General features: G+C 34.8%; 1 protein-coding gene across 1 annotated transcript; it reads left to right on the forward strand.

Moving 5' to 3' along the window:
- Positions 1-17,268: 17,268 nt before the first annotated feature.
- On the forward strand, positions 17,269-40,012 carry LOC130046370 (uncharacterized). Its single transcript, XM_056147710.1, has 3 exons — positions 17,269-17,358; positions 17,571-19,286; positions 38,259-40,012. Exons 2-3 carry the CDS (start codon positions 17,601-17,603, stop codon positions 39,951-39,953), a joined length of 3,381 nt encoding a protein of 1,126 aa, XP_056003685.1. The 5' UTR covers positions 17,269-17,358; positions 17,571-17,600; the 3' UTR covers positions 39,954-40,012.
- Positions 40,013-54,104: the final 14,092 nt, after the last annotated feature.

Here is a 54,104-nt window from a genome sequence, read left to right on the forward strand (position 1 = left end):
CCAATCCGCGAACCTGTAGTGTTTGGCGGGTGTTTTAATCACTGCGCTATCCAGACCGATAGTCATGGTACACATAGTTAAACATTTACCGGCAATCCTGTACTAGCATGCGTAAATATATTATCATAACAGGATTACATTTCTGATTTTGGAAATTTTACTTCCATATCTTTGACTGATGAATAATCATCAAGAATTATCGACTGAACTTGTTGATGAGACTTGTTCCATAGTAGTCAGTGGGTAGAACACCTGCCTAGAGTTTCTGGAACCCCTGGGTTCTAATCCCAATCTGGTCTGTTACATTTCCTGTTATGTAACAAATATCTATGTCTACAACTAGGCATAGGACATTGAGCTTCTCGCAGACCATATATGACAAATGTCTCCGGCTGTAGGACACACAGGGATGCTATTTAGTCACTAAAGTGAAATATTTGACTCTCACTACGCCCTCCTTCCACATAGTTGATGATAGGAAAGATGGTCATGTCATTCTTCAGTTGTAAGGGAGAAATAAATGTATTGGGGCGACACAACTGTCCCCGCTCAGAACCATAACCATATCAAAACTTATCCGAATTAAACCATACAAGTATTTGACCTATATGTTTTTGTGATATATCTATCTTTAAAATTTCAATTCCGTATATCCATGAATCATACATATAATGAGCAGAATTTGTGGATTGTTAATACCTCTGGTATATCCAGGGGTCCGTGTTTGCCCAACTCTCTATTTTGTATTGTTTATAGGAGTTATGAGATTGATCACTGTTCGTTATCTTCGTCTTTCATTTCCTAATTCCAACAGACATACCTCTGCCAAAATATCATCTCATTGTGACCAAATTCATGCATAGAGTAACTCCATCTGCATTTTCTCATACATGTGTATATTTACATGTATATCCCAAGGCCAATTTCAATTTAAAATGTTCATGTATAACTAAGATAATGAGAGGAAATTGTGAATTGTTTAACGTTTTACAATCCCAAGGGGCATATCTGTCATGTCGATTATCATGATATATATTTTCTAAATTTCAATACATCTTGGGATAATTTAAGTTATGCCCCCTGGACTTAGGAAATTAAAAATTTCCTAAGTCCAGGGGGCATAACTCTATGAAAACCATCTGACCAAAATCATGCATACGGTAACTTTTTTGCCCATAAATGATGTTTTATTGGCATTTATTGGGTTAGGATTTTACAAACCCCTACATTCCAATCTACCCAGTGGATATGGGGTATTTTATAGGTGAAACAATATCGAACATGTACTCACAAATAAAGGAAGAAGATGAGAGGACAGGACAGTAAGACACAAGTGACTACATAATCCTTATAAAAAAGCTAAGCCAAAGATTAAAGGTATAAGATAGTCATACAATGAAAGTCTTTGCATGTAATTTACTAAAGTGTGTACTTGACAACAAACTTTTTATTATATTGTATTTTAAGTTGCTCAAATAACTTGCACAGTGTAACTTGACCTGCAATTTCTCATGTTATATTGATGTCTCAAATTTCGATTCACAATGATACTGTAGGACTGAAATATTGGGCGGAAACCGAATTCTTTGAAATTGTCAAAGTCCAAGGGGCATAACTCGTTAAAGCAGAGCTAAATAAGACCTTATCTTGGATATCCTCGTGATGTATCTATATACCAAATGACAGATGAATATTTGCATCCACAGTAAAAATAATGAACGGGAATTGAATTATGATGGAATGACGCAAGTACAGAATGATGAAAAGGGGTAAATTTTATGGAGGGGCGGCATATTTGCATAATTTAAAACTTATACGGTACCAATTTTGATGCACCATATGCGCATTTCGACAAATAATGTCTCTTCAGTGATGTTCAACCGAAATGTTTGAAATCCGAAATAACAATGGTATTTTATAGAGCTATTATAGGGGAAAACAGTGTGCCAAAATTTCATTAACAAACTTGATATTTTCTACAGCAAAATATTTATTTAAATCCTACACTACGTCAGTGTCCCGAGAAAATCAGTCGGACAGTAGGTGCTATCCTGAAAAAAATTGTTCTCACATTGAGGATTATGTAACCATAAATGACCTATTCCTAACAAAGCATTCTATCATTACGTCGTCATAACATACATGTTTGCACACAAAAATCATACAATGATATTGAATCTATGAAAAAGAGACCGTGAACTTAGCTGAAAATATTCCTAACACGTATCATTTGTATACATACATAATGTTAAATACTTCATCTCAGGACATATTTCTCTAACTTAGAGTTGTAACTATGTTTAATTTAAGTTTAATGAAAGGTGAAGATAACGAGTAGTGGTCAGTCTCATAACTCCTATAAGCAATACAAAATACTATTCGACAAAATTCATAATAGAGATGTGAGATGAAGTTCTGTTGCTAATTGAAACACCGAGGTTCTCTGTATTTAGGATCTTTTAGAATAAGTGATTTTAAGTCCTCATTTTCAACTATATCAACATCACCATTAATGACATGTCCAGTTGGATTATAGTTGAAAGAAGATGAAGATGAAGAACATGTTGGTGGATTACGTATAAGATGGTATATATCTAGGTACTGCAAAATTTGTTTAAAATGTTTGGATGCAATACTAGAAGTATAGTTGTAGGAAACACAGGGTGTAGAATTGAAATAAGTTCGAATACATAAGTTGGATATAAAACAATACCTCTTACAATTTCAAAGACAGGACTGATATTAAAGGTCACCAAGGTTAAAAGGTTTGGCACTAGTGGAAAGGTGTTGCCACAAGGAATTAACATGCAAAATGTGCACGTCTGATGATGTAAAATATCTGGAAAACCTTACAGTTTTTCGAAAATTTTCCAAAAATTAGGTATATGGTCAATGTTAGGGTCAGAGTGCCAACACATCTGGTATCGTTAGAAAAGCCACCTCACAAAAACACACACGTCTAATCTGCCAACAGTACGTACCTAGTTCAGTTTGAAAGATATGGCTTATTTTTTTTAAGTAGGTTAAAGTTGAATTCAAAGGTTATCAAATCAAAGATTTTGGTAGTGATCAAGAGGTGTTGCCGAAAGAAATACCAATCCCATTCTATACCAAGTGTCAAAGCTTTACCCCTTATGGTGTAAAGGATATGACAAAGTTTATAAGTAGGTCACAAGTCAATGTGATGGTCACTATATCAAACTTTGGTGAAAATAAAAAAGCTTTGCTACAAGGAATACACATACCAAATATGAAAGTTCTACCTCTTATGGAGTAAAAGATATGAGCAAGTTTAAAGTATTTTCCCCACAGACAGACGAACAGACCAAAAAACTTGATGCTCCAAATCATTATAGGAATTTAACTTCATGCATGCTCACATTCATGAAGACATGATACAAATTCCCTAATGGATTCATGATAGCTGAGGTTGCAGCCCCACATTGTCGAGTGTCTTTTCTCGATATAAGAACACCTCTGGTGTGTCCAGGGGTCCGTTTGTGCCTAACTAACCATTTTGTATTGCTTATAGGAGTTATGAGATTTATTACTGTTCTTTATTTTCACTTTTCATCTATATATGTCTTTTTCGGGTTTAAAATTAAAAGAATTTGATAGGAAAAACAAAATGCATACAAGTAGTTCAGTTGAAATCATCATTGATCGTGTTTAGTTTTTCGTTAACTACATTTTATGCATCAGTGTAGTGCAGAGAACACTCAAAATTCTAGCATTGGATCCGCCCCTCTCCACACAAGATCCTGCATCCGTCCCTGTTGTGTATAACGCGACACTGTCACCCTGTGACCTGAGCTCTATCAGTTTAAATACCATGGATGTTAAGTGTAGGATATGCTATGAGAACAGTATTGGTGAGATTATTTGCTAAATGTATACAATGTATATACGCGGAGGGGGGTGGGTGGGGGGTGAGGTACCTTGGGTGTGTATTCTCTTTGTTAAGAGCTTTTATTATTTCAGTATTTTTATCTTATCAGTTAAAAAATATCCACCTTGGTTCCTCTGACACCAGCAATATATAACCTTTTATACTTTGCCCGTGACGCCGACATGGTAACCCCCCGTGTCCAATATTTGATTCAAATCAATTTAAATATTTCAAACAGTACAATTCTAGTTTCGTTTTTAACTCACCTGGACCCAAGGTTTTCCGTTTTCCCGATTGTGAAGTTTTACAAGCACTGGTTAAAATATAGTTTGGGAAGTGTCACCGGCGTTTTTTAATTCTAGGGAAACTGGCTTATGTCGTGATACGTTTTGTTGTTGTCAATATATATTTTGAAACATCGCAGCTAATATGACGTCACGATACAGTTTACATCGACTGTGTTATATTTTCGGCGTTAAATGAATCGGAAGATTGAAAAATTGTCTCAGTCACGCTGCAGGGTATTAAGAGTCTTCGCTCGTTTCAACGTTCACCCTGTCAAACTCATCATGGGATCAAAATTCCATGAGGAAGAACAGGGGAAAAACTTTTTGAAATTATTTGAAAACAAGTCCAAGTTGATCTAGGTGAGCATTTAGTCCCATGGAGGAAATCTTGTCATTATTTATCGAACTTTCAAATATGTTTTTAAAAATAACTAAAGCATAAATATACAGATTATGATGGGTGACAGGATGATATGTGTACTGTTTAGTTTTACTTGCAGTATTTACTATACAGTTGCATGATAGATAATGTAAACTAATATTTAGAGGCACCGGCTATTATCTGTCTGAGTAATGAAATATGTTTACAAATTGATATGTATGATACTTTCTACTTGCAACGTGTTTCATAAACCCAGCTGTAATCTCAGCATACAATGCATTTTGTGTTCAATTTCAGGCAACATACATTTATTTGTTTTATCAATTTATTTCTGGCCAATATGTATTTATCCTTCTGATACAGTATCAATTCATTTCTGTTAATGAATTTTGTGTAGAAGTTTAATTAGCTATATATAGCAATCACGAACATTGCATTCGGAATCCCATAACCCCTATAAGCAATACAAAATAGAGAGCTGGGCAAACACGGATCACTGGACAGACCAGAGGTGGGAGCAGGTGCCTAGGAGCTCTATATCTTGATAATGTAAACCGAGTCATCCGTAGTCAAAATCAGTGTGCCAAGAACGGCCTACCAATCGGTGTGAAACAGCATCGCATTCAATGATAAGTTGTCTTGGCAAACTAGATTGTTATAACGACCATAGAATTTGCAAAATGCTGATTTTAAACGTGACTGTACCATCAACTTGTTTATTAGTGACCTGTCTCGATTTAAAATCTGATTATACCCAGAACAAGCTCTTGTGTATCGAAGCAGTTGTGAGAATCAAACATCATGTACAGGTGAATAGAATATTCCAACATGGATACGCATAGTTGACGATGGAGAAGGTGAAATCACGATGGAAAAGCTAGAATCCCCAAAGAATACACGTAAACAGCCCCACAACTATGAAGTCGCAAGACTTCCAGTATATTACCCTCTATAGCAAATCCTGGATCAGCCACTGGGATATATAACATATAGAATTTTGTTACCTATGTATGATATCCATGATTAGTTGTTCAATTGTAGTTTGATGGTAATTATGCTACGTGTAGGATTAATTTTGAGGTCTGGTTAACAATATCAAAAATAATTGGAATGAATTTTATCTGTGATGCTAAAGTAATTTAAATACCCATTACCTATCTAAATGATCTCTTCTTTGTGGTATTGCTTTCGGTAAATTGCAACATGTGTCAAGTAAACTCAAACAATATCATTTCATGTTCTGTATACCTTTTCTATATAAATCGCGGTAATCACACATTTTTACCAGGCATTTGGAAAGAAAGGTAAGTCACTTGAACTATTTGAATCTGGTTATTACATGCATAAATCTCAACTCATTCGACACGCAAGAGCTTGTTCTGCATTCTATCAGTTTTTAAATCGGAACAAGCTACGGACAACATGTTGATGGTACAGCGGTTTCAACAGTCTCGGTTAAAGTCAGCATTTCGCATATTCTCTGGTCGCTATAACGATCTAGTTTGCCAATACAACCTAGCATTGGGTGAAATGCTGTCTGGCGTATTTCATATCTGTTGTTAGGCCGTTCGTGCACACTGATTTTAACTACGGATAATTCCGTTTACCTGATCACGTTATAGGGCTCACAGTGGGTGTCACCAGTCGATAGGGGATGCTTACTCCTCCTAGGCACCTGATACCACCTCTGGTGTGTCCAAGCGTCCGTGTTTGCAGAATTATCTATTTTGTTGCTTGTGGGATTTGTGATATTGATCACTGTTCGTTATATTCACATTGCACAACATGTAATGCTTTTCTATGTTCCTTATTGAGAATAGTTCACTTATATTTAAAAACACCTACTTTTGGTCCTTTTTTACAGAAGCGATAAGTCTCCCCAATTGGAACTATTTGATGGGTATTTAAACACTAGTGGTCTGTATCGAGATTCAAAGGCTCATTACTTATTTGCCATTCAAATATTTGTAGCAACTCTTTTCATATTTCAATCAGAAAAAACATACAAGTTCTTGCTAACAGTATTGATTAAAAATACAATCGCATGTTGTATTCGGCGTGTTTATTGTGAGTCCAATTCACATACTGGAGAGGAAATCACAAATGAAATTTACCCAGCGCATTATAATAAACATGAATTTGAAATGAACCAATTATAAATAATCAAGCAAAATCGAGATGGAAAACATGAAAAGAATTTTGTGTCCGTTGTAAAAACGCACAAACAATATTTACATTCAAAAGTTTACGACCTTACCCCTGAACAATGCAGTAGTCCATAAAAGCTTTTGGAAAATTAAAATAAAGGTGAATTTGAAAATAAATATTAGTGAAATCGCTTCAATTATTTTTGGAAATTACAAAGAAAAATGCTCTTGTAAAACAACATTTTAAACCGACAGATTTTTAGTGCAAAGGTACAAGCTAATTTTTTTTTTGATGGAGGTAGTTTTCTTTATTTCGAAGACACCGCTGAACTTTAACAACAAAAATCATATGAAGCCCTTATTACTTGATTTAAAAAAAATATTTTGGCTATTTGTTTGTTATTGCACGTTTCCGGAAATTAACATGAGACGAGCAACACTTTTATTTCACACCCTCATGGAAGATGAAGATAACGAAAAATAATCAATTTTATAACTCCTTTAAGGAATACAGAATAAAGCAATGGACAAACACGAACCAGTGCAGGGTTCGTCAGAATTTAGACTCGCCATACGGGCAACCTAGATTCTAATCACAGGTTGTCAAAATGGGTTTCATGTTCCCCATACAGAACGGATTTTTGTGTTTCTTTTTCATTTTTGGCAGTTTCAAACCTAATTCTAAGACCTTTCTCATCGCAAACAGCATTTTCAGTTTCACCGATCTCCTTGTAATGAAGGGCGAAGATAACGAACAGTGATCAATCTCATAACCTCTATAAGCAACACAAAAACGATAGTTGGGCAAACATCATTCGCATTCTCTCAAAAACATATCATGCTCTCTGCCACTATATTTTCCTCATTTCGGTGTAACATTTAATTCTTCTCTGTAACTTAATTCACACTCTATATCAAATTGACATGTCTATCATTTTCATTCCCTCAACTCCCGGTATTAATTTTGGCTAATTCAGTGTGTAGATGCAGAAATGTAACCCCTGCATGCACATGTATTTCAGTCTTAGCTTATTTTTAGATTTATCTTTTGGCATACACGTACGGTATATAAAGAAACAGGAGTTTTCTTATCTCTGTTTTTAAGACTAGGCCATTCTCTTATTTTTTTCTTTTTTAAAAAATGCCTTAGAATATATAAATTGCACGTGCATTTCAACGATACTCAAATTGAGCGCGTGGGTATAGTGAAACAGACGCAACCATGCCATTTTCAGTTTGAATGAAATGAAGTGTGAAGATAACGAACAATGAACAATCTCATGAATAAGGAATATAAAATAAAGAGTTGGGCAAATACGGATTCCTGGATATACCAGAAGTGGGATCAGGTACCAATGATGTGTAAGCATCCCTTGTAGACCGGTTACACCCGTCGCGACCTCCATATTCCGACCAGGTAAACGGAGTTATCCGTTGTCAAAATCAGTGTGTCAAGAACAGCTTAACAATCGGTTTGAAATATGTCAGGTACCATGTGACCAAATGTTAGGTGGTATTGACAAACTAGATTGTTATAACGGCCATATAATTTGCGAAATGCTGACTTCAAACGGGTATGCTGAAACTCTTGCACCCTATTGATTTGGACGTCATAAGGTTAAGGGTTAAACTGGGACTAGTCCGTAAGATACTGTCTTCTCAATATAGCAAGAACCCTTTGCTTGACAGACATAAAAATGACGCACTGGTTCTAATTAAGGAGTAGATGATCCTGATTATTTTAAGATTACTAGATCAAATGAAAAACTACTCTGGATTTTTATAACCCCCCCCCCCCATATTTTGAGAAACTCTTTGTTTTACAAACATCACACTAATGCATTCTAATGAGTAGATCACTCCACATCTGTTTCAAGTGAGAAGGTCAGAAATCATGGTTCAAATCACTGGCTATTTGGCAGACAGGGAAGAGTTGTCTCTTGTTCACATACTGAAATCGCACTTGAGTGCACATTTGCTCAGTATTCTAAGAGATCAAACTTATGGGTTATTTTTCATTCTCATTACATACATTTTAATCATGAAGTTCGCCCTTTACAATATTGCTAGAAGGGGACATACCGTATAGCGGTTTTTTTTTTTGGCGGTGTTATAATTTTAGCTTATTTTATCGGTTAGATAGCTTTCCGCCATAATTCACTAGCCAAATATGCACCCAATTGCGACTTCAGTATGTGAAAAAGAGATGACTCTTCTATGTCCGCCAAAATTTATTCCGCTAAAATTATTAGCATACCTTTGAGCCAGCAAATCGCCAAATTTTAGACCCGCGGAATAAACCTACTACACGGTATATGTTTCTTCTTGAGCATATGTACATTCCCAGTCGGATATATTAACCCCATCTAGATATTTGTCCGCATTTGATACATTTTACTGGCGAGTATGTCATGCATAACTACGTTATTTTTCATGCTAAATTAAATAGTGTAAATTATGTGATACTTCTTTTTTACATTGTAACTCTATATATTTCATCAATTATTTTTTCGCCTGGGTTGTATAATCTCGATATGTTTACTGGAAGTACTTCCATGAACTCAGATTTATATATAGATTTTTCTACATTTCATTGTGTAGATTATTCAAAACGTTTAGAATACTGTATTCTAGTGAGATAAACTTTTTAAAATTCTAATTATGATTCATACTTCTTGTTTAACAGGTTGTTTCATGTATTTATTATGTGTAATTGACGCTTGTCATTTACAACGTTTAAATGACAAGAATATCCATTGCATGAGAACAATGTGTATCTGAATCACGTGCTTTAAATTAAAATACTTATATACATGAATGTGTATAGTTTGATCTGTGATAAGGAAAGATGCATTTCTTTTCTTAACGTTCCCTTAGATTATCGTTTCCCAAAACTAATGCGAATGAAACGAATATAAACATTTTCAAAATCATGTTTCGTTTTAATACAAATTTTAATAACAAACGTTTCTTCATTCACAATCAGCGATACTTATGTCTACTGAGACCAATATATTTTATATTTCATAGATTTCTGATCACAAGACAAAACACCTCTAAGTTTTGACTGTATTTCTTATACAGAGTTTGGAATAATTTGATTCGCTGGTTTCGATCATGTTCAGTTGTTGCGTAACATCAAACAGAGATGAAATATTCACTGGCCTTATGTTCCTTTTTCGTGGAAGTCGTAAATGTTGTTTATTGGCATTTATTGAGTTAGGATTTTACAAGCCCCTACATTCCAACGTAACCAGTGGATGTGGGTTATTTTACAGATAAAAATATGAATGCAACAAGCACTCACAAATAAAGAAAGAAGAAAAGAGGACAGACCAATATAAAAAAAATGATGTTACAATACTTTGGCTAGATAATCATTCTAAAAAAAAGTAGACCATTGTTCTAAGGAATAGGACAACCATATAATGACAGTCTTTACATATATTTTACTAAATTATGTACTTGACAATATCATACATATAGCATTATAAATGCATAACTTTTATTATTGTGTTTTAAGTTGCTCGAATAGCTTAAAATCTACATAGTTGTTTCTTTTAGCAAATTTCAATTATATGCTGTATACATTTGACAAAGCCATTAAAGTTATTCAATGCAAGTGTTTTGTTCTGACATCTATAACGATATATAATATTTAAGGCGGAAATTAATTATGTTAATAATTTCATTCTCAGCACATCCAAGAATATAACATCAAAAGGAAACATGTCACTGATCCATTCATATACGTTCCTTATAAATATTTGAACTAGTTCACATTCATACAGTAGATGTTCAATACTTTCTCTTTGTTGGCTACAGAATGTATATATATCTGTATCTGACTTGTGAATGATTTTTTAAGAGTGTGTCAGTAGTTATTAGCCTATGGTTAACACGATATTGAAGCCATTGTATGTTTCGTTCTTGAACTAATGAAAATACATTAGTATTAATGTCTATCCATTCATCTTGTAAAATTTGAAACCTTTCATTCCATTTTAATTGGCTTTTAGGTTTTACTTTAAATCATTAAGAGTATCATAAATTATTTTATTTATCTAGTTTCTGTTGTCGTGTTTCTTATTTTTGTAGGAACATCAATTTGTCACCATCTGAAAAATATATCAAAAGCATTGCGCATTTATTGATCTTTATGGATTTCAAAGGAATACAGAAAACAATATTTGCTTTATACTTTCGTTAACTTATTATGTTATGTTAATTTGTTATATATATGTCTTAAATGCAGAGTGCAGAGACTGTGTAGAAGAAATAACGTCTGAAACATGAAGCACGCCACCTTCGCTTTAGCCGTGTTTTGTGCCTTGATTGCAAAAGATATTACATTCTTCTTCTGAGAAAATGCAAGAAATTGGTAATGTTTTTATGTTGTTTAGAATTAAAGTCAAAAGAAATGAATGTAAAAACAAAACAAAAAACAGAAAGGTTTATGTCTAAATTCCAGAAGGGGTTTATTACATGAAAAGGTGAAGATAATGAACAGTGAATTTATAACCCCTAGAAGGAATATACATTAAAAGTTAGGCAAATATATGTATAGATATCAAACAACCTTCTTATTAACATATTTAAGTTTATTCGTCTTCACAAATTTGATCTGAAATTGTATCTTTCTCATTTAATTCTAACCATCAATCTGTGATTTATTTTCATAGTGGTTTTCATATATGGCATCACACATTGAGTATTCAGTAAGTATTTACCAGGGTTTTGACTTTTCGGTTAGCTTTATATATTCGTATACCAAGTTGAAAGTGAAGGCTTGCGTCCTCAGGTAGCCCAGACGTAGTTCTCAATTTTTATCTATTTCACGAAACATTGATTTTCCTTTGTTATGTTTGAAAGTTGAGATTGCGTAAAATAATGTTAACTTTATATTTTGGAAGATTTCCTATAGTAATGCATTGTGGATACCTACCACGGAAATAAATTTCAAGTCCATGCTGATATTCTAGAAAAATAACATCTTTTTTCACTTCATTTGTTTGAATATCCCAGTGAGCGTTTGTCATGAGTAAAATCAATTGATTATTTTTTTAATACAGTCATTGCCTTCATCCCTGACTGTAACCTTCAACTTAACATTTACATGCATCAATAAAACGCTGTCGATATATCAATAACATTCATTTCCATTGATGTGTCGTTTCTATGTATTTCAGTGTACTCGAAATGAAAAGCACTATCTTGATATCTTACTCGATTACTCCGTTTACTTGATCACGATGTAGGGTACATGACGGGTGTAACCGGTTGACAGGGGATGCTTACTCCTCCGAGTCACGTGTTTACCCTACCCTTTTTGTAGGAGTTATGAAATTGATTACTGTTCGGTATCTTCACCTCTTCAATATAGCTGTTAACGGAAAACTGTTACCTTTACTTTTTAATGAATGCATAATGGCCTACAACTTTCAGTGCCCTATCTATATAGAACAATATCCCAAGCATTACTTGCACCGGATTACCTGTTATTAGAGAACTATATCATTGCAGTATAACGCCTTCCTCATAAATATATGATAGTAGGTCCTAAATAATTTCTTTCTAGGTGAATTGCTCCCTGCCATTGTGTTCAGTGCCCGTCTCTCTGGAGCTGTTTTCCTTGGAGATGGACAAACCGTAAAATACTAATTATGGTAATGGATACAACAAGTGGACTGGTCACTTCAAAGCACCTAGAAAAGGACTGTACTTGTTTTCATGTTCCATTATGGCCAAAGGGAGAAACCACATTCACATTGAAATTGTCAAAAACGGAAGAAGAATATCAACCATCTTTTCCAACGACTCTGGGTTTCATCAAAGTTCACAGACTATTGTACTATATCTAAAGAGGGGAGATTATGTTTGGACAAGACAACGTGACGAAGGACGACATCTGTTTGACAGTATAGGGTATAACATGTTTACTGGAATTCTGATATCAGAAAACGTTTAATATGTTGATGATACATTCACTTATAAAGAAGAATTATGGAAGAATGAGGTATATCAACCGGATTTTTCATCACATTTCAAATATTCTCATACACAGACACACATGCACACGCACATCCACAGAAAAGAACGAATGAGCGCACACAAATTTCAAAAATATTAACTCTGTTTTCAGAGGTAAAGATCTAACGCATTTTGAAGTAAAGACACTTTAATTGGAATTGAAACCAAAGTATGGGAAAGTGACAGATTAAAAAGCATTATCATTTGTTGATGTACAGGTAGTGGAGCATTAGAAGGGATATACCTGGTGTCTACATATTTAGATTTTTTAAAAAAAATATTTTTCGATCATGTTCTCCGTCTCTGCATTTTTTGATAACCTGTGTGTGAACATTACGTACAGGTACTGCAGCATTAGAAGAGACATAGGACATTTAAATATTCACAATTTTTATGATTCAACATGTACTCCAACTCTATATTTTTTTTGTAGAAATCGAAACCTATGGTAAATTGATCAATAAGAATGTAGTTGTTTGTAATCTCAGACAACGAAGTTTCAATACCTATGATTGAGAAATTTTAACATGTAAACCCACTATATCTTTCTACACAGATGATTGGAACCTTTATGAAGGCAAATATAACAAACAGTGATCGATCTCATAACACCCACAAGGAATACAAAATAAAGAGTTGAGCAAACACGAACCCCTGGACATACCAGAGGTGGGATGAGATGAATAGTAGGAGTAAGCATCCCCTGTCGACCGGTCATTTACGTCGGTGAAAATCTGTGGTCACTAAATAAGATACATATATTTCCAATTGATAATAGAAGAAATCCATTTTGATTCCCTTGGCCATTTCATTTTGTTCACGAGGTTCATAACTCTGCGTGAAAAGAAACTATGGTCACCCTAGCAACTGAAATTTAAATTGATAAAGAGAAGATTAATGATTTAGAACACCAGGCATAGTTATTCTATGAAATATAAAAAAAATACGATAATCCATCAATGAACGTACACGGGTACCTGTACATCTAAGCTTCACGTTCGCGTACGCACGTTCCCGTTTTTGGAGTTTTATATTAGACCAGTCAGCAAAAACATGAGGCGTTGTTGACCCCGTGTCGCTACATCATGTGATCGTCACTGCTACATCCAAATTGGTACCGTATAAGTTATACATGTATAACCCTGGTATTTTTAAGGGAAATACTGCCATGATTCTATCAGTCCTTCTTGTATTCCTTGACTTGATATTTGTTATTTCATGTTACCTTACAACATTTCAATTTCCATTCTTAATTCTATTTTTTTTTCCTACATGACATTCTTAATTACTCAGAAACTAAAAGTACATGTATGTCATAAACATCTGCATAATATAGATGTTTTAAGAATTTCAAGCAAATTTATGTGTTGATACCTTACCTTATCTACATTGTATGTGGTACTGTCAATGTGTAGTAGTGTGCCAAATAAGTCCAGGAATAGGACGTTGGTTTGTAAGGTCGTGTATTGAAATCGATATTGAATTGATGACTGACTTGATCTTTAGTCAGATGTATAGTTCAAAAACCATTTTCTTTTACCATCCATTTGGCACAGTAAAAACATGTACAATTCTTGCATGTCTTGTGTTTGAATAAAACGGATATACACAGTGACTTTAGGTACTCAATCTTTATTGACATGATTGAAAAAAGCATTTTAAAGATTAAGGGCGAGATTAAAAGTTCAATATCTGACACCCTCACGAAATACCTAGTAGTTTTCATCAAGACATTACAAACCTTTGAAAATGATAATTCAAATAAACTCATAAGTATAAGTACATTGAACTAATAGCAATGAAACCTACTTAGTACAACTCAAATGACATAGACGTAACATGTTCAATCTTTCTCACAGATCCTGAAAAAACAGAGCCTACCCTTTGAATGAAAGGTGAAGATAATGACCAGTGACCAATCTCATAACTCTTATAAGCAAATCAAAATAGATAGTTGGGTAAACACGGACCCCTGGACATACCTAAAGTGGGTCAGGTACTTAGGAGGAGTAAGCATACCCTGTTAACCGGTCACACCCGCCGTGAGCCCTATATCCTGATCAAGTAAATAGAGTTATCCGTAGTCAAAATCAGTGTGCCAAGAACGGCCTAACAATCGGTATGAAATACGTCATAAAGCTTTTGATTTAATGATAGGTTGTATTGATGAACTAGATCGTTATAACGACCGTACAAATTGCGAAATGTTAAGTTCAATCGAGACTGTTGAAACCCCTGTACCATTAACTTGTTTGTCAGTACCTTGCCTCGATTTAAAAACTGACTATACGCAGAACAAGCTCTTGCGTATCGAATCAGTTGAGAGATATAAATCCATATGCAGGTGAAAATGGAATATTGTTACATAAATAAAGGAAGTTGACGACAGGGAAGCTGAAATCAAACTGTTTGTCATACAGAAAACAACCTTTTATTCGACATGACCTGTTGAATCCCGCCCCTTTCAAGCATGTAATATTTCAAATATTACCACTGAAAAGGAAAAGCACAACTATTGATTTGGATGGTTTCTTATTTTTACCCACGCCTCATAAGCTTTTTTAGTGAAAAGTAATTGAAAAGGCAGACATAACATGAATTGAAGTCAAGTGTGTCATCTAAGAAGTCATTATCTGAACTGCCAGAATAATCTTCAGCCTTATTCCTCTCTGTGTTAAAAAAAGTCCTTCAAAGGAAAGATATTTAGAATCGCCACAACTACTAAGTATGTGACACACATCGCAGCATTTTGTTTATTAAATTCCTCTTTAAGTTCATTTAAATTGAATTCACTCAAAAACTGTTTCATAATGTGTATTCATCAACAAGTAAGTGAACATAGGATATTTTGCATGGATTTGTCAAATGTACACAGATGGTAGGTGTTAAACAAAATCAAGGCAATTGATGATTCCCCATATCTTCCAATGTGCCCTATTTCTTGCACCAAATCTAAAATATTTTCGGATATTGCGAACAGAATTACACCGTTGCAATAGGATTATATCAATAACCATCACTAATGCACTAGTGCAAATCACTTAAATAATTTTGAGGTGTTATTTTTATTCACTTAGGCTGTGTTATTTGTTGATTTTGTTTTGCCAATGGGTGTTTCTGAGTGAAACATTTCAATAAGAGAAAAACTATTGTCATCCACCTCCTTAACGAGATAAGTGTAAAATTTAGAAACATCATTAATGCTAGAACAGTAGATTAATGTTTTGGGGAAAGTCACTCTGCAAATGTTGAATTCCGTCTACACTCCAGGGCAGTGCCATTTGAAGATCACCGGATACTTTAGATATTGAGTATTTCATGTTAGCTTTATTTGGAGACGTAACAATTTCTACTGTGTTTGGTCCAAACGCGTTTTGAAAATCTTTTCTAAATTTTTACTGTAGATGTTGCACTCAGTGCGATAACACTGGCTTTTGGAAATAAAGATATTTATTCTCCCAGTTGCGGAAACCACTTCACCAATGCTTGTTTCTTTGAACCAATTCGGTCTTCGCCCTTGCATAAAAAAGAATAATCTGGACAGTGGTGGTTATCAAATATGAGAAATCATTTGTAGGAATAGTGTTTGTATATGAAATACACTTACTCACAATAAGTAAATGAAAATTCACCATGCTACAATCGTATAAAATTCAGCAATGACTATGTTGTCTTTTTTTCATATATTCCTTCCAAACTGCATTACTTATCAATGATTCTGGAGATGTATAAATGACATATATTTCCACAAATAGTATCTGCCTGTCACTTTCTTCTCCTGAAAGTGTAAAAATGTTGTTTTAAGGAATACCCTGTAAAATGGCTAGTAATAAAAGATGTTTCTCCATTTTATATGTATTTATTTATTTTTGTTGTGAAAAAGTATCTAACGCATTTCGTGTGCTATTTTGAACCTTCAATCTACAGGGTTCGACATAATCTGAGGAAACTTGTGTATCCTATTGTCATAATACTATATACAATGTGAGACTTAGCATCAGTGAACAAAATCGGCATCATGGATTACATAAAGCCCTTTACCCTTGTACGCTGCCGATATACCCGGCACAGCTGATATTTTCTTCACTTGGTCCTACATTAGTGCAGCTAAAGGACAGCATACTAATATCACAGCACTGAATCCGGGGTTCATCTCGCGCCTAAGCGGAATGAAAACTTGAAAAGGCAGCGACTTGCAAATTCGCCATTCAGTCTGTGCCTTCAATCGTGGCATTTAATATCTCCGTTGTTCTTTCTTCAAAGCACAAACAACCAAACGTGTTAAGATTTTCTCCAAAGCTGCATCAATTACTTTAATGTCAACCATTTTCCCTTTCATACCGAATGTATTTTATAAGAATAGCCCTAAATTGGTTTAAGCAGATGTATTTCATTGGTGAAACTCAGGTCACCAAAGTTGACCAGATTGTTTGACTGCCATATCTTCTGACGTAAATGTTGACATAGCTACCCACCAAAAGGTGAATGAAAGAAAACAAGTAAAGTTGTTTACACATTCGATAACACGCAGATAGTGTATACAGGCTGACACACCGCACAGGTATATAATTCTCTGGACTAGGTTTAGGTTGAAGTAACGGGGAGGCTATGTTGGATTTTGAGGTAAGACACAATTTTATACACACAGTCTAATATTTTACTGTCATTAATATGGAACTTTGTGTGATGTACTCATTTTCAAAAATCATTTCATATAAATCGGAGGGGGAACTTTGATATATGGATGCCTCGTTTTTTGATGTAATGTAATTCTAGTTTGTCATTTGTTTTGAGATATCAAAATCTTTAATTTAGATTCTATTTTTAATTGACAGTAAATTGTTCGTGTGGCCCCGAGGTCAGAAATGGATCCCCGGCGCAGTGGTCAGGAAGTCCTAATGTGTGATATCTGCGAAAGTGTCTTCGTACAGAGTCATTGTGAACTTTGTGATCTAAATTTATGCAAAACCTGTGTTGGGGAGCACCTCTCAGATTCGTCTGTAAGACACAACGTCGTACCCTATTTACACAGGAAGTCTACCCCAAACTATCGGAAATGTCCGAAACACCCGAAAAGACAATCCGAACTTTACTGCGAGAATTGTGAGATTCCTGTCTGCATTATCTGTGTCTCCTCGGGGAAACACAAAGGTCACGATATATCAAATGTCTTGGAAAAATTCAGCTCAAAAACGCAAAATTTACAAAAAGATCTGGAAGAATTAGAAACAAGAATTTATCCCCGATATCAAGAAATGGCGTCCGATGTCCAATCAGAAAAAGCCGAGTTAGTAACGATTTACGGAAAACTGATCACAGCTGCCGAAAAACAAGGAGAAGTCTGGCACCAAGAGATCACCGCCATTGTCAACCGACAGACTTCCGATATTCAGGAAATGAAAAAGAAACACCTATTTACCCTGAATAAAAATACAGATGAAATCAAACAGAAAATTATTGAACTCAAACAGATCATTTCCGACTTGAAATCAATCCTAAAATCAAATGACGTCTCCTTAACCTCTACTTACAAATCTAGGAATTCCGAATTTAGAACATTACCGCTTAAAGTCCGAATTACACTACCACGCTTTTCTCCACGGAAAATAAGCAAAGATCAGCTCAATGAAATGTTTGGTTCTCTGTCATCATTATCCATTAACACAGAACATGGTGACACAATGAAGTCACCAGGAGCTGTATCGTCTCATTCAGTCAAACCACTGCTTGATGAACCGCGACTCACCGCCATCATAGACACTGGGTATAAACAAGGATTATTCAGTGTTAGCTGTATCAGTGAAGATCAAGTCTGGACACGCGGGGATACCAACACCATGAAACTCTTCAACCTCCGGAGTAAACTACTGATTTCAATACAAACTGAGTCAGGGAACAGGCCAGAGGACATAACAGTGACACGGAATGGAGATCTTGTTTATACTGACTATAAGAGTAAAACTGTAAATCTAGTGAAGAATAAACATATACAGACCATGATCACACTACAAGGGTGGAGACCCCGCAATATCTGTTGTACCTCGTCTGATGATCTCCTGGTTACCATGGACAGTGATGATAGAACACAATCGAAAGTTGTGCGTTACTCAGGTTCCACAGAGACACAAAGCATTCAGTTTGATGATCAGGGTCGTCCTCTCTATTCACATGGTTATTATAATAACTATCAATACATCAGTGAGAACAAGAACCTGGATATTTGTGTCGCTGACCGTGAAGCTAGTGCAGTAGTGGTGGTCAATCAGTCAGGAAAACTCCGATTTAAATACACTGGTCATTCCTCTATTACCACGGAATCATTTGATCCAGTCGGCATCACTACATACAGCCAAAGTCACATCCTAACAGCAGATTGGGATAATGGCTGTATCCACATCCTAGATCAGGACGGACACCTCCTCCGATATATTCGGAACAGTGACCATTTAAGCACCCCATGGGGTTTAAGTGTGGACACCAGGGACAACCTCTTTGTGGCTGACTATCACATTGCTAAAGTGAAGAAAATCCAATATATTCAAACACAGTGTTAATCACACATATCAAGACAGCGTTAATTACACATACCAATAGTATTAATTATATAGCTTGTTCTGGGTATAGTCAGTTTTTAAATCGAGGTAAGCTACTGCCAAACAAGTTGATGGTACAGGGATTTCAACAGTCTCGATTGAAGTCAGCATTTTGCAAATTCTATGGTCGTTATAACGATCTAGTTCGTCAATACAACCTCGCATTGGGTCAAATGCTGTCTGACATGTTTCATACCGATTGTTAAGCCGTTCTTGGCACACTGATTTTGACTGCGGATAACTCCGTTTACCTGATCAGGATATGGGGCTCACGGCGGGTGTGACCGGTCAACAGGGGATGCTTACTCCTCCTAGGCACCTGATCCCACCTCTGGTGTGTCCAGGGGTCCGTGTTTGCCCAACTATCTATTTTGTATTGCTTGTAGGAGTTATGAGATTGATCACTGTTCGTTATCTTCACCTTATAGTTAAACTGAGTGTTACAATCTTGTGACAATTTTAGATATTTTGGTATAATATATTTATCGAATAGTTTCTTACGTGTTGTCGTTATTTGTTAACTATTAGTGTAAAGCGATCGACTATTTTCACTTCTCTGGTCACTTTGTCTATATTAGTAGTAGAAAAGGTGCAGAGTGTTTCCTTAGTTTGGCCAGGTATACAGATTTTGGGTGTTGATCAGAACGTACGGATGCAGACGTTACAATTCCCTGCTGAATGATCTCGGAAGACACGAGTATTGTCTTTTAGGTTATTTTTCCATATGCTTAATGATCGAGGGATATGCTACCTGTGTGGTTATAGTTTTACTTGTACCGTAGTGGTTTTCTGTTGTTAAGACGCCACAACTCAGTGTTTTCTTATTTTTACGAAGTTTGTTTTATGATTTGCATAGAGTACTTATGCTTTTTAATTGCCTGAACATTCGGCTATCGTGACTAATACCCATGGTTTTACTGGACCGGGAACCAGATCCGAGAATCCTGTGTCACGTAATCTAACGACTGAATTATCCAAACGAATATCGATGGTTTGACTGAACCCGAACTCAAACCCGAGGCTCCTAATATCCACTACAGTATGTGGAGGTCATTTTTAATTACCTAATACGATTGGGTCTCATTTTATACAATCTGAATTAATACATAGATATTTGTAGACCTTGTATGTAAAAGCATAATACAATGGTGTGCACTTTTTCCATTATATTATGTTTTCATAATGAAATTGTCTACAGAAGAGAAAAATCATAACATGAGACTGTATAACTAGAATGAAAATATTCATAACATATCATCTGTATACATTAAATCCTTTCCTGCATCTGAGGAAATAGTTCCCCATCTCCCAACGTAAAGTGTTGTAACCACGTTTAATTTAAGTGTTTTGCTGCTTAACATTTTAAGCAATGAATGAGAACATTCTACCCAATTTACCTGATACTCTGGTTAGAACTTGACATAACTTTTACTTTGATGTATTCGTTAACAACTAAAAATCAGGTTCGTGGGGAGATCACTCACATACGTTATTGCTAGAACATGATATGTCCTCCTGTGACCCTGAACCCGAGCATAATTGTTTGAATTTGAATGTTCAGTACATGATGATGCTTGCTGATCAGTTTGACAAAGTGTATAAAGAAGATGCCTTTTCAAGGAATTTTTCCATTGTTGTATGTAAAACTTATACGGTACCAATTTTCATGCACCAGATAATTATTTCGGAAAAATGATGTCTCTTCAGTGATGCTCAACCGGAATTTTTGAAATCCGAAATAACAATAAACTTGTAAAAGTTAATTTAGGGACAGAGTGCAAAAAAAAAAAAAAAAAAAAAAAAACTGGAGTCAAATACGTCTAAGGATAAGAGCTATGCATGAGGGAGATAATCCTTAATTTTGAAATGAATTTCTAAATTTTACCCCAGCGATTAAATATACATCCGTATTTTCAAGCTAGGAATGAAGTACTTAACTACTGCATGCTACACAGTGTGGTAATATCTAATCAAATGAGTTTTTCCACTATGGTTTTGAAGGATATATGTTCAATTGTTAGGTGTAGGATCAACTTCTTGTCGTGATATGAAAAGGGAAGGAACACAAATATTTTTCCCAAAGAACCCAGTAAAATCTTTTCACCATCTAAAGTTTGTATTACGTTCTATGAGATACGTTCTGCATTCCAAGCACCGAGAAAAAAAAAACCCAGACACACACAAAACGCATAGGGTCCTACAAGGAATTTCGGGAGTAATTTTGGTAGTAATGTAGACTGATAATGTTTGGATATATTATAATACAGAGCGTAATTTTATATTATTTCGTTTATTGTTTTTACTTCAGTGAACTTGGGTACCCTATATCAAAGTTCGATACCTTTACTTCTAACAAAGCGACAAATTTAAGAGTAATATCATAATCGTCCGACTTTTGATCGTATCAGACTTGAGACAAAGAACAAGGTACGATTGTATACATAAAAAGGCCCAACAATTTTCTCTCTATAAAATGTGTCTGGAATTAACCTTAATCAGCGTTTTAAGAAAGTAAAATATATGCCAGGTATACTATGTCAACAAAATCAGAATGATATTCCTAATTCGATAGCATCATGACGTCATGAATAAGACATTTCCCGCCTTTTTTTCCCTTCAAAATAAGCCTCAAAACTGTCAAATGCCATACAGATTATTCCTCAGGGAAAGATGTGCGCATTTGTCGAGCAAAATGAAAAAGATATATATTGTGAATTATTTTAAGATGAAAAACATACTTGAATATGAATTTGCTCGACGCATGCGCTGTATGTTTTTTGAAAGGAAAACCACCTGAATTTATTGACATTTTCGTTGAAAATGGAATTTTTGCTATTTTATGCCAACTTCAAGCTCTCGTCATATGACACAAATCATTTTGCTGATCAAACTGAGCGGATTTGGGGTTTGCTAATCTGTTCCTTATTTGATTGAGCTCCAAGTGAAATCATCAATATTTTGGGCTAAATGACTTTAGAAACTGTACCGACTTCTTTACCCTGCAGGAATGTGATTCAAACAACAGTCAACACCTAATACTTTAGCTATCAATTCTCTCGCCCAAGATAAATAGGACAATACAAAAACGATGAAGTGCATACACCACCTCGAGCCATTTAAATGTTAGTCGCTTGAATTTAATATTTCTAAAAAGAGAGACTCTATGGGGTAGACCTAAGCATTGAGTAATTGCTGTTCTGTTATAATTTGCTTCGGTATCTACATTGTAATCAGAACCGCAATGTACAACATGACGTCAACAGGTGAATATATTTGTTAATTAGATAATTTATCAATCTAAACCTTAAATAAACCAGTGATTGGTGGGTGCTCTATTGATAGTAACTGGGTAAATTTAAATGCTGTAATTGAACATGAACAATGCTGTACTTGTAAAGATTGTAAAGGCATACTTTAGACTCGTGAATGAAATCGTGAAATCTCAAACGAACATTTGAAAACAACTTCTCCGAATCTTGTTTTATTATTTCGACTTTTAAATATATCGATGACGTTTTGTCTATTAACAATGATAACTTTCATTCATATGTCGATTTGATATATCCCTGTGAGCTCGAAATAAAGGACACCACAGAGTCGTCCACTTCTGCTTCATACTTGGATATTTTATTGAAAGTAGACATTAACGGCAAACTAACAACTCAACTGTATGACAAACGGGATGATTTCAGCTTCTCCATCGTCAACTTCCCACATTTATGTAGCAATATTCCATTATCACCTGCATATGGTGTTTATATATCTCAACTGATTCGATATGCAAGAGCTTGTTCTGGGTATAGTCAGTTTTTAAATCGAGGTAAGCTACTGACAAACAAGTTGATGGTACATGGATTTCAACAGTCTCGATTGAAGTCAGCATTTCGCAAATTCTATGGTCGTTATAACGATCTAGTTCGTCAATACAACCTCGCATTGGGTCAAATGCTGTCTGACGTGTTTCATACCGATTGTTAAGCCGTTCTTGACACACTGATTTTGACTGCGGATAACTCCGTTTACCTGATCAGGATATGGGGCTCACGGCGGGTGTGACCGGTCAACAGGGGATGCTTACTCCTCCTAGGCACCTGATCCCACCTCTGGTATGTCCAGGGGTCCGTGTTTGCCCAACTTTCTAATTTGTATTGCTTGTAGGAGTTATGAGATTGATCACTGTTCGTTATCTTCACCTTGCATTAAGGGAATATGATTGTGACGTCTTTGAGGTCACTGCGCAACTCGAACTAACGTACGTAGGTTATGATTGCCGTGACATATATTGATTATGACTTTGACCAAAGTCATATTTTCGAAGTACAAAAGCATAAATCATAACAGTTGGGGCCTTATTTTGATTAAATAATTTTGTATGGATGCCGTTAGGACCTTTTTTAAGGAAATATGAGGTAACAACATAAGCGCGTGATTTTCGACGCCATGTTTACGTCATTTACGTTGAGAGCAGACAGAGTTTGACAGATGTAGTGGTACCGCATGTTATTATATATTTCTAGACCTGTGCTTTCTGTTCAAAATAGATTCAAAATAGAAATGAAAGACGGAGTTGCAACACTTCGAACAGAATCTCTGCACAATTTTAAAAGTACATATAGCCAAATTGAACGACAATAAACTTGGGGCTAAAAAATTCAGCAAAATTTTTATCATGCCAGAGTAATAATAAATATTTTGTATTATATTCCGAGATTTCGTAAATAATAAAAATAATTGAAAAATATATTTACCCGAGGACTAAACATTTTGTCGGCACATAGGTACATGTGGTACCGCTCACGTATATACCTCTACCGGTACATGTATATACTGTCTGCGTTTTGTGAATTATTTAATGCAATCCATTGGTTCCTGTATGATACATGTAACCTTGTGTATGCATGGATGCATTTTTTGCAAAAATAATTGAAATACACGTAAGTTTAATTGCTTATTTGAATCAAAATTATATATTGTTAGAATTAGATCGGCCGATACGTGTCGAAACATCTAGATGTCATAAAACGGAGGAAATGCGGAATAGGCAAATCAAAACTTACTTTATCATCCTGTAGCTACTATCATCAAATAATGATTGTGTGCTTTAAATCTAACATAGTACATGTATTTTACCCCATCTAATTTTCATTTGCAGATCAGGAGGGGGGATGACTTGAACGCGTGTTCTAGACTGCCTCTCCTCTACTTTGAAACATGCATATTTGTTACGCGAATTCCATATTCAAAAAGACCCAATCCCACCCCCTCCCCAGATTGCGTAGAAGGAAAACCAAACCAAACATTTGATGGTAATTCTTGTATAATTTTTTGAAATAATAAAGTAGGGGATCTAGAGGAGATCAAGCTCTAACACCCCCACCCCCCAATCCCCCTAGGCATCTGATCTCACCTCTGGTATATCCAGGGATTCGTGTTTGTCCAATTCTTTATTTTGTATTCCTTATAGGAGTTATGAGATTGATCACTGTTCGTTTTCTTCAACTTTCATTAATAGTTTCATGAAAATGTTTAGTGCGCCCAGCTTGTTAGCCCCCTCAATTTTCGATACATTAATAGGTTTCACCAGAATATCAGTTGAAACTCTAGAATAGTTAGGGACAATAGCAATGAAATAATTTACACATACATCTAAAAAAAATATTTGCAGTTTAGAGTGGTAGATAATGTAGATCTGCGATAGGTAATTTCTTTACATGAGTTGAATCATTAATGATCTAATTATCATGTGGTCATCATCCGTTGATTCATGTCAATTCTATTGTATTTTTCACAGTTTACACTTTTACTATAATGAATTACGCTGATTCAATTACAACTAATGGCACACGACTATCTTAGATTTGTCTAAGGCGCAATTACGGTATCAATATCGGATGTCAGATTGTTACTTGTTTGAATTATTTTTTCAAAGCAAAATAAGGCTGTGTTCAAAACAATTCGAGCCAAACATTACATTATTGTGGTTAAAGATTCACTAAAGTATTAAAGCTTTAATGAGATCAGAACATTTAGGTTGGTCGGTGATATGATTTTAATATGATTTTAACTGGGGGTTTTTTTTGGGGGGGGGGGTGGTTTGCGTAGCAGGGGTAAGGTGTCCCGAGTAAAGTTAAAACAAACATTATAAAATGTACCTCGGTGCACTTCATACTATATGACGTCACAATATAAAAGTACGGCACGACGTACAGGTCTATAGTTGTATCGCGGGGAAAATGTCATAATATTTCCTCGCTATTTATTGCCGTTATCTAGTGTACAAACTGTATGTGTTTAAATTTGTTTGTCAGATGATTTTCTCCATAATATATGTCTCATATTTTTATATACAGTATGTGCACGAAAGACTGTAAAGTAATCTTTACTTCACTTTGTGACCTTGATATCGCCCCCGATGTGTATAGTCACATGGAATAAAGAAGACCAATGCATGTACATATCGACTCGATACAGGTGAAATATGACGATATTTTATTTCGATCAAGGTATATTCAGAAAGGTAACTAGTTGCAGATTTGGAATCTTGATACGGAAGGTACAATATTTTACCTCGTTTAGATACGATTTGGATGATAATGTGGAAAATGCCCAACATTTGAGTTGAGATTATGGAAATTGCTATATTTGAGAGGATATTGTACCGATCCGTATCACTCTTTAAATTTACCATATCAATGTCGACATATCAAGCCCAAACTGCAAATGATTTGAGTGCATCTTTCACCTGTACTAAAGTGATAAACAGCTAAAAGTCTAGCGGATAAAAATAGCTCTACGTCACTTGTATGACGACGTAATAGTTAAGCAAAGGATTTCCCCAAGTGAAACGATGTTTGTTTATGCATTGACAAACGATTTTTACTAAAAAATATGCGGCACTTGAAATAATTTTACTTTTATATGAATATGCTGAACATTATTACTTGTTATTTTACTCGGGACACCTTAACCCCGCTGTGTGGTACCTTTATGCATTCTTTATATGAAATTTCAAAAATTCTATATGCATTCATACAGGATATGATTTTTAGCGTTTATCTGAACAATTTACGCTCAAAATGCAAAAAAAAAAAAAAAAAAAAAAAAAAAAAAAGACAGAGGAAATCCAGACTGTTTTCTTTCCAAATTGAATTCGTTTTCATACCAACTAAAATATTTTCACAAATTAAACACTTTTAAGAACATAAGATTTAAACGTTGTGTTTGATGTTTTAAAAATTGTGTTTTAGAGAAAGAAAAAAATCAGTGCGATTTATTTGCAGCAATTTTTAATTACCTCAGATGACCTTCAGTTCATCATATCTTTTTATCCAATTCATTGACATGTCAATATTTTTGGTTAGTCCTGTAGCTATGGATGCCATCTTTAAATCATAGTAAAATAATTAAAATATAATTACCTGCAGTAAATGTTTTTGATCATTTTCCTAGAAAACTCTATCCTCAAAAAGGTATTTTTTAGAGGCGTTGAGGAAATTCGGACTGAATTTTGGGCAATTTGTTTTTGCGTAACCTGGAAAATGTTTTCACATCATATTGTCTGCACATAGACTGTTTGTATGATGACCATTAAATAGAGCCATATTACAACCTGTTTGTTTGTTGTACATATTTTTGAATCTACAACTGCTAATTTTTGGCCTTTTGTGTTTTTTCAACATTGTTAGGTTCAAGGGCTGTTTCCATGGAAACGAACTCATTTACATGTATAAAAATTGTTATTTTTCAAACAGGAGAGACCTCCTTTCTATGATAAAATGATTTTCAGAAAAATCTAATTACTTTCATCTCAGCATCACATCCCTTTAAGTAAAAAATTCATATCTATCTATCAGACTTACTTTATCAGGATATAAGGCTCACGGCGGGTTTGACCAGTCAACAGGGGATGCTTACTCTTCCTTAGCACCTGATCCCACCTCTGGTGTGTCCAGGGATCCCTGTTTGTCCAACTATCTATTTTGTATTGCTTATAGGAGTTAAGAGATTGATCACTGTTCGTTATCTTCACCTTGCACTTACTTTGTCCCGTGTCATGCACATTCAGTTTGAGCTAAATATTATGAAAATGTGAATAACGTACAGTGGTGAATATCATAATTCTATACAGAATACACAATTTAGAGTAAGAAAATCATTTGTTGTTCAAAACGATATGGATTGTGTAGACTTGTGCAGAAGCAAACTCTTCTCCATACAGTTCAAAACTGTCGTTTTAAGGAACATGTAGAACATTTAGGCTAATTAGCGCTCAATGTGTAAGCTGAACATGTAACATTTTTAAAGATGAAAAGAATTGATCATTTAAATGTCATAAATTAATTTATGACACAAGTAGTTAAGACTTACTTTGGTTAGTATAACATAACACCGATTCTTAAAAAAAAAAAAAACATTTCAATTTAGTTACTCGAAATGATGTATAAAATTCAATATTTTCGCCAATGGTTTAATTTTGTTAAGTCTAACGCCCACTTTTCATAGTTGAGTTAGTTCAATTTTAAAATTTAAGACAAGACCTTATTACTAATATCAAAATTTTCTTTATCTGTATGGTTAGAAGACATGATTATGTATCTATTTTATGAAATGATTGATTTGTGTTACTTATATTGTGTTGAAACCAACAAACAAATCAAGTTGAATTGAATAAATTTCGAATCAATTGCAATTAGGTCATGTTTAGAACACTTTGGTTCAATAAGAAGCATTGTGACCCCATTTATTTTTAATTTCCTAATTCAGAATTTGAATTCGATGGTACCGTTACCACGAAGTATGAAAAATGAAAAGCGAGATTAAGGTAAGGTTTGCAACATTATGACATTTGGCGAAGAAAGTAATGTTGTATATCAATATGTTCGTTAGAAATTTATCTTTTGACAATTGAAATTTTAACAAAAATTGCCCATTAGGTTTTTTCATCAGATGGGTTTAATTTTATGATGTTTTATAATTTCAGAATTTTTGTACAAAAGAGAATACTAGTGGTATAAAAATTACACGATATTTGGGAATGTCATACAAATTCCTAGCTTCGTTAATGTCGAACCTTGTCAAATTTGAGGATACTATTCACAAACTATGATCAATTATAATAGCATCAAAATAAATTATACTTCCCCGAGCAAGAGTTGCAGAAATTACATATGATCATCTCATGGTTTCACATAAAATATCAGCAAACCTTTACCGATCATAATCTTTTAGCAGAGCCATGTCATTGCGTGCAAACTGACTTTCTCCATCTATTCCAAATGTCGATGCCCATTAGTGGTGATTTCAAGGTCACTACATAGAATGGAAATTACCGTAGCGCATGTTATACATAAAAAATGTAGACTTTTATTATATGAATGAAAATAATTTAATGATCATTTGAGAAACATTATTTTTATTTTGCTATGGAGATGCACATACGCCGTTTGACACTTGACAACAGTAGGAAATAAGAAATAAACATTATAAAATTTTCCCACGATATAACTATGTCGTGACGCATTTTTCATTGTGACGTCATAAAGCGCAAAGTGCACTGAGGTATATCAAGATTTATCTCCCTGTTGTTAAAAACCTTACCATAAGGTCAATTCTGATAGAGGGTCTACGAATAGTTTCGTCTCTTTGGGCTTGATCTCCTTTGACTGACATTTGAAGTTTTCATACTTCGTGGTGACGGTATAATCCAATTCAAATTTTTAATCAAAACCAGGATTTCCCTTCTCCATGTTGATGATATCATCTATGATACTCTCCGTATCTATATCAGATCCACTTTCTCTGAAAGTGTTCTCTGTTAAAAATATTTCTTAACAACTTTCCATCACTACTGTTACATTGAACTAACTTTCTTTAAATGACTGAAATAAAATATTACAATCAAAAGAAAAAGAAAATTTTATCATTCTGTCCACGTATTAGACAGTGTCGAGTAGAAATAACCCTTAATGCCCGAGTTCCTATTGTTAATCGCTGGGCGCGCATCCGCCAGCGATATTTAGGAGGGTACTCAAAAGTCTTCCAATTAAGGACATCTATCGGTAAATTTACAAAGTATTCAGAACAAATAGTGTAAGGAACAATAACTCTGGGTAGACATTAAAAATGTTCTTCTCATGCAATTGCGCTTTTGTCAAAATATCGACGCAGTGTCATATGTTTCTTTAAAGTACTTAAAGAATAATATTGTGCTGCAATAGCAAACCAATGTTTTGTGACATGTTTTGAAACGCGTAGCGTAGGATATGAAATCTGGTGGGTTGGAAGAGATCACATGGTTTGGATGTTTGTAAACAATTATTGGGTGTTGATAAAACGTGGAATAGAAAATGGAACGGAACGTAAAATGCTTAGTTGATGTCATGGGGGTGATTGACATTTTGTAAAATCAAAAAGCGTGTTGTATCATAAATGAGGACAGCAGAAATTTCATTGAAAACCGGAAGTCATTCTTATGTTCCACTCTTTCATATACTTCATAATAAGTTGATTTGTATGAAATAGACTACTAAAGACAGCTTAACAATATCAACTGTTGACTGTGCATGAAATGAATCTACCTCTGTTGATCCATCAGAGGAATGTACGGAAGCCGATAGGTGTAAGAGTATAGAATTAATATTTATTCAACTGGCGGCCGCCACTTAATTTATCTGGCGGCCGCCAGTTAATTTATGTGACGGCCGCCACTTAACTTAACTGGCGGCCACCACTTATTATCTGGCGACCGCCACTTATTATCTGGCGGCCGCCATATAAATCAAGTGGCGGCCGCCACTTAATTTATCTGGCGTCCGCCACTTAATTTATGTGACGGCCGCCACTTAACTTAACTGGCGATCACCACTTATTATCTGGCGGCCGCCACTTATTATCTGGCGGCCGCCAGTTAATTATATGGCGGCCGCCAGTTAATTTAACTGGCGGCCACCAGAGAAATTAAGTGGCGGCCGCCACTTAATTTATTTGGTGGCCGAGACTCAAATTAAATCATTTATATGGCTGTCACCAGTTATTCAATCCCTCTCTCTTTCTCTATCTCTCTCTCAAAATGAAAAGGGTGCAATCCCTCCCAATGCTTAGTAATATGTATGTGATATATATATATATAATTAAGAGCATTAAATAATTGTGTTTCGATTGTACTGTTAAATACGTAGAACAACGGGGTTGACCCTCCATTTTTTTGACAACGTCAATTTCTATTATTTTCAAATGTAAACTATAATTATTTTCACATGTGAAATAAGATTAATTGGCGGATTGGCCCCCACCCCACTCTTTTGGTGGTAGTAATGAATGGTAGCAATGTAATAATGAATGAACTGATGAATTGAAGAATGAACGGAGCCCCCTCCCTCCAATTTAGGAGTACGAAGTTTGGACAAAAGAGACATGTTAGGTTCCTTTTTTGCTTGTCAACAATTGTAGAAGACAATTTCTTATCCGACTGTCCCTATACACTTTGAAAAACGATGCTACGTGTTTGCGTACTATTCTAAATTACATTGTTTTTGCAATTGGCAGCCTCCATATATGAATTAAGTGGCGGTCGCCAGATAATAAGTGGCGGCCGCCAGTTAAATTAAGTGGCGGCCGCCAGTTAAATAAATATTAATTATATACCCTTGCACCTATCGGCTTCCGTAGGAATGAAAATTAGGTCGGGTTAATGGTTTGCTGAATGGTATTGTGTGGCAACATTGTGTTGAGGAAAACCCAAATACTCTTCTTCATACATGTATTCATTGTATTGATCAGAAAATGAAAACAGTGATAAAACCTGTGGACGTTGTTGTGTATTGCGCTTTTGTAGAAAGTGTGTTCTGCAGCTATATCAATTTTACCGGTATTATATTACTAAACAAGCATATCTAGATCCTAAATTTTAATTTAAAGATAACGTTATGTTATTTGCAAATTTGATACGATTATCCTACAAAACCAATATTACATTCAGATATTACTTCTTTGTTCTAGTAAATTGAGAAGAATGAAGCTTTATATGAACATTAATGGAAATCACATTTTTAAAAAATCATTTGAAAAGCATTCAAAATTATATAAATCTAAGCATGCTCTCCTGTCTTTTATAATCAAGTACCCCATTTTAGTCCTTGCCCAGAATGCCAGGGAACCTTGGATTGGACACAACTATATCACAGTAATTACAAAATCATATACAGGTGTCAATTATTACATGTATTAAAGAAAATAATATTATATAGCACATAATTGTGTAAAATTAGAAGCAGGGAAAAGTATTGGCCGCGATGATATTGTTAAGTTTAGAAATTTGATTTCCATGCTACTAGAGGCAGGCCACCTTATATAATGGGTTTAAGGTCATATAAGGCAGTTATTTCTACATAATATTATATAACACATATGGATATTCATAATGTACAGTGGATGCAAAAAGGGGTTTAATCCTCACATAGGTTCCCATGGATTCGATACATCTATATAATACAAGTTCTAAGCAGAAATTGTTTGAGAAAAGGATATTTATTTTCACGTGTTTTAAGAAGTGTGATACTAACACATTAAAAATTATAAAGTTTTAAAAAATACAAGATACATTATGTAAAAATCTAAGTTAATTCGATGTAACATTTCTTTAGAATGTGAGATATATTGAGATTATACATTAAGATTTTACTTAGATAATGAGGTATACGTTTGAGATTTCATCAGGAGAATGAAAATACCTTCGGAATCATTTAAGATTACTGTAATGCTATGATTTAGAATTGTTTTCGAATTTTTTTGAGAACATTCTTGAGATTGTCGAGAAATACGATTACATTTGATCGAAATAAAATGATGAGACATATTTCTAACATTTTATTAGAGGAATGAAAAGTATGTAAAACTGTGTTAAGGAAAAACCAAACACTCTTCTTCTTAGATGACATCTTATAAAAATGTGCACTATTCACAAATCAACACGAGTTTGTAATTTATTCCAGCAAACGTTTTATGCACAATATGTACAGGACACGACACGAATTTTATGCGTTTTCACGCAACACGGTTGGGAAAATTTGCCCAAAACACGACTGACCTTTAAAGTTGTCGGCACCTTTGAAGTCCTATTTTTCCGAGCTAGACATTGAAGTCCACGGAGGATCTCCGTGGATGTCACCGGTACCTTCGTCGATAGCACCTTGTATCTCCGTGTGATAAAACAAAGATACAAAAGAAAAACCAAATACTCTTCTTCTTAGATACCATTTAATAACAAAGATATATTCTTCACATATCAAAACGAGTTTGTAATTTATCCCAGGAAACGTTTTATGCATAATATGTACATGTATATCACCGCAAAATGCGTTCATTTATATAATTGAACAGTCCCATTACATTATAAATCAGTTTTACAATAAGGATCGAACTAATTCGAACAACAATATGTATTACGATAAAACATTTTTATTTTTCTATTTCATGAAAAATATTTCATAAGGAAATTCATATTTTAAATACTAGTATAGCATGCATTCATAATTGTTGATAAAAGTGTCCCAAACTTCCAATATTTTATTCTTTCCTTTACTTAGCAATTAACACAAAATATAAAACAATTTGTTTTGATATATTAACTTAAGGAATTAATTCATTATTTCTTCGTTGTAATGAGGTATTCTACGGGAAAAAAAGACGGAAAACTGCACCATTGTGCGTAGCGCATGATGCAAAAGTGTTCCGTCTTTGTTTTTTTTCTTGGAATATCTCATTACAACGAACAAATAATAAATTCATTCCTTGTCATTTACTATTTTAAAACATTGAGTTTATATGATAAAACATTATATGATTTGAGTTGAATCAACGAGTTATTCTTGGACTACATTCTATGTCATTTCGAGATGGGCGTAGTAATCTGTGAATACTAAACTATAAAACAACCTAAATCCGATAAGCCTAATGGCGACTTCTACGAACTGTTGTTTACTGTTGAGCAAACGGGTTTCTTATGGACTGAATATTGCAGTTTTGAAAGTATGAGTTAAAGATAAGTCCTGTAGAGAGAAAATTGCTGGAATTTTGTTTAGTGGAACTGGAATCAAGTGCAAAGTTCGATGTCGGTACTAACAGAAAGCATGGAACATATGCATAATCATGACGTGGGATGTCAGGTATAGGGTTCTCTTGAGGGTTGTCACGGACTCCAGGTGGACAAGTGAGTATTACAGAAGGTTTTTCGTGTTTTATCATTGAATTTCTAAGGCGTTACATCGGTTGTAACGTTGTACGGAAGCCTCGTTTCAGTACACACTCATAAATATATTATGCCGGAGTTCGAAACCATAGTCGTTAAGGGCTACGATGTTGCAGTATCTCTGAGGCAGTCTGCGGTGTATCTGATATTTGGGTTTGTGACATGAAGGAAGTTGTCGCAAGGTGCAAACTGGAATATTGTCATCCCCGGTTGAATACATTAAACTCTCAGCCCGGAATTGCAGAAGCAGAGGTGTGTTGTTATATTGGGGGGGGGGGGGTACTCAAATAGCCATGTTTATTTCATTTTCATAATTAATTATCATTTATATTTTATATTTGATATTTGCTAGTTTTTGTTTAATAAATTTATGTAGATCTATAGAATTGATAAGTTTCTCTTTTCAGGATTCCCTAATCTATATATAAATACGAAGCATCGAGAGGAATCCCCAACATTCCAATAGATAGTAGTTCGGAATTTTTTTTTTGATGAAAACGATACTCTAACACTTTTTCAACCTATGAAAAGGCGTGCAACATGAAAAATTGAATGATAGAACTATCAAAACTTGTAATCCACACAACATCATTACAAGTCAAGCCTAGCGATTCTCATTACTTGAACAACACTTTGATGTTATTATTGGGCTCTTCCAGGTAAGTTTTGGACATTTGAATGGCAATAGTTTAATTCTATATGTAAAATTATCAGACTGTTTTCGGCATTAACGAGTCTCAGTCTGATACTTTTAAAAATAGAAAAGTATTCGGCATACTCGTATATCCAATACAAAAGCTATTTAAACCTCCAAAATCTTGATAACATCTAGACTGGCACAGGTCGCCATGTTTGATAACCAGTGCTCTCTTTAATACTTTTTGATAATGCCAAACATGGTGACATCTAAGTATAGTAGAGAGCGGATATTTAGATTTCTGAAACACAGTAAAATTTGGACGAAATGATAAAGTAATCAAAACAGCATATAGACTTGAGCAAGTCTAAACAGTATCGTGCGGATAGAGTTTGTTCTTTTAAGATCGGGTCGATTATCTAAACAAATGGTGATATAACAGTATAACTGTGATATTTTGTCAGTATATTCAATTGAACGAGTTGCAGAAAAGCTAACATTTTTGACACTATGAAAAGGCTTTATAATTAAAAAGATGATCATTTCCATGATATCCGATACACTGTATTTAAATACATGTACACACTTCCATTTTGCGTCACTACACGCGCTTTGTGTTCTATCGTGTGCAGTGCATTTTACCCCTTAATGCAGTGTTAGGTAAAGATCGGCCTGTTCTCTGATATAAAAGTATGTAAAAATCATAATTACACACACATAAACACACTCACGTGCGCACAAACACAACATAGGATTGAATTGTGATAGTATATTTATATATAATATTGGGGACTAGTTGTCTCAAGAGAGGGAGCGAGTTGTCCTGAGTGGGGGCGAGTTGTCCAACATTCCGTCCTATCAACATTTGTTCTTTAAAGGGCTCTACAAATGTGAGAGAAAGGATTATATAAAATCGATAGGCACATACATGTGAATGGCGTCCTTGGTGACAGTAGTTTCGAGAGTGGCTTATTAGACATGTTCTTTTTTAATCCAGGTACTCAGATTCTTTATTCCCTTAGTTATACACCTCATCGATCATAAATACAAAATATTTACAAGTATATACAAGTAAGACAGTAGAGGGTGAGTAGACATACAAATAAAATTTTGAGGATATGAAATCAATGCATTTCAACATACATATAACAATACGTGAATAATACATATATGTCGTTGCAAGTACAGCGTTTCATAAATTACATGAAGATCGTAACTTTGTAGTCTGTTGTAGGAACTCTCCTATACTATTGAGTTCTTTTGTATTATTTACACTAAGAACTTTGAAGACACTGGATTTATTGTAATAAAACATTTTGATATATCCAATTTTTAAACCGTTATAAAATGGACAATTTTAAATAAAATGAAATTCGTTTTCTAATAGATACACTGGTGAAATAAACAAGGTTGGATTTGCAAGTGTTGATCATTTTTTTGCCAGATAATAATTATATAATAGCAAAACATTTTCATCACCGTACTTCAGCCGGGACACTTGACACTTAGCGATTCGCCGGGATACCCGCCTTAATTTATTCGGCCGAATTGTATCATATTATCTCAAACCTAAACGACTCTCTCTCTCTCTATCTCTCTCTCTCTCTCTCTCTCTCTCTCATAGTATTGTATTTTTGTACATGGGGACGAATTTCAGTGTAAAGGAATCAATAGGAATCAATATACATTGTCAACATTTCTCTTATTAAAGGAAACAACACGACCGTGGCCGTCATGTCTTCTGACGTAAATGTTGACATAGCTACCAGACATAAACTTAAACTATTCAAGCAATCGATAGCAAGAAGAGAGTGTATACATGTTGTCGTGCCGCACAGGTATTTAATCCTCAAGACAAGACGGAAGGTTGAAATATCAGGGAGGGGAGGCCATGTTGGAATTCCAGGTGAGACCGAATTCTGTAGACGCATTCTGATATTGTAATACATTGTATAATTTATTTTGATATATGTGTGATTATTAAGATAGATCTGATCACTTTGATGATCATTTCATTTGATTCTGAGAAGGGGGACTTTTGATATATAGCAATGCCTTGTACTTATTAATGACCACATTCTTTATGCCCCGCCATGAATATGACCGGGGTATATAGTATTTGTCATGTCCGTCTTCCGTCCTTCCATTCTTCCGTCACACTTTGCGTTTTGTTCTGTTTTAGCAGTTTCAAAAAAAACTATTTAGGGTATTTTCATCAAACCTTACATGTTGATACATATTGGTATAATCAATTCAAATACATCAATATTTTATGTACCTTGACTTTTCCTGTGACCTTGACCTCACTCTCCCATGTTTGGTGTGTAGCTCTGTTTCAAAGCAACTGTTGACACCATTTTTATTAAAACTTCTACACGGATACATATTAGTGGTAACTACTCAACTGTGACATTATTTATGACCTTGACCTTTCTTATGACCTTGACCTCACTATTTCCTATTTTTATTGTTTAGCTCAATTTCAAAGCAACTGTTGACAATATTTTTATGAAAACTCGTACACTGAAACATATTAGTGCTTGCTATTCAACTGTGACATCATCGTATGACCTTAACCTTGCTTGTGACCTAGACCTCACTATTTCCTCTTTTTGTGTTTAGCCCAGTTTCAAAGCAATTACTGAAAAATTTGTGTCCCTTTCTGAATATGGCCAGAGCATATAGTAGAGGAGCCAATTTACAAGTCAAATTTTAATTAAATTGGTGTTTGTCATGTCAGTTTATGATATCCATGTATGTAAATGAGGATCAGCATTTCATGCCAGTATGATATGTTCTCTTTTGTTAGAATTAATTTTGAATAATGATAACTTTTCTATGGATAGCTAGGGAACACTGCAAAATTGCTATTTATCATTATAGCAATTTTCTTAAAATGTTGATAAATTTGAATAATATTCACAGTGAAATGATTGGGTGATACTTGAGTTAAATAGTCTTAAGATCAAAACATTTTGATAAAATGTGACTTTTGTTTTATTTGAACACTTCACTTTGCCATAAAAATTGCATTAGATTGATCAGGGAGTGTTAGAAAGGTTTTCCATTTTTATGTGGGATATGACTTGTAAGAACTGAGATTCTTTTTATATTGTATACATTTGTAATATGACTTGAACACAAATCAGATTTACCTGTATAAAGCCTAGCACCACACCAGACTAAATTCATTAAAAGTTTAAACTCTGATACTAATACAACAAAGTATATTCCCTATTGTGAAAACACTGCATTTCTCTTCTGATTCATGATAAGGTGAATGGAAAGGTGTGCAACAATTTCCCCTCTTCATTGAAAAGCTATAAAGTTTTTAGGTCACCTGAGTAAACTCAGTTGACCTATTGCAATTGGTTGTCGTCTGTCGTCGCCCATCGTTCGGTGTGCGTTAACAATTGAACATTTTTAACTTCTTGATAACTAATATTCTAATTCTTTTCAAATTTGGTATGAAGCATCCTTGGAACAAGGGGGACATTTTAAATTCAGGACTCATGCATCCCTTGGGACCTTAAGGGCATGGCAAAAACTGCCAAAAATTGACCAATTTCAAATATCTTGTTCTCTAGACCCGTACATGTGTAACAAACACTAAATACATAGAGATGTGGGCAGGAAGGCCTCTACAAAAAATGCAAACTTATGATTCCTGGGGTGTCGGGTTTTGACTCCTGGGTTGGGCCAAACTTAGTATATAGTGTTCAGATTAGCTCAATGAAATGTCCAGACAAGATCAAATTTACTTGGCGGCTTTCTGACATAGTGCAGGTTCATGTTTATAAAATCTTGGCCCATGGAGGTAGGTTGGGGTCACAATAGGGGATAAAGATTTTACATGCAAATATATAGGTGATTTTTGTTAAATATGGGCCAAGGTGACTTATGGGTCCCCCATTTTCATACTGCATTACAAATTTAACATCGGGCGGGGCATTGATGTACTATGGGATTATTTCTAGTTTATATCATACTGTAATTCTAGCTTGTCATTTGTTTTGAGTAATTAAAATTCGTTTTTGATTAACAGTAAAATGTCCCTGTGACACCGACATTAGAAATGCATCCACGGCGCAGTGCTCAGGAAGTCCTACTGTGTGACCTCTGTGAAACTGTCCCCCTACAGAGTCATTGTGAACTTTGTCGTATAAGTCTATGCAAGGCCTGTGTTGTGGAGCATCTATCGGATTCCTCTAAACGACACAAAGTCGTGCCATTTTTACAGAGAAAAGCTAGTCCTAACTACCCGAAATGTCCGAAACACGCCGACAAACACTGCGAACTTCTCTGCGATGAATGTAACACTCCTGTATGTTCTACCTGCGTCTCCTCAGGTAAACACAAAGGTCACGATATATCAGATGTTCTGGAAAAACTCAGTTCTAAAACAAAAAGTTTGCAAACAGATCTGGAAGAATTAGAGACCAGAATTTATCCCCGATATGAAAAAATGATGTCCGATGTCAAAACCGAGAAAACCGGGTTAGAAACGAAATACGGGAAACTGACCACAGCCGCTGACCAACACGGAGAGGTCTTACACCGAGAAATCACCGCCATTGTCAACCGACGAAAATCCGACATTCAGGAAATGAAAAACAAACATCTATCTACCCTGAGTAAAAATACAGATGAAATCACACAGAAATTTACGGAACTCAAACAGGCCATTTTCGACTTGAAATCATTACTGAAATCAAATGACTTCTCCTTAACCTCTACTTACAAATCTAAGAATCCCGAATTTAGAACATTTCTGCCCAAAGTCCGAGTCACATTTCCAAGTTTGTCTGCTCAGAAAATAAACAAAGATCAGCTCAATGAAATGTTTGGTTCTCTGTCGCCATTATCCATTAACACAGAACATGGCGAAACAATGAAGTCAGCAGAAGCTGTATCGTCTCCTCCAGTCAAACCACTGCTTGATGAACCGCGCCTCACCGCCACCATAAACACTGGGTATAAAGATGGCCTTTACAGTGTTAGCTGTCTCAGTGAAGAACAAGTCTGGACACGCGGGAATAACGAAATCATGAAGCTCCTCAACCTCCAGAGTAAACTACTGACATCAATACAAACCGAGTCAGGGTCCAAACCAGTTGACATAGCAGTGACACGGGACGGAGATCTTGTTTATACTGACTATAAAAATAAAACTATAAACCTAGTAAAGAATAAACACATACAGACCGTGATCACACTACAGGGGTGGAAGCCTCTCAATGTCTGCAGCACCGCCTCTGATATTCTCCTGGTTACCATGATGCATGATGATAGAACACAATCCAAAGTTATGCGTTACTCTGGCTCCACAAAGACACAAACCATTCAGTTTGATGATCAGGGTCGTCCTCTCTATTCACCTGGAGGTTATGATGACATTAAACACATCAGTGAGAATAGGAACCTGGATATATGTGTGGCTGACCGGACAGCTAAAGCAGTAGTAGTGGTCAATCAGTCAGGAAAACTCCGATTTAGATACATTGGTCATCCTTCTAATACCAAGCAATCATTTGATCCAACCGGCATCACTACAGACAGCCAGAGTCACATTCTGACAGCAGACACTGGCAATAACCGTATCCACATCCTAGATCAGGATGGACAGTTCCTCCGTTACATTCAGAATTCACACCATCCATTCGGTTTATGTGTGGACATCAGAAACAACCTCTTTGTAGCCGAGTGTCACACTGCTAAAGTGAAGAAAATCCAATATCTATAAACACAACGTTAATTACACATCTCAACACAGTGTTAATTGCACACCTCAAAACCGTTATAATTACACATCTATAAATATAATGTTAATTACGTATGTCTCTACATAGCGATATTTACATACCTAGACAGAGTGATAATTACATCAGCTTGTTCATTACAGCCCTTTGTTAATTACAGCCCTGTGTTTGTGATGTGTAACATGTATTTGTGTTTGTGATGTGTAACATGTACTTGTGTTTGTGTGTTTAACTGATTGAACATTAGTGTCTCACTGCTGTTCAGTAATTATATCTTACAATATCTATATCATTATATTAAGTGGAACATCATTAATCTTAGTATGTTGATTACTGATTTGATTGTGTTACTACATGTAGCTATGTAGCTATATACATTTTTTTCAACAAAAGTGAATCACTTAACATAATTTAATAAATTTAAATAAATTATTGTGAAGTACATAGAAATTTCACGTGTTCAGTATTTTGTGGGTAGCCTTGAATTATAGTACATCTTCTACTGAGTACTTATATGTATATATATACTTGTTTTAGTGGAAAGAACTACTAATTGAACTTTGAGGTTTTTTAATTATGGAGTGTATATATTATAGATAAACATGATACAGAGTTCAGTCTGACATTATTACTGAGTACTTACTTAGATTTGTAGTATTGTAACAGAGAGTGACTCCAAACGTTCGATCTTCATCACAGATCTTCAGATTCAAAGTCACAATCTTCTGTTTACCACCAATAACGTCACGAAAACAGTCCTACAAAATCAACACAATTTGTAATCAGATCAAACTGAATTGTGTGTATTTCAGAACTTAATTATCTAAAAAATCCAGTCAATCCGTGTGATATATATATATATATATATATATATATATATATATATGCATGTAAAACTTATACGGTACCAATTTTGTTGCACCAGATGCGCATTTCGACAAATAATGTCTCTTCAGTGATGCTCAACCGAAATGTTTGAAATCCGAAATAACTATGAAGTTTTAGAGCTAAATATAGCCAAAAACAGCGTGCCAAAAAAGTGGAGCCAAATTCGTCCAAGAATAAGAGCTATAAACAGTCACTCCTATAATGTTCTCTAACATAACTACATGTATATTCTCTATAATACCTCCTCAGGCCATTGCATATTTCAAACCCTTGCTATTAGTTTCAAACTAATATATTGTTGAATTCAGCCAATCGTGTAACATACATCCGATCAAACAATAGTGGGTGTATATATATATATATATATATATATATATATATATATATATATACATACATATATATGCATCTGGGAATAATTTTTCAATCCTATGTATACTTTCCATTGTTCCCACTTCAAAGGGAAGTTTGTATATTCGTGAACATTTTACATTCAAGTGTACATGCATCATCACGAGTAAAAGGTTATTGATCCATTAACTCGCATTAACCCTTGACATCATTCACCATTCAACACATGGGTTTGGGACAGAGGATGACGCAATAAGCTAAAATTAAATCCGATGAGATTGCTTGTCTAAGATGCAAGTTTGGTAAGAGCAAAAACATAAAGTAAACTATGGTCTTCGTGGGGTACTTTTCTCAACAACATGAACATTGCGTGTTGATTTTATATGTAACGTAATTAATGTTTTACATTTTCGTCACTTAGATGTTATACCTATTTATTAATTTATTTCAATTTTAGATAACTTGTTCAATTTGTTTAAACACAATCGACAAACACACTTGGGCAGTCCATCGTTTTTTAATGCGGCTGGTATTCTAAAACGTTGTCTAATTGTTTCTTTAAAAAAATAATTTCCAAAAATCAATCAACCGTGACAAATACTACACCATGTTGCTGATGCCGTTCGAAGGGAGGGGGGTAGTTTTGTTTTCGACCGATTATAAAAGCCATTGTCTGATTGGCTCTATGCTACAGACTGCAAACCAATAACATGTTCCATCTCAAGCTCATGTTTTGAATGGTGATTGATGTCAAGGGTTGGTGCTATGTAACGAATCAATAACCCTTGACTTGTGATGATGTGTATACATGTAGAATATGGAGTCCTGGAAGTTCAATGTCATGAGTCCGATTTCAGTGAATTAGTTCCACTATATTTGCATATATGTGTTACAAGGAGTGAAATACTCTAGAATTGTGATGTTATTCGGATCTGAATTTGATTGAAATAAACAAAATACTATCCATTTTGCTTCTCTGCATTTTTAATAGTTTTATGACATCAAATACTAATTGTCTACAGTACTTAAGGAAGTTAGCTCTTCATTCCAATTTTGAAAGGACTTATAAAGGACTAACTTTTGTGGTGGAAGAATTCTTCGATCAAAAAGGGGCCTCCGTGGCATAGTGGTTAGAGCATCGTGCTCAAAATCACACGGCCTCTCACCTCTGCTCGGCGCAAGTTCGAATCCCTCTCGCGCCGGTAAGTGAGGAAGTTTCTCAGTTTACCCAGTAGTTTCCCCAGTAGTTTTCCCAGGTACATTGTATCTGGGTTCTCTCTTCCACCAATAAAGACTTGTCGCCACCAGATAACTGAAAAATTGTTCAGTGTGGCAGAAAACATCAATCAATCAATCAATAAATCGATCAAAATGGTCTAAATTTGATTATACTCCAAGGAATTAGTTTCATTTTTTTTTTTTTTTTTTTTTTTGATACATGTAGTAGCGACTTTGAAGTAATTGAAATTTTGTAAATTCATTAATTTGGTTGTTATGTTTTGTTAGCAGAACTGATTGTTAAAAACATTTTAGATTGATTTACCTGAAATTTTGTGAGAAAATTCAGTATTTCGAGCAATAATTCCAAAACTTGATCTATAACCTCTCCTTTCTATAAGTTCCATCTTGAATTTTCAGCCAGTACTTTGTGATTTAAGTTCGATTGACAATACTCCTAATATGTTCTTTCGAACACTCAGTTTCGATATTATATTTTTTTCCGTTCAGATGTATATCAAGTGCAGAAAGGTCATTATACATATATATTCCAATTCACTAGCATTAAACTTTTTATGATATTATCTATATTGTTAGAAAATATACCGCTAAGTGGGTATTTATTTCATATAATGATTTTGTAAATTTGTAAATCAAGTTTCTGTGAATAAATCCTGTGTAAATTTCAAGTGTAAAAAGCTCAAATTTATCACACTGTAGCTAATTAACAAGAATTATGGACCCGGTTTTTTGTTTTTGAATTCCCAATTCTACATTGATCACTGTTCGTTATCTTTACCTTTCATGTAGAAATCAATAATATACTTTCAAAAAATGACAAACCTAAGGTGCGAACCTCTTTCAGGGGGAATCATATCTTTGCCCTGTTTTGATTATCTCCCCTTGAAAAGGAGTAAAATTTTGAATGCTTATACCCGAGGATGCCCTATACTAAGTTTGGTTGAAATTTGAGCTGAGTGATTCTAAAGAAGTTGAAAATATGTCAAGTTTACAGATGAACAGACAAACACAGTGACGACAGACAAGGGATGACCAGAAAAGCTCAACTGAGCTTATAGCTTAGGTGAGTTGAAAAGTTAGAAATTTTACCAGCTCGATACAAAAACACTGTAGCCAGTAATGGATCGGTTGGTAAGGTAACCTAGGCTACCTCTGCCTTTAAGATATCATGTAGGAACTGCTCTACAGTCATGGTTCTCTCGTCTTTTGGGTCCCAGGAATCTGAAAAACCAAATTGGCAATGAGTGCTGGAATGACCAAATATCAGACAGGTAAATAAAATTGTGCGTAAGTTTAACATTCAAGACAATTTTGGTAAGTGAACCAGCTCGTTATCTGTTTCATGACAAAATATAAACGAGAGCCACGGGCCTTATCATTCACCTGAGTGTTATTTAAAAATACCAGTACGGCTACAAAATCTTTGATAATTTACCATATTGGTTCTGCCCTAGAGCCTGACCCTGGCAAGGGGGCAATGAATTGTACAATTTAAAGTACAGAGATATTTACACATAATAACAATTTATTTACATGGGGACCCTTTAAAAACCTAAAAATAAAAAAAAGAGTAAAACCCATTTCTGCTCCTCCTGAATATTTATTTTACCCTTATCTAGTGTCAGTAACATTATACAAATAGTTCATTAACCGTAATGGACTAAAACATGTACCTGACACCCAGTCAAGTGCTGATCACGCTGTTGATTGATTTGCTTGATCAAGAGACAGGTTCTACAACATCACTAGAAAAGCTAGCTCTCTATACTGTCTTTTAAACATCAAGGAAAAACTTTTTCTACAAACAATCCTTGCAATAGGCGTATCTTATAGTAGCTTGCAACTTAGGCCTTTAGCTTAAAACAGTGCGAAGAGTTTAATGGACCGATCATATACTCATTGTAATATTTCCTTAAAACTGACTGAGTTAAGTAACCCTCAATTTTCTCCAACAAGGGGGATAATCAAAATCCTTGATACATGCATATCTTTAATACCCATACAAACACTGTTAAATAGGACGGGCCTCGTTTGAAAATTGTTATTATTATTTATAAATATTGTTAATAAAAAGGTGCATAATTTGTCCATCTGATTTATCCCACAATTTTCAAACGAGGTAACTTGTAAACTTGTAAACATTTTGACACTTTATTCGAAATAAATCAAGACTGAGACATGATCTAGAGTGTCCCACAATGAAGCTGCTTGATACCTTTAGGCTTAATACGTGATACAGAAACGAAAATAGAAATGGGAAACCCTGAATGGACAGACAGACGTACAAACATCACTGTATCATAACAGGCTTCATCTTAAGATGTGTGTATAGAAATATTCAGTTGTTGACGGACGATGCACGACGAGAGATACAGACCAATTGCAGTAGGTTACCTGGGTCCAGTTGCACAAAAGTTAATCATGTTTAACTGACAGCTAACTGCAAATTAATGTTATATAAAGGTTTAAGTTGATGACAAATTAACTGGCAGTTAAAGTTAACTCACCTTTGTGCAACAGGGTCCTTAAAGTTACAGGTGATCTAAAGATGCATTCCCGGAGAGTCAGGGACAAGAAATACACGGTTAAATGTGCAGATATATGTAGATATTTATATATAAACTGAGGCAGTTTCAAAGTGGAAGCATTCGAACAGCCTTATCTAAAATTACATTATTAACAAGTGCTGCTACACTAATTCATATAGTCTAAGGGAGATAACTGTAAAATCTGCCTTCCTGTTCGACGTATGAGCAAATTGAATACCTCTGACTCTTCTTAGGATAAAGGAGAACTCCCGGTGATTGCTACACCTGATCAATGGCCATTAAAGTGTGCAGTCTCAAACAGCAACCGATGATGGGCTGGTGAGTTAAACAAAATTCTACCCACCAACATTCCTCTGGCATAAGAGTCCTTTAAAAGATACAGTGATAAGTTATGGCCAAATTGAGACTGTGAATGAGGCTGACCTGATTGAATCACAGCTTTTGCCTGCTGATATACATCAATAATAAATAACAATAATAATAATAATGATTGGTTTTATATAGCGCCTTTTCCAGCGTATGCTGCTCAAAACGTTTTACAATAATCAATGTACATTATTACCCCGGCAGACCTTATATCAATCTAGAACTTTCTCAGCCTCCTAGGAAGCATACAGTGCAAGCTGCCGTTACAAGCGCTAGAGCACTAACATTCTAACAATATCTTTCACTGTCTATAGCCAGGTACCCCTTTTACACTTGGGTGGAGTGAGGAAATTCATGTAAAGTGCCTTTCCCAAGGACACAACGTCAACCCTGCCGCGGCCAGGACTCGGTCGAGAGTCTGACGGCCTAACCACTAGGCCATCGACGCCACAAGAGGTACTGTGAGCAATGCTCACTAAGAATACCTCCCGCTTACCCCAATATCCCAAAGGGTGTTGTTAATAGGTAAAAATTACCTCTTTCCTTAGTGTAAAAATATGGTATGCCTTTGTAGAAGAAAATGGAAGATATAGTCCGAACACAAATCCATGGTATCAACCTATAATTTTGACCTTGAGATCAAAGGTCAAAATCATAAAGGTCATGAATGTACATGACACAAAGTCTCATTGTGATACACCCATATCTTATGGTATGACTATGCCAAAACCCTATAATCAATTTTGACCTTGAAGTCAAAGTTCAAGGTCATATAGAGGTCATGAAGGTACCCAAAACATCGTCTCATGGTGATACAAACTTAATTCTGCATTATATCAAAAAGATTTCATGTAAATGTAAACTTGTCTGGCTCAGTGGTTATTGAGAAGATGTTTGAAGATATTCCCTATATATCCCTATGTAAAACTTCGATCCCCTATTGTCACCCCACACTACCTCCAGGGGCCATGATTTTAACAAACTTGAATCTGCACCATGTCAGGAAACTTTCGTGTAAATTTGCACTTTCTTGGCCCAGTGTTTCTTTAGAAAAAGATTTTAAAAGAGTTCCCTTAGATATATTTGCAATGCATATGGTGTTTACATATCTCAACTGATTCGATATGCAAGAACTTGTTCTGCGTATAATAAGTTTTTAAATCGAGGTAAACTACTGACAAACAAGTTGATGGTACAGGGATTTCAACAATCTCGATTAAAGTCAGCATTTCACAAATTCTATTGTCGTTATAACGATCTAGTTCGTCAATACAACCTCGCATTGGGTCAAATGCTGTCTGACGTGTTTCATACCGATTGTTAAGCTGTTCTTGGTACACTGATTTTTGACTGCGGATAACTCCGTTTACCTGATCAGGATATGGGGCTCACGGCGGGTGTGACCGGTGAACAGGGGATGCTTACTCCTCCTAGGCACCTGATCCCACCTCTGTTGTGTCCAGGGGTCCGTGTTTACCCAACTATCTATTTTGTACTGCTTGTAGGAGTTATGAGATTGATCACTGCTCGATATCTTCACCTTGCATGTAAATCTTTCATCCCCTATTGTGGCCCCATCCTACCCCCCTACACAGGGGGGTGGGGGATGGTTTGAACACATTTGCATTTGCAGTATGTCAGGAAGCTTTCATATGGATTTCAGCTCTTCTGGCCTATTGGTTCTTGAGAAGAAAATTGTTATGCGAGACCACCCTAATTTGCATTTTTGCGATTATCTACCCTTTAAGGATATGCGGGACGATGATCACGTGATGGTTGCGAATTTATTATAAATTTAGAACCGGACGCAGCATAGTTAAAGCTTCCCGAGAAAAATCACAATGCTGTACAGACACACTATATGACGTCATAATAGAAAAAGTACGTCACGACGTTGTATCGCGGGAAAAATGTCATATTTTGTCGTAATTTGCTACCGCTGTCAAGTGTTTTGTGTAAATCTGTTGGTTGAATTCTTGTCAAATGATAATTTTTATTTTATTTCATAGTGATTACAAGTCTCTTTTTCATATATATACATTGCATATATTATATATATGTATAGTATGCGCCACAGTAATTTTGATAGTATAGCCTACAAGTCACCGAAATCGCTCTTACATTCACATGCAATTTGCATATCTAGGCATTTACAAAAAGAAAGTCAACCGTCTGTAAACAATGACCCAGTATAAGATGATCGTTTGTTGATATTTACTATAGTAGTGTGAAACTAGAACTGGACACACATTTCACCGAATCTTGCTTGGGAAACGTATGAACTATTCTGGTGCTTTTATAATCGATCCTTGTTTGCGAAAAATACACCCCCTCCCCCCTTATGACGACAATCGTTACTTTTGGTCAAATATTAACGTCCATACTAGGAATGTTTAATTTTTGCAAGCATTTTCATGTAAATATAAGTACGTTTTATCTCTAAAACTATTTCATATTCCAAATTATTTTTACTAACTTTACGAAACACTGCTGCGGAAATGGTAACTAATGTAAAAATTATGAATCACGTCGGAATGTATGCGAGAAGCAGACGTGTGAAAAAGAAAAAGGTGCAAAGTCACAACATGTGCGATACATAAATACCTTGAAAAATAGCATGGAGACGATCGAGTCAAGCGACATTAGCTACCATGGCCGCGGAAATAATGTTGATATTGTAAAGGAGTAGTAGCTCATATTGACGTTAACTAGACCTAACCCGGTTTGAAAGAAAACGTAATGTTTAGAGCTAGACTAGACGTTTTGTTCGAAGCAATGTTTAATATATACATGTATATTTAAAAAAAAAAATTCTAATTTGTTTTCATAAATTCAATTTTTGTTCCATAATCATGAAAATTCTAAATATTTCAATAGGTTCAAAACAAATATAGTTTCTAACAATGTATTCCAAAACAGGCATGAGGAATTACGCTGCCCCCCCCCCCCCCCCCCCCCCCCCCCCCCCCCCCAGGAATTACGCTGCCCCCCCCCCCCTGTCTTTGACAATGAGCTTTTTTTTAATTTTGTAGTTCAAATAAATTGAGACTGTTTCATCCCCCATTACTTTAAACAGTAGTTGTACATGAAAAGAATATAAGCTTGAAAGTTCATTGACAAGTTTTTGAGCAGTGCTTCATTTAGTATCTGGACTACCTTGTTTTTGAGTACCAATTTCCATCCCAAATCCTTAAATTTTCATAATTTCTTATTATATGGTTATGTTTAAGCATGCTATTATTATGTATTTTATATTTTGCATATATTCTAAAGATTATTGTAAAAGATATAGATAAAAATTCCATCAAATTATTTTTTTGAATTGAAAATCGGAATGATCTTGTAAAATTCACAATTTTCGAAAAGGGAGGTAATTCAAAGCTTATTATCTCCCTTGTATACCTAGAAAGTGGCCATGAAATTTATACACATTGTACAGGACATCCCGATGGTGCTTCATGAAAAAAAGAAAAATTATTCATTGACGAGTTATTTTTGGCCACATCGTCCCGCATGTCCTTAAAGGGACTAGTTCACGTTTTTAGAAAGAAATATTTTTCATTTTTTATGTTAAAAATGAAAAATATAACTAATTTAATGTTGAAAACCAAAATTTGAACCGCCTGAATACAAGGATAAGAGCAATATATTAGCTTTGATTCTGCATTATGTAAACAAAGACTCGAGTCTTTTTATGTAAACAAACAAACCAGTGAAATGTCTATTTTGTAATTTAAAGCATCTTCATTTTGCACAATGACAAGTTTTAACTTTTAAATGACACATTTTACCTAAAGTATACTTGAGAAGTGATATATATAATAAACTTAGGTCAATATCCATTTATTTTGAAAACCCCGTAAACAATGACACACCTCAATCTTTGTTTCCAAAACAAACAATCAACTCTCTATAATGAGCTTCGGTCATGATGCATAACCTCAATTCTTGGTTGGAAAAAGCAAGCACTCAGGTCGCACCTCCCTTTCAAAATTGTTTGGATCCGCCACTGGTTACAAACAAACTCAAAGTTTCGTTTGGCCCATATTTGTTTTATGTAACTCATATTTATAGATAAATAACCAGACAGTATATTCAGTAACACCTAATAGCACTGTACCGGACGGTAATTTTTACTAAGTACCTGCAGATATACCTAAAATAAACTGACGTGAAAATTCTCAAAAGCGGAGAACGACTAAAGCGGGGGAGGGGAACACCGCAAAGTAGCAAATAATGAAAATGGTCGTCGGAAATGTTCATCAAAATAAATTATTAGAAGCTATTTGAATATGAACGTTTCAATATGTCAATGTGTCAGCGTACATTTTTGATCATTTAATAAAAATTAAAAAAAAAAATAAAAAGATAAAAAATAATAACAACAATATTAGGCCTATCAAAATAAAACAAAAAATCAGACAGTACAACAAACCTCTAAATAATGACTTAACACACACAGCACTTTACTCCCCGACATTTTAATCACCCCGACACGTCTCTGTACAGAGTCAGTGATGATATACACTAGAACAGTCGAAATTCAAATAGGGGAGTGACGGTTAGATAACTTAAAAAAAAAAATGTTGAAATAGTCTTCATATCAAATGACCAATTATAGCTATGTGTATTGAATGATTGTAGACATTTAGGCGTATTTCATTATTTGATTAAACGCAGGAGTTTAATCAAATTATAAAATGCGTTTTATCATTATGTAATTATTATGCATTCAACTGTCGGGATGTTTACTCGTGTAAAAAGTTTGATATTGTGAGTATACCGTTTTGCACATCTAATATAGATAAAGTACGCCATCACTCTTGTTAGATCTCCAAGTAAATCCAGAGTAATGTATTCGAGGTCTAGCGGGTTATACGTTATTGAAAATTAGACAAATTGTTAGGTGTAACATTACATATTGTGATCAAGATTCAATAAAATTAATCATTTTTTCATCTTTGAGAAATCTATGAGTGTAGGAACTGCCTCACGCCTACATACCTTCCATGAAGCACTAACGCTCTTAAGTTATGCATACGTAAAGCGAAACGGTTAATGTCCTCATACATTTTTTTAATGAAATTTGTTTCTTTAATAATGAATAATTCTTTTTTCTTTTTTTTTTGTATTGTATTGTTTATTTAACAAGAACCATACCGTTCATAGGTATAAAGTATATACATGTACAACAACAAATCATTATACAATGAAATAGTAACAGAATTTTAACATAATATATCATACTGATGTACATGGACAGGATAGATACTGAGGATAATCGGCATTATCCTGTTATTCGCTCCGCGGAGCGAATAATATTTGACGTTGTTGACGTTACGCCAAAACCGTCAATGGAGGAAAAATAGCAACTGAAACAAAAAGCAAACCTTGAGTACCATCCATTTTGAGAAGAAGGTCAAGTGTTAAAAATAGGTGAATGTGCAACTAAATAGAGAGAATATACCTTCGTAATAAACATGAAAATCTGAAGTTTTATTTTATTTGTAACGTTTGTATTCGTAGTGTATTTTAAAGATAACATTTATTCAGAAATTTATGAATGATATTTTGAAAGATCATCCTTATATATATATACTTCTGTTATTCGCACCGGTGCGAATAACAGGAGTATATACAGACGAAGTTTCCAATTTCAAGCTAAAACGCTCTAAAAAGGGAAGAATCTCCGGTGAATTTCATTGAATATGACATTTAATGAATGAATATAGTGCTAATATTATTCGCACCGGTGCGAATAACAGGAGTATATATATACAGACGAAGTTTCCATTTCAAGCTAAAACGCTCTAAAAAGGGAAGAAATTCCCGGGAAAGGGGTTTCTTTGGGGGAGACCATATAAAAAATGAGGCTTGGAATTTTTGGGGGTGAATTTCAATAAATATGACATTTAATGAATGAATAGTGCTAAAATTATTCGCACAGGTGCGAATAACAGGAGTATATATATACAGACGCAGTTTCCATTTTAAGCTAAAACGCTCTAAAAAGGGAAGAATTCCCGGGAAAAGGGTTTCTTTAGGAGAGACTATATAAAAAATGGGGCTTGGAATTTTTGGGGGTGAATTTCAATGAATATGACATTTAATGAATGAATAGTGCGAAAATTATTCGCACCGGTGCGAATAACAGGAGTATATACAGACGAAGTTTCCAATTTCAAGCTAAAACGCTCTAAAAAGGGAAGAATTCCCGGTGAATTTCATTGAATATGACATTTAATGAATGAATATAGTGCTAAAATTATTCGCACCGGTGCGAATAACAGGAGTATATACAGACGAGGTTTCCAATTTCAAGCTAAAACGCTCTAAAAAGGGAAGAAATTCCCGGGATAGGGGTTTCTTTGGGGGAGACCATATAAAAAATGGGGCTTGGAATTTTTGGGGTTAATATCAATGAATATGACATTTAATGAATGAATATAGTGCCATGATTATTCGCACCGGTGCGAATAATAATAGTATATATACAGACGAGGTTTCATTTCCCAAGTAAACTAATGACACAGTACATTTACTTACAACATACATTTTTATTATGAAAGTGAAAAGGAAACAGTAGCATACAATCTGCAATTATTGGTAAAAAATACACACACAATGAAAGATTTTACGATTTTTAAAAACATTTATTTACATAATAAATGTTTTAAAACAAAATCCTGAAAAGTGAAAATAATTTAAACATTTACTCGGCCATCTCTACTTATTTTGCAAAGGTTTTAAATTAAATAATAAAAAAAATAATGACTTTATTTCTTAAACTGTTTGATCCACCGCTCTTGAAAGTAAGATTTCCAATATACGGGACTTGAACTTTGCATGGTTTTCCCCTTTCTCACGCAATCTGAAAACGCCTGTACCTCACTTGAATAGAAAGCAATTGTTGAATGCAAACAATGAGAAAAATTGAACACTACTCATGCAATTGTTTGTAAAGGAAGGTCATTGTTAGTCGAAACTTAGAAATGGAATAAATGTGTATTTCAATACAGTAATACAAGAAAAAGGATATTATTGAACTAAGAAAGTTTTTTTTTAACCCGTATTAACAAAACAAAGACGAAATTTAATGCAAGCGACAAGTACATAAGCATTCAAAATGAATGATTTTTAAAAAATGAAACAAATTATTAGACGATTTATTCCGTAACATTACTAAAGATTAATTTGGATAGCTATCATTAATTTTGTATTCTGAATTTTTTGTAAGTAACGGAATAAACGCTATACTCAAACTTTTCAAATATTATAAAAATTGAAATACATTATGATAAGGTTTATTCCGTAATATTAATTTAGATATTTAGCAGTTTAGTTGGCCTGTTAGCATTAATTTTCTTTCCTGAGGGGGGGGGGGGGGTTGTATTCAGGGAATAAACGCTATACGGTTTATTCCGTGACATTATTTGGAGATTAAATTGGGCAGATGTGAATTTTCTATTTATTTTTGTTTGTTTGTAAATCACAGGGAAAAGTTATTGGGATTTAGAAGAAAAAAACGAATTAAAGATCATTTCTTTTGATAAAACTTTAAAAATGTACAAATTTAGTACGAAAACAAATTAAGAAATAACGTCAACAACGTCAAATATTATTCGCTCCGCGGAGCGAATAACAGGATAATGCCGGATAATCTTATAATAACTGAGATCTAACAGATGAACATTTATATAGGTATTTACCAAGTTTACATAATTCCGTAATATTTCCACTTGATAATACAGTAGTTGGATATTATTGGACTTTAGAATTGTAGCAATCTTTATTAACAGCTTTGTCAACCGTTGCAATTATGGAAATGGAGAGGAACGCTCGGTTATTACTAAATGACTCCCAGTAGGCCTCTAGTATTACAGTAAAATACACCGCTCTTATTGATTTCTTGAAATATGTTTTGTTAAAGATGTGCTAAATTATTTTTAAAATGCTTCGCTTTTTCAATATTTTAAGAGAATATCATGCATGCATATTTAAAAGGTTGATAAAATTTTAAATATGTTATTTTTCCCAGACAGATAGATTTTGTAGTAGTTTCTGTAAAGACGATTGATTGATTGCATCTTGCTTAATGTCTCTCTCGAAAAATTTTCACTCATATGGAGACGTCACCAAGACCGGTGAAGGGGTTCATATTTTGGCCTTTGCTCTGCGCTTAAGGTCATTGAACAGTGAGGGTTCTTTAGCGTGCCACACCTACTGTGACACGGGTAATCTGTTTTTAAGGTCATCTGCGAAGACCCGTAACATTCACGCCGAGCGTTTGGCGATGAAATTGTCTCAATCTGTTTTAACTACTAAGGTCTGTCGCAGCCGGGATTCGAACCCTCCGCATGCGGGGCGAACGCTCTAAGCCACCGCAGTGGTGTACAAATATTGGATTGTTAAATGAATAAAACCAAAAAATAAAAAAAAACAACAACAAAAAAACCAAAAAAAAAAAACAACAACAAAAAACAACAACTTAATGAAGATATCATACTCAGCGAAAACCCAACTCCTGTGTATATGTACAACGAATTTCGTTTTAGTTTGATATAGGAACAGGATACTAATAGTTACACAGTTAGTTAGTGACCTGATTCGGAAAAATACATGGGCGAGGCGGAAAAACAATGACAAGGTCTGTTCCTTGTTTGTACAATTTCATTACCGGTAACATAATATATTTTATTCATCTAGATTTTATTTTGCGGAAATTTTAACTCGTCCTGTCAG

Source organism: Ostrea edulis, chromosome 8 (genome assembly GCF_947568905.1).
Source record: "Ostrea edulis chromosome 8, xbOstEdul1.1, whole genome shotgun sequence".
Taxonomy (NCBI): Eukaryota; Metazoa; Mollusca; class Bivalvia; order Ostreida; family Ostreidae; genus Ostrea; species Ostrea edulis.

Coding starts and splice junctions, on each gene's coding strand:
- LOC130046370 (XM_056147710.1), top strand. CDS start 17,601: ATGGATCCCCGGCGCAGTGGTCAGGAAGTCCTAATGTGTGATATCTGC. Junction 19,287..38,258: donor AATATATTCAAACACAGTGT/TAATCACACATA, acceptor GATTAACAGTAA/AATGTCCCTGTGACACCGAC.